The following is a 71311-nucleotide window of genomic DNA, read 5'->3' on the forward strand; positions in this document are numbered from 1 at the left end:
GAAAAATAGCTGATCTTAGCACTGGGGTAGAAAATGTACAAGATCAACCTGTAGAATCTTCATAGTATAAGAAAGCAAGGAAAAACTAAAAAAAAAGAAAAAGATGTGGGTATATCAAAGTGATATAGGAACCAGCTAAAAGAGCTCCCAGTGACCAAAGCTGAAATAATTTGAGTAATAAAGTAGAATTTATAACCTGAAATATAAAATAAAACTCGATATATCCATCCTGATATAAAGAAGTTATTTAATACATAAATAAATCTGGACGAATAGACCAATCTCCCATGCAGAAGAATTTCAGGTTATTTATTTTGATATTTCATCCTCACTAGAGTATAGGTGGGTGTGGTGGCTCACGCCTGTAATCCCAATACTTTGGGAGGCCAAGGTGGGTGGATCACCTAAGGTCAGGAGTTCAAGACCAGCCTGGTCAATATGGTGAAACCCTGTCTCTACTAAAAATACAAAAATTAGTCAGGATTTGTGGTGGAACAGAAAAAAAGACATTAGGGGAAAACCGATGAAATCTAAATAAAGTATTAACTTTAGACAATAATAATATATGAATATTGTGCTTCATTCCAGCTACTTGGGAGGCTGAGGCAGGAGAATCACTTGAACCTGGGAGGCAGAGGTTGCATTGAGCCCAGATTGCACCATTGCACTCCAGCCTGGGTGACAAAAGCAAAACTCAGTCTCAAAAAAAAAAAAAAGTAGAATATAACTCCCACTCCTTAAGTCTATGCTGCACATAGTAACTTTCTTCCAAAAAGCACAGCATGGGAAAGGAGGAAAAAAGTAACTTAACACAGCAGAAAACTGACAAAACACTACCTCAGCCAAGTGACCAAGGTGACCAACATCAACAGTGATGAGTCATCCTGATGATAGTTTGTACTGTTGATATTATGTGACGAAAATTGCAGTTTACTTTTGTGTCCTTCCTCCCAAAAACACATCACCTCACTTTAATAATGATGAAATAATCAGGCAAATCCCAACTGAAAAACATTCTTTAAAATAGCTGACTAATACTTCCCAGAACTATCAAACTCATCAAAACAAGAAAAATCTGAAACATTGTCACAACCAAGAGGAGCCTGAAGGGGCATAACTTCTCAATGTAGGATTCTGGAACAGAAAAAAACACATTAGGGGAAAACAGATGAAATCTGAATAAAGTATTAACTTTAGACAATAATAATATACGAATATTGTGCTTCATTAATTGTGACAAATGTATCATACTAATATAAAATATTAATAGGATAAACTGGGTTTAGGTTACACAGCAACTCTCTATACTATCTTCACAATAATTCTATAAATCTAAAATTGTCCTGAATTTTTAAAATTAAATATTTATCTTGGCTCATTCGCCCTTGCATTCATTTACTCATTGATTTTACTTATTCACTTAAACAGCTGCTACGTCCCAGATACTGCTCTAGTCTCTAGAGATACAAACAGCACATAAAACCAAACATGGTTCCTGCTATCAAGGCACTTAAGTCCACTGGAAAAGAAACAAAGAACACTAAGTGATTGTTAAGTCATAGAAGCAATAAGTCTCTATTTTCAAAATTAAAAATTATTTTCTTGAATCTTCATTATAAAAGAGTCAAGACATTAAAGGTCTGGGTTGAATATCATGCAATCTGACAATTGAAAATCAAGGAGCAGGATTTTCAAAGAGGAGCAAAAGGCAGTTCTGGAACCAAATAATGAAATCTGTTTAGCTTGAATCTTCATTATAAAAGAGTCAAGACATTAAAGGTCTGGGTTGAATATCATGCAATCTGACAATTGAAAATCAAGGAGCAGGATTTTCAAAGAGGAGCAAAAGGCAGTTCTGGAACCAAATAATGAAATCTGTAGCCTGGCCTGGCCTGGCCTGGCCTTTAGCCTAGCCTTTAGCCTTTAGCCTAGCCTTTAGCCTAGCCTTTAGCCTAGGACAAAATGTGAAGAGGAAGCATCATGCCCTGCTGGAGTGCTGCATGAATAGTGGTTGTGCAGGCAGGACAAGTAGATGGGCAGCGGTACCAGGACAGGCTCCACTCCAGCTGCAAAGGGGTCCATGTACCTTCCCATCCTCCCATTTCTACATTCCACTCATTCATTCTCAGAATACAAATTAAACACGTACTATATGCCACACTAGGGTAGGCCAACCACATGTGTGACAGGTGGATTGGGAAACAATATTGCAGGCAACAGGAACAACATGGACTAAGATTCAGGAGGTAGAGAGTGCATAAAACCTTCATGACATATCAAGTGGTTCAGTGAGGCTGGGGCACAGAGTGTGGGCTGACAAACAGAAAGGGAGGTTACTGAGATGGTGGCAGAGGGCAGATCATGAACAGTTCTGTGGGTCCTCCAAGTTTACACTTTATCCTGAGGACAAAGAAAAGCCAATAAAGAGTTTCAAGCAAAAGATGTGCCTGGATGGGGCATATAGTCAGATAGGGACTTGTACAGAAACCACTCTGCTAGCTGCTATTGTGTGGAGACTGGACTAGACAGGGCTGTCCCAGAGGCAGGGAGATTGATTACATGGCAGAGTCAGAAAGTAGGAGGAGTAGAATTGGATACATCACTGGATGTAGGAAGCAAAGGAGTGGGAGGATTCAGGAATGACTTCTGACCTGGGTAAATATGCAGGATGAGTAGTAGAGTAACAAAGACAATAAACACAAACATTGTGTGTTCCCAGCATGCATCAGGCATTGCCAGAGGCAAATGTTGATGCTCCAGAGGGACTTGGGTGCTCTCAGTGACCTAGTCTAGGTCCCTAACATGCAAATACTGGTATTCCCTTCTATGTGCATTTCCCCAGCCTTCTTCCAAGGCAACAACTTGCTCAACAGGTAATAATCTACAAAAAATTTCTAGTAAACATTCTTTTATAGATATAAAATATAAAAATAATCCCAAATTCTGATAAATAGAGCAACTTCTACAGGGAATTTTTTTTTTTTTTTTTTGAGATGGAGTCTCGCTTTGTTGCCGAGGCTGGAGTGCAGTGGTCTGATCTCAGCTCACTGCAAGCTCCACCTCCCAGGTTCAGGCCATTCTCCTGTCTCAGCCTCCCGAGTAGCTGGGACTACAGGCACCCGCCACCACGCCCGGCTAATTTTTTTGTATTTTTAGTAGAGACGGGGTTTCACTGTGTTAGCCAGGATGGTCTCGATCTTCTGACCTCGTGATCCTCCCGCCTCAGCCTCCCAAGGTGCTGGGATTACAGACGTGAGCCACCGCGCCCGGCTACAAGGAATTTTAAGAACATATGATTCTATATTAAAAAGCAATATTCCGAAGGTTGTTGGTATCATTAAGTAAACAGTCCTCATTTTACATAAGCAAACACACTCACCAAGATACATATCCAGCTGAAGTAAAAATGGAACCAGCATGGGTGTGTTTAGAATTAGGCAGTAATTTCAGAGGAAAAAGCAGGAATGGGTGGAATAGAAGAGCAGAGTGTTATTGGCCAGTTCATCTCCCAATCAAGGGTAACCTTGGAGAGGGGAAGAAAGAGGATTATACAAGCATAATTGTTGATAGATAGAGTCTATGAATTATGCGTGCCTCTCCAGAATTCTCTGCGCAGCCAATCATAGCTCTGCTGGAGAATAACTTTTAATATTTTTAAAGCAGAAAACAGGCTGGGTGCCGTGGCTCACACCTGTAATCCCGACACTTCGGGAGGTCGAGGTGGATGGATCACCTGAGGTCAGGAGTTTGAGACCAGCATGACCAATATGGTGAAACCCCATCTCTATTAAAAATACAAAACTTAGCTCGGCATGGTGGTGTGCTCCTGTAGTCCCAGCTACTCCGGGATGCTTGAACCCGGCAGGCGGAGGTTGCAGTGAGCCAAGATTATGCTACTGCACTCCAGCATGGGCAACAGAGTGAGACTCCATCTCAAAAATAAGAAAAAAAAAAGAAAAAATATATTGAGCCAAATCCATGAATCAATTCATAACCATCAGTGTATTAATGTATTAAATATGATATACATGGTTTCTACATTTCAGAGAATTAGCTATCACCTTGTCTCAATCCTAAAAGCTCTTTACATAGAACACTGCTATAATGTACTTAAATTTCTATTTGACATCTGTCAGCATCCCGAAACACCTACGTGTACACACAAAGCTTCCATTTTGAAATAAAAACAAAATGGCCATAGCCAGTCAGTGTAAATCCCTTTTATTTTTAAAAACTGAAGATTGTGTCATCTGAAATGTTTAAATGTGTAGAAATTTAAAATATCACCTCCTTCCCTCTAAGTCAACTCACCCTAAACTCAACACCTTGGGTGGTAAATCTAGGATATTTACAGGCTCTCAGTCCACACTTTCCTCGTGGGGTTAAATAATTGACTGAAGGTTGCACAATATAGCCAAAGGCTATGGGACAGACACAAGCAAGTCACCTTTTTCCCAGAATACAATGTCTTCACTATACAAATTCCTATCCCAAACAATGAAATAGGGAGTTAGAGCACTTGAGGGGAAAATTGTGCAGAAAGAAAATTCAGCCATGAAGTACTCTGGCTTTAGTTTTCTCTTGATATTTTTGTCTTTCCCTTATTTGCTCTAAAAAATATTTTGATATAAATGATTAGTACAGTTTGAGTCTGAGTATTTTAAGTGAAAGGAGAAACTATTACTTAGATAACTTAGGCCAAACTGATCCTCTCACACAAGCTTTCATTCTGAAAATACATACGATTTGGTCACAAGTGTTTCATATTCTCAAATGTCTACCTAATTATTTCATCTGGGGATTTGACAGCAGATTTTAAAAACCTTTATGTGGAAGGCAGCCTCTCCATCCCTACTCTTTCCCTGAGACCAGTTTTCTGGGAGAGTCTTGCAGTTGACAAAGCATTCTTACAGGTGTCAGCTCATTTGAGTGTCACAATGACTCTGATGTGGGGAGTGCTGACCTCATTTAACAGAGGAGGAAGCTGAGGCCCAAAGAGATTAGGTGATTTATTTTGGCTTCTACAACTGGTAAGTGGCACAACACCTAAACTCAGCCCTTCTGACTCCAAGTAGTCCCCTTTTCCTACGCTGAACTGCCTACTAAAGTTATTTTAATTTTTACCAATTCAAGATAAGTAATTACCTACAAATTGTGGCTGCCTATTTATCTGCTGCCAGCTACTCTAATGCCTTCTGCGCCATAGCTTAGAAAAAAGCCTTTTACACCCTCATTTGCAGAAAGCTTAACACTGACTGTTCCAAAGTTATACCCAAAGAATCCTTGAACAATGAAGCAAACACACATCTCTAATTCCACTGCTCAGTATTATCTGCTCTCACAAGAATCACTTGTACTGAAGTACTGAGTGCAGTGAATCATCAGACATCATAAAGGCTCAGAACCTGCAGCATGGGCCAGAGGCATTGTGCCACCACCCACCTCCCCACGCAAAGCAGCCCTCTACTACCTTCCTTAGAACTGCTGCTCTGCCCTAACCTCCTCCAGCAACCCCAGGGCCGATCAAACATGTTTCCTCTCCTCTCCTCTTCTGAGTATACCCCAGGCCCTTGTTATTCAGTGTGGTTCCTTGACTAGCAGCCTCAGCATCACCTGGGAGCTTGTTAGGAATGCAGGCTCTGGGGCCCCACCCTAGGCTCGGAAATTAGAATCTACAGTTTAAGAAAACGCTCCAGGAATTTATAAGAAATTGCAATATGAGAAGCAATACCCTATAAAAAAGGACAGAGCAACTGAAATCCATCCTCTCTGTCACACCATCCATCCTTGGCTACTGGTTCTTTAGGCTCTCAGAAGGTATTATGGCCACATTCAAACCCTTCAGCACCAGCCCACCTGCTCATCCATTCCCCTAGTATATCCAGTCCAGCTTGGTTTTATGGTTTAGTAAAATAGCTTGGCTACTTTACACTAAAGTATGAATAGCTAAGTGCCTACGAACACAGTGGGTTCTGATGGAATGTTACTGAGAAATAATGAGAAAGTTTTAAAGTCAAAAAAATTTGGGTTTGTATCTCCATTCGCTCAACGATCTGCTGTGAGAATCTCAGAAGCTTAAATAACTCTCTGAAATTCCATTTTTGCCTGTAAAAATTTAAGCTGTTATCTATCCTATATAAGAAGTTGAAATAAAGTATCTTGTGTACCAGGACTGGCACATAGTAGGTGTTCTCTTTCTTTAATGAATGAACCATAACATCAGAGGTAACTGAATTTCAAAATAGTACTGACACAAATAAATATCTAGTTGGTGTCCCTCCAGCCAGTGCGGCCACATGGGAGACACTCTGGGGCATGTAAGCATTTCCTGTGAGTCATAAAATCCCATCTGCCAACCACCATCAGCCTTAGCTACACTGGAAGTCACTCACTGCACACCCCCCACCTGGAAAATTCTCCTCTACTAACTTATACTTTAGAGTCCTCTGATTCAAAAGCTGCTTCCCTTTCTCCTTGAAGAGTTTAATCCCCAAATTGAAGAAACAAAAATAATGGCAAGGGTGTAGGTGAGTTGAGATGTTTAAACTGTGACAGGCTCGTTTTTAGCACTTAAAATTTCATTTCAGCAATATCACCAATGTACATGCAATGAGCTAGAATGCTTATTATTCATTAAAACTGGTAAGAGAGTGCTTTCCCTGATTTTGAAATTGTCAATTTGATTATTGACTGTACTTGAAGACAATTTAATTGAAAAATCTAAACGAAAATACATGAAATAATTTTTAAAGATAATCCTTAAACTACATAAGTTTTTCAGAACTAATAATGGTTCATTACTTTATTAAACAAAAGATCAAAAAGCACAAAATATTAAAAAAGAGACATGTAAATAAACCTTACTTTTGCCAAACAATAAAGACCATAAACCAAGTTAAAAGGCAACCAACGACCTGAGACATTTCCCAACACATATAACCAGCAAAGAAATTCAGTAAGATAAACAAATCAATAGCAAGTATTAGCAAATAATATGAACATGCAATTCCCAGAAGAGCAAATCCATTGTCCAATAAACATAAAAAGATATGTAACCTCACTAATAATCAGAGAAATGCTAATTAAACAACAAAAAAGCTACCACATTGCACTCCCGCCATGGGTAAAAAATGTTGACGTGTAAGATTACCAAGTATCTGAAAGGATTTGACATAACAGGAACTCTGTCCTCCGGGTAGGAGTGTAAACGAACATGACCACTTTGGAACACAATCTAGCAATATCTAGTAGCTTGAGAATGGCCACAACCTGAGCCCCGGGAATCGCACAAGTGTGCCTTGTATACCCAGCCAAGAGTAGCATTTTCTTAAGTGAGATTGCTGACCAGCAGTAGCAGCAGCATCTGGGTGCTTGTTAGAAATGCAAATTCTCCAGCCTATCCCACACTTAAAGACTCACCTGGGAGTGCCTTTTAAGAAGCCCTCCAGCAGATTTAGGTACATGCTCAAGTTTCAGAACCAAGAGAGAAACTTCATACATTAGTTCTCCCATCTTCCAACAGGAGATTGTGTCAGAAGGGTACTAGGAATGTGGTCCTTGATACATTTTTTAAGGAGGAGAGTCTGACAGACCTTCTTTACTAGTACAGTGTCACTTGCGAGTCAAGAGAAAATGTGCAAACAATGGGATTCCCTCAAATACACAGAGATACATACATAGGTATATGTATAAAAGTAAAGCATTTAAAACACTCCAAACACCCACCAATAGAAGAACTGGTGCAATGGTTATGTTACACAGCAGTTAAAATAAATGAAGTAGATATAAATGTATCAGCAGGAATAAATCTTGAAAATATAATGCTGAGTGAAAAAAGCATTAAGTTAAAATCTCACCCAAAAAACTGTCTTATTTATGGATAAATATACATTTGTATTAAGACATCAAATACGTATAAGTGGGAATTACATCCACTGATTTTAAGACAATGGTTATATGTGGGCAAGAAATAAGAGGAATGGCATGAAGGAGGGGTACAAAAACATCAACTGTAAGATTTTGTTTTTTAAAAAAGCCGCCAATATATGGTAAAATGGTAATATTTGTTAAATCTGGATTGGGATAAAAGACATTGCTTATATTATTCTGTGTACTCTTCTGCATATTTGGACTATTTTACAATTTAAAAATTTAAAAGTTATTCCTTATATTTGCAAATACTAGAAAGGCTTATTTCTGTTTAAGAAAAATATATTTCAAAATGACTACCTCAAAAGGCTTTTAAAATTGAATCTTTGTGACATCTAGTGGTAACATAAATAGTTACAATTTAATATACAATTATAAATAAGCTTGATTCAATGTAGTATTGATCTCAGAACAGTTGGTTTAATTTGACTTTCACAAAAATTAATTCAATTTTCAAAAGCTTGTGCATTTATTTGCTGTTTTCAGTGTTCTATTCCTGAATATATACATATATATATATATATATATTTTTTTTTTTTTTTTTTTTTTGAGACGGAGTCTTGCTCTGTCACCCAGGCTGGAGTGCAGTGGCACAATCTCGGCTCACTGCAAGCTCCGCCTTCTGGGTTCACACCATTCTCCTGCCTCAGCCTCCCGAGTACCTGGGACTGCAGGTGCCCGCCACCATGCCCAGCTAATTTTTTGTATTTTTAGTAGAGACGGGGTTTCACCATGTTAGCCAAGATAGTCTTGATCTCCTGACCTTGTGATCTGCCTGCCTCGGCCTCCCAAAGTGCTGGGATTACAGGCGTGAGCCACCGCGCCCGGCCCTATTCCTGAGCAAGGTTATTATTATCTTGTATACGTTATTTCTGTGGCTCAGCTGATGGCCTCCTGAAATATGTATCAATTATGTTAATTCTAGTGTCCCCAAAACAGGTGGCACCCCTGCCATCCCCCTCCCTGGCTCAGTGAGAGCCATGAAGGAAGTTCTTAGTGTCTCCTTTACACCATGTTAGACACCAGCCAGGCAAGTGTCCCTCGAAGCCAGACCGGCACCTCTGCCTGACCTGAGCGCTCAAGGACCCACCATTGTTCAAGATTCAGGTTCTTCCTTGTCCTTGCTTGTCCTCCACCCCCATTCGATCAACTCCCAAGCCCACCTATGAAAAGCGTCACACCCATCACTTGTTTCCTGTAGAGGTCCTACAAATTGTGAATGATGTGCGAGCAGAGACCATGTTTTGCGTATATGCTTCCCATGAGAACCCAGTACAATGCTTGATACATAGTAGGCACACTGTAAGTGTTCACTAAATTAATTTCCACTGCTACAACCTAGGTACCACCTTCATTACCTTAAGCCTAGACTATCTTAACAGCAACCTTATCCTAAAAAATCCTAAGTACCACCAATGAAGCATCTTAAAACATCTCTGTAACATAACACCACTTTCTCATCCACCACTCCCCAAAGGGATTTTCACTGTATAATTCCCATCTCTATTCCCATTGTCAGCAGATGCCATCTAAATATCTTAGCCTGCTATTTAATAGGCTTCAAAAACTAGTCCAGATCGACTTTATGAACTTCTCCCTCACGACATCCCTGTACAAATCAGTTAACCTTCAAGCATCCTACAGGCATTCCCAGCATTATTTATTTCTCTGCTCACATTTTTCCTCCTGCCCACCCACGATCAGTTATGTGCCTTTGTGTTTTGCTGGGTTTCGTTGGGTTTAGCCTCTTACTTCCATGAAGCTCGATGTGACTTCTCTCTATGTAGAGTTAATCACAGTAGCTACCAAAGGGGTCTGTTGAACCTTGCATCATTATTCATCTTCTTTCCTATGCCCTTGCTCACCATCAGGATGCGTGCACCTCAGTGGTAGGGGACCACCTCTCACACCAGTTTATGCACTCAGAATCTAGCTAAGTGCTCAGAAGGGGGACAACTAAAAGAGATGTGTCGAAATGAGAAAAACTAGGTAAAGAGTGGATGGCCATTGATTGCAATCGGTATAACCCCTTTTAAAGCATTTCATGTGGAAAGTAGCTGTGAAGGCCCCACATGATTCTAAATAATGTATTAAGCTGATCTTTTATATTTTGACAAGGAACTGAAGACAGTGACAGCAGGAAAATGACTAGTTAAGAAACCAATCACTTGCGGCTTCAGAACATGAGAGAAAGAGGAGTGAGTATTAGGCTCACTGTATTGGTCTAGAAGCATGGCAACCACAGAAGAGTTAAGGATGACTCCCACACTATAAATTGGAGCATTTGGACAACAATGAAGCCACTTTATTATACTAAAGAAGTGAAGAGGAGGCCAGGTATCATGGATCATATTTGTAATACCAGAACTTCAGGAGGACGGCTGGAGCCCAGGAGTTCAAGACCAGCCTGGGCAACATGGTAAGACCCCATCTCTTAAAAAAAAAAAAAAAGTGAAGAGGATAAAAAAGCTTCTAGGAAAAGTGAAATAAACTCTGTTTTAGAGATAGGCACTTTTTAATGCTGTTGGAATCTGCAAATGTATTCAGTAGTTATATTTCTAACATAACTGGGTGACAGGACCAGTTTCAACACTTAGTGGTACAATGCTGAATGCTACTCTTTGAGACTTCATTTCCCTACACTTTCAAACACAAGCTCATACCAACTCTATAAACTCCCAGGGGAGCTGTTGGCATTAGTAAGTACTCCATGCTAGTCTCTATTCTCTCTTCTTCACCAACTTCATGCCTGACCCCTTCCCACCGAGACACAGTCCCCGCCTGTCTTGCCCCAGTCCTCACAGTATGTGTCTAAGCTAGACAATGAGCATCAACCCTGGTTCTAATTTATAGGCAAGCTTCCTGGTGGGGCCATAGTCCTTCCTCAACCACTTGGCTGGACCAGATCCTTGCAAAATCCTTTCCCATGAGCTGTACCCCTCACTGTCTCCTCTGCTACCTTGACCTCCCCCTTCTCCCACCACTGCTCAGTTCCTGGCCAGGAACCTGCTTTGAACAAGGTCACCACCTCCTTCCCTCCAGCCACAGTACTGACACCTACCTGAGAGTAAGCATGGGAGCCACGCACTCCAGGGCTGCTCCTACCTGACTCTAAACCCCTATGGTCCCGTGACAGTCTCCCAATCCTCAGTTCCAGGGCACCTCCATTACCCACTGACTCTGTTCTACGTCTGTGTTTGTTATGAGCTACTGGAGAATATAATAACTCTGATGAGATCTCTATTTACCTCACACAGCACCTAGCATGTAATAGCAGTAGTAACTACTTGTTGAGTGCTTACTAAGTGCCAGGCACTGTTGTAAAAGCTTTCCATGAATTAACTCATTTAATCCTTCTCACAACCCTAAAGAGGTCAGCACTATTACTTTACTTAGTATACAAATGAGGAAGTTGAGGCAGAGCAGGCATTCGTACATTTTTTAATGGATAAACTTCAAGTGGGTTCACAGAGTTGTCCATCAATCACTTTATTCATCCATTGCCCCAGAAGACATTGTAAAATTCATCCTCACTCAAGTACTTGACCAACCTCTGCCTTTCTTTCCTTCTTTACCAAGTGGCTCAGAGGTATATAATGCAAATTCTGCAGTGTACCCCTAACTCCTTCCAAGTATTCATCCTCCATACCTCAAAATGTCTGTCTCTATATTTTCCCCTCCTGGAGTGGAGGAAAAGGTGATTTATGAAGTACTTGTCTTCCTCTGATTTGTCCCACCCCCAATTCTTCTGGAACCCTGCTCTAATGCTTTGAGCTACACCTTCAGTCAACTTGCCACTTTCCTATTGCCAAAACACAAATGAAACTTCATTTCTCTCTACAAGGAGAATCCTTCAGCAGCCCTGTTACATCTTCAAGTCACTCTCTCTTCATCACCAAACTTCTCCAAAGAGTGGCTTCACCAGCCCCTTTCCTGTCTACCAAAATTCACACCCTTAACCACCGGAGCTGAATTTCACCCCCATATCCTTAATAAAAACAGGGAAAAATCCTCAAAGGCCATTACAGGTCCTTCTACACATCACTCCCATCTCCTTCCCTCCACAACATTTGCCATTCTCCTGGAAACTCACCCTGGATGGTGAGGATGAGCTTCTGCCTCTGTCCATCCATTTGAGCCTTCTCTGGTCCCACTAACTACTCTTTATCCTGTTGCTGCCTCACCCCACCCCCAATTCAAATGGACATAACCTCCCTCAGAGATCCCTGCCAGTAACTCCCAAACCTTTGCATCCATTCTCAACTTTTCTCCTGGGTTTCATTCTGCCTTTCCAACAGTCTATGAAATAATTTTACACATATATCAGCCTGCTTTATCAAATAGTAAGTCTACAACTGAAGCTTTAGTCCCAAATATGGCCACTTCCCATTTTTTACTGACATCCTTAATCTAAAATGAGTCCTTCTGACCGCTCTCTGTCTCAGCACACTGCTTAATTTCCCTCACTGCCCCATTGCAATTTACTTTGTTCACTTGCTTCCTTTGGACTATATGCGCCATATGTTTAGGAACTATGTCTGTCTTGTTCACCATGACAAGCACAGTGTCTGGTATGGAGCAACCACTCCATACATTTTTTGTTTACTCAATATGTCTTTGTTCTTCTAGCTCTTCTCAAATTGCTCTTCTTGAAGTCACCATGTTTCCAAGCCTAAACATCAGCAGTCATTGCTTTCCTTGGCCTCCTCATTGAGTCACCAAATCCTGACTATCCATCCTTTATAAGACCATGGCATTTGACCGTTGCTTTCCATTTGCACTGCCACTTCAAAAGTCCTTTTTCAGGCAAAAAACAAAACAAAACAAAACAAAAAGACTCTTTAACCTATTTCTAAGTCTTTGACCCATCTATTCACTTCCTGAGATTGGGTCTTCCTACAAAATCAATTTGATCCCGTGATCAAAAGCCTTCAGTGCCACCCAACATGCCTTAACTCAAGTCCAAACCTTTGAAGCTGGTGTCCAGATCCTTCATGATCTGGCTCCTAACAGCCTCTCTACTCCTCTGTTTTGCCAGAATCCTTCACATCTCCATAGATCTCACATGCAAAAAATGTGAAACCATGTCTAAAGAAGTAAAGGAAAGTATATGAATGATGTTTTCCTTAAAAAAGTTAATAGACATAAATCCTAAAAAGGAAACAAGTAGACAATCTAGAACTGAAAAGTACAACAGCTGGAATGAAAATTTTACAAGAGAGACTCAACAGCAGATATGAGCTGGCAGAAGAATGTATCAGAGACCAGTGGGACACCAAGTGTACCAACATATGCATAACAAAGTTGTAGGAGAAAGAAAGGAGCAAAAAGAATATTGAGAAAACTAAATATCCTAAATCTGATGAAAAATACTAATCTACACATCTAAGAAGTTTAATTAACTCCAAGCAGGATAAACCCAAAGAGATGTACAATGAGACAAATCATAATTAGTCTGTCAAAAGATAAGAACAAAAAGAGTGAATTTTCAGAGCAGCAAGAGAAAAGTGGCTCATCACATACAAGGGATCTTCAATAAAATTAATAGCTAATTCCTTATCAAAAACCTTGGAGGACAAAAGGCAGTGGGATGACATATTCAAGATGGTGAAAAAAATGACAATCAATAATGCTATACCCAGTAAAACTATTCTTCAAAATTGAATGGGAAAATGTAATCTTATATTTGGAAAAACTTAAAGACGACAAAAAAAAAACTATTAGAACTCATAAATTCAGTAGACTTGCAGAATACAAAATCAGCATATGAAAATCAGTAGCATTTCTATATGCCAACAGTGAACAAACTGAAAAAGTAATCAAGAAAGTAATGCCATTTACAATAGCTACAAATAAAATACCTAGGAATTAACCAAAGAAGTAGAAGATCTCTACAATGAAAACTGTAAAACATTGATGCAAGAAATTGAAGAGGACACGAAAAAATGGAAAACTATTCCAATTTCATGGATTGAAAAAATCAATATTGTTAAAATCTCCATACTACCCAAAGCAATCTATAGATTCAATGCAACACCTATCAAAATACCAAGGACATTCTTCACAGAAATAGAAAAACAATCTTAAAATTTATATGGAATCACAAAAGACCCAGCAAAAATAAAATGTGGAGGAATTACATTACCTGGTTTCAAATTATACTACAGAGCTATAGTAACCAAAATGGCATGGTACTGGCATAAAAGCAGACACATAGACCAGTGAAACAAAATAGAGAACCCATAAATAAATCCATATATCTACAGTGAATTCACTTTTGACAAAGGTGCCAAGATCATACATACATTCTCTTCAATAAATGGTGCTGGAGAAACTGGATATCCATATGTAGAAGAATTAAACTAGTCCCCTATTTCTTGCCATATACAAAAACCAAATCAAAATGGATTAAAGGCTTAAATCTAAAGCCTCAAACTACAAAACAACTAAAAGAAAACATTGGGGAAACTCTCTAGGACATTGGAGTGGGCAAAGATTTCTTGAGCAATACCCCACAAGCACAGGCACCAAAACAAAAATGGACAAATGGGATCAAATCAAGTTAAAAAGCCTCTGCACAGCAAAGGAAACAATTAATAAGGTGAAGAGACAACACACAGAATGGGAGAAAATATTTCAAACTGCCCATTTGACAAAGGATTAATAAGCACAATATATAAAGACCCCAAACAACTTTAGAGGAGAACTAATTATTCAGTTAAAAAATGGACAAAGATCTGAATAGTCATTTCTCAAGAGAAGATATACAAATGGCAAACAAGTATATAAAAAGGTGTTCAACATTATTGATCATCAGAGAAATGCAAATCAAAACTATAATGAGCTATCTCACCCTAATTAAAATGGCTTTTGTCCAAAAGACAGGCAATAACAAATGCTACCGAGAATGTGAAGAAAAGGGAACCCCCCATATTACATTCCCTTTGGTGGGAATGTAAATTAGTACAACCACTATGGAGAACAGTTTGGATGTTCCTAAAAAAACTAAAAAGAGAGCTACCATACAATCCAGCAATCGCACTCCTTATGTATATACCTAAAAGGAAAGAAATCAGTATGTTGAAGAGATATCTGCACTCCCATGTTTATTGGAGCACTATTCACAATAGCCAAGATTTGGAAGCAACCTAAATGTCCATCAACAAATGAATGGATGAAGAAAATGTGGTACATATACACAATGGAGTACTATTCAGCCATAAAAAGAATAAGATTCTGTCATTTACAACAACATGGATGGAACTGAGGTCAATATGTTAAGTGAAATAAGCTAGACACAGAAAAACAAAAGTTCACATGTTCTTACTTATTTGTGGGAATTAAAAATGAAAACAAACATATGCAACTACAGAGTAGGAGGACGGATGGTTACTGGAGGCTGGGAGGGATAGTAGGGGGTGGGAAACTAGGGATGGTTAATGGGTACAAAAAAATAGAAGGAATGAATAAGACCTAGTATTTGATAGCACAACAGGGTGAGTAGAGTAAAAAATAATTTAATTATACATTTTAAAAGAACTAAAAGAGTATAACTGGATTGTTTGTAACACAAAGGATAAATGCTTGAGGTGATGAATATCCCATTTACCTTGATGTGATTATTATGCATTGCATACCTGTATCAAAACATCTCATGTAACCCACAAATACATACACCTACTTTGTACCCACAAAAATTAAAAATTAATTTTAAAAAAGATTCAAGGAAAATGTGTGTTTGGTGCACATGTATTTAAATGGTCTTATTTTGCATGAGGAGAAAACTTAATTACCTATGTTAACAAGCTTGATATCTCCCATGCTTTTATCCATTCCTTCTTCTGGAATCTTTACCTTCCTCAAGACCAGTTCATCAGTAAAATCTAGAGTAGGTCAATTGAGCCTAGGATGTCATCCAGCAACAGAAAGCTTGTCAAAATAGGAACCATTTCCATCCCTACCACTGGGTGAGTCTAAAATGAGTACCACTGCTATCAGCAAGACCCTCTAAGACTCTGAGATACAGCTCAGGGTAGCAGCTTTATCTGAGAGTCATCTCCCTGCAAGGACAGGAGCCTCTCTTACTTGCTCCTCTTTCTTGTGCCTAGCTCTGGCTAAGGGTACTTAATAAGACTATACCCTTCCAGAACCACTGTGCTTCATGCTGTGACTAGCTGACACAGAGGGACTTTTGCTGCCAAATCTGCCTCCAAGCCACACCCTCTGGAAACTGTCACAGGCTATGCTGAGCCCAAAGTTCTCTGAGCCTGTCTTTTACCCACAGGCCTCTATGATGGTGCCCTTTGGGCTGAGTCAGGGTCTGGAAGTACACTCTGCTCCTTGTCTCCCTTGGACACTCTTGCCTGGGTAGATGTGAATGCAGGTCATCCATGCTGGGGACACAGTGCCTGGAAATTGAATTCACACAGAAATCATACATCGCTCCAGGGTACCTGGAAGTTTTTTCCTCAAAAATGTACGTAACTGGTATGACAGGATAACATTCTTAATTAAACATTTTTAATGAAACTATAATTTATCTTTTTATCTCTTCCTATTTGTCTTAGTCCATTTTGTATTTCTATAACAGAATATTACAGAATGGTAATAAAGAAAATACATTTATTTCTTACAGTTTTGGAGGTTGGGAGGTCCAGGTCAAGGGGCCTGCAGCTGGTGAGGGCCTTCTTGCTGTGTCATCCCATGGCTGAAGGTGGAAGGACAAGAAAGTGCAAGAGAGCAAGAGGGGGCCGAACTCACTTTTATAACAAGCCCACTCTTACCATAACTAACCCACTTCTGTGACAATGGCATTCATCCATGTATGAGGGCAGAGCCCTCATGACCTAATCACCTCTTAAAGGTCTTACCTCTCAACACAGTTGTATTTGGGAAGGGAGGGGGACACATTCAAACGACAGCACCATTTAGGCAAATGGACCACTCTGTACTCATTGCCTCAGGAAAAGTACATTATAAGCCAAAATAGAATTTTTTTTTTAAAGGAGCCTCTCTTGGTATTTGCGTTTTCACACCTATGTCCTTAAGAATAGAAAGGACTCACATCACAGACTTGGAAGAATTTTGTAAAGGAAGTAAGGTTCTCCGCAGAGTCTAAGGATAGAACTGAAACTTCAAAGGGGCCAGGAGTGTGTGGCCTGTATTCAGTCAGATCTTCTCACCAACAGTTGCCCCAATATTTGAGCCCACTGATTGAGCCAGAAGACATGATACTTCTTTGCACCCCAGACCTTTGTTTCATCCCATTCAATTCACTCTATGTGAACACATCCTGCAATATCCCTAGACTTTATAAACCCCAAAGAGGAAGACAGGAATCCGGACGCCCAGCTGGGCAGAAAGGTGAGGAAGGGAAAGTCCTCATATCTGTTCCTGGCTGTGGAGGAACAAGCTAAGCTAGAGGAAACTCCCCCACCAGGACAGTGATGAAACACTTCTTCCCCCTTCCCAACACCATCATATAAGTGTGGCTTAAGTGGTTCTATGAAGCATCAGCTCCCAGCAAACTGGGGAGAGCTCTGCAGTTCACACCCAGGAGGAGACACCACATCTAGAGCATGTTGCACACCCTCCTGAGCCCTGCACAATGGCCACCTCACTCACTTCTCACAGACCAGCAACTTTCTTTTCTTTTTTTCTTTTTTTTTTTTTTTTTGAGACAGAGTCTCACTCTTGTCACCCAGGCTGCAGTGCAGTGGTATGATCTTGGCTCACTGCAACCTCTGCCTCCTGGGTTCCAGTGATTCTCCTGCCTCAGCCTCCTAAGTAGCTGGGATTACGGATGCCCACCACCACGCCCGGCTAATTTTCTTTTGTATTTTTAGTAGAGACGGGGTTTCACCATGTTGGCCACACTGGTCTCAAACTCCTGACCTCAAGTGATCCACCTGCCTTGGCCTCCCAAATCGCTGGATTACAGGTGTGAGCCACTGCACCCGGCCAGCAACTGTCCTCTCAGGCAGTCTTGCTCTTGCATAGACGCACATATTAGTTCAGCTCACCTCCCATTTGCCTCTTTTGTTTGCTTCAGCAAACTCTCCTATTTTCCCAATGGAAATGTATAAATAACCAGTTGAACTGAAGGATCCAAAATAATAATTTGAGGCTACTCTTGAAGCCCATTCATAAGCAGTCCTTAGAGGGAAAAAAAAGGAGAGTTCAAGTTTGAAGGAAAAAAATACAAATTGGGAACCTCATGGTTTGAAATTTGAAACAAACAAAAACATTTATTGCTCTTAGGTTGGTTGGTCCTACAAATCTTGATCAATGTTTAATGCAATCTAAAAGCAAAACAAAAAGTAAATATGCCTTAATACAATTAGAACTGTGAAAAGGCACAAGCCAAAGAAATAAACTTTAGGTAACTTCTATGTGACTACATGAATGAAACTTTTTGGGAGTTTCAGATGATTTCAAATGATACTCAAATTGAATATAACCATAAATTATGTTCTCAAAGTAGTTATTGTTCCATCCTTTCTTCTACTTCTCTTACTATGCATTCTCATCCTTCTTGTAGGCTCCGCTTCCTGTGGCCATCCCTTCAATTTTGGAATTGCTAATGGTTCCTCCCTGAGCCCCCAGGCCTTCACACACTGCACTCTCTCCTAGGTACCTTACTCAATCCCCTTGCTTCATTCAGCACATATGCCCATGACTGCTGAATTTATATCTCCGGCCTGGGCCCCTTCCTAACATCAACTGTTCTTGGCTGTTTTCACCTGCATATCTCAGAGCCACCTGAGAGTCAACATCTCTGCAACTGAAGCCATCATTTTTTAAAAACCTGCTTCCTCTTATGTTCATCAACTCATCAAATGTTAACACTCTTAACTCAGTAGCCCAAGGAAGACATTTAGGCTTCATCCTGACCCTGCCCCACACTGATCCTGTAAGCCAATCTTAAATCCACTCAGTTCCCTCCATCTCTGCTGTCTAACCCTAGTCATCTTACATCTGGATCAGTGCAATAACTTCCTAAGTGGTCTCCCTTTTTCCACTCCTGCTCCACACCAATCCTCTCTCCACCTTATAAAAACACAGATTGAATCTTTAAGTCCTTTCAATAACTCCTACTGCACTTAAGTCCAAAATCCCTAAGGCAACATACAAGACCCAGTGTGCTCTGCCTTTATCCACCTCTCCAGCTTAAAATCACACCATTTTCCTAGCTCCATGGACGTTAGCCATTAATACTGGATGACTGCAGTCCCTTGAAAGCATTTTGCTGTCTCTTTCCTCTGGGCTCATCTCAGGCTAATTCCTTGAACTTCACCTCCTGAGGAAGACTTGTCCAGCCCAGGTCAGGTCTCTCCCTACTCTGTCCCTCAAAGAAACTTCCCCATTGGCCCACGGCCCCCAAGGGCATAAGCCCAATCCATTTTGTTCATTGGCATTTTCTAGCTCCCTGCATAGTGCCAAATCATAGCTGACCTTTAATAAAACTTTAAACAATTAGCACTGAGTCTGTGCAGCTCCACTTTCTGAACAGCTCTTGAAAACAACATTTACTTCAGGCCATCGACATCTTGTCCCCTAGATTACTACCTCCTAAGCCGTCTCCTGACACCTACTTCTCCATTTTCTTCCCCACACTGTTACCAGATGGTCTTTGCAAAATGTAGCTCTCATCATATGAGTCTCCACTGCCTTCAGGATAAAATCTAAGCCTCTGAACAGAAATGACAAGTGCTTTCATGGTCTGGCCCCTGCTTTCTCCCTGGCCTCAGCTCTCACCCCTCCCTGCCTCACTCCCTCTACACGCTCTCCTATCTGGGTCTTCACACCTTCCGTGCTTTCTGCCTGGAGCACTATCCTCAGCCTCCCATGCCACCAGTGAGTAGCAAATCATTAGCTTCCTTCCCTGACTGAGGTTCCTCAACTGTGCTGGCTGTCCCCCCTTGTCAGTGTACACCAATTAAAGTGACCAAAATGTACCCTTCTTCCAGGACAGTCCTGGCTTACATCTGCTCATCCGGCTCTCATTCTCAAAAGCATACTGGTTTGGACAATAAATTATGTGGTCCCACTAACCATGACTATTAAATGCTCATCTAATTGTCTGTTTCTCCCCTGACAATAAACTCCATAAGGTCAAAGCCATCTGCCTTATTCACCACAGCATCAGGCACAGTGCCTGGCATATGGAAGATGTGGCATGTTTCTTAAATAAACAAATGTACTTACATACTGGAGAAGCATGCATTCTCATTAAGGCATTAATTTGGTTCCAGGGTTTGCTACTGAGAACAAAAATCGTGCCCCCCACACCAAATTTAAAATTATATATTTCACAAAATGATTTTAAAACATATTTTGAAGAGGTTTTGAGGTCACAGATACGGAGATATAGATAAGCCAGTGACACACTTCACAAAAGGGCAGAATGCCAATTAGGAATATAATCCGCAACCAGGGAACTGATTTTCTTTCTCTGAAGCAAAAGGCCCATTTGCCAACCAATCCTGGCCTAGCCTCATTTTCCCTAGGCTTTACCTAAGTAAAAAAAAATCAAAAACAAAAACAAAAACGAGTTTTTTTACAAAACACACTGATACTGACATCAGAAAACATTGGTTCATCAAGTTCTTCCACTCTGCTCAAGTTAGGTGCTCCATAACGATCGCTGATTTCAGCTAGTGTTTTGCCTGAGTCTAGTGTTGCTTCCTACAATCAAAAAATTGATTTTTACTTTTAAATGATTTCAAAATTAATACATTACTTTTCTTTCAATTTTGATTAAAATTTTCTGATTTATAACATTAAAATTCAACATTATTAATTAGTGGAATTAACCAATTTCTGTTAATGACAAGAGAATTCTGGTAATGAATTGAGTATCCTAGAATGTAAAGCTACAATTCTGGTAATAAATACTAAAACTTTTTTTAAAAATACCTGCAGAAATTTAAAATAATTGTAAGTAATTATGTGGTAAATAGCTTCAATATCTCAAGAGAGCCTAGTTTTTAAAAATCCAAACACAAAGTGAATGTCCAATTTTTACCTACTGTGAGATTTTGCTTCAAAGCACATTATTTGTGACTTGTTATCACCGGAAAATATACATGGACTATCAGTTTTGATAATATACTTGCTAAAAATTTAGCTACTTATGCATCAAAATTAAGCTTTACATTCTAAGATACTCAATTCGTTTCACATAACATAGAATGACTTTTTCTTCTCACCTCTGAATGTAGAGTATCTTCATTCCTAACTAGATTTTCCATATTCATTCTCATCTCCTATAATATATAAAAATTAAGAAAATACTTTGAATATACTCCATTTTGATTTCATGTTTAATTTTTGGCATTTTTACTTTTACACAATGCTATGATCAATTTAAAGCAAAAATGCTGTCACTCTGAAAGAGAATGATCTGATTACACATTACAAAACTGCAGATCACAGTCTTATTTAATACTCTATACTAATAGAAGGCAACCATGTTTTATATATAATTAAATAAAAGTTTTTTAAAAATGAAATGGACTGAAACAGTCAAACTGAAGCCAAATTATCTGCCAATATAAAAAGTGACAAAATAAAAATTCTAATAGAACCTTAGAACAAGAGATTTTAAGGAGAAAACCACACTTAAGTAGAGTTTTGCACATACCGAGAAAGAAGTAAACACTTCTACAGGAACTAATCTGGCCCAATGCACAAGTCCTCCCACAGGACCTGAGCAATGCCCTCTTTAATACTCTGAGCACTGCAGTAGGAATATACTGCCCAATAAGGGAGGCCTCTTTCTGAATGTGAAACATTCTTCTAGTCAGCCAAACCTTGCTATGCCATCTACCTTTTCATTCTAAAGCAGCAGGGTGGCCTAACTGACCCCGAGCTGATTCGTTTTGGCTGCTAGAAGACCAGTGATTTCTTGATCATACATATGGTCACCCTAATGATAGGGACATAAACAGCACTGTTTTCCCAAGACCACTCCATTTTCCTGGTAACTTCTTATCCAGCATCCACAAGGCTATATGGGGAACATCCATATTCTTATAGGACTATGCTCCCCTGCCACAGAGATGGATATTTGACACAAACTAAGCCAGTCAGAATCCTTCTCCAAGATTCTTTTCTTAACTGAAACTAAAACAAGGCATCCATTCCTCTTAGATGGTAGAAGCCACAACATTCTAAGCCTCAGAAGCCGTTAAGGCCCATGTTCCCTACCCATGTGCAGCAAAGCAGCCCATAGTGAAAGAGCGAAACTAATAACCAGGGAGCAGCAGAGGGGAGAGCCCCGGTAGCATCTGATTCTCTTGCTCCCATAGTCTGAAAGGCCCAGTGATACCAGAGTCCTTCACAGTTTATGTGTTAAACCCTTCCTTCAACCCAGAATCCTTCTAGCAAACTTCCCTTTGCACACGATAGTTTACATTGTGAGTCTGCAGCCATAAGAAGGCCAAGGGAAAGCACATGAGTGGACTCATCTCTGAGCAATGGGCGAGGGAGTGGTACTTTGCAGGGGACTACCTATGCTATGGTGAGGGATGATAAGCCTATAGAAATAGGAATTACTAAAGTTATTCTGGCAGTGGTCACACAAGCTGATGATGCCTGGAGATAGTAAAATAACATGAGTGTGGCTCTCTGGAGCCATAAAATAGAGACCAATCCTTCCTATGGACTTTGAAGCACTTTAATGTAGCTATCAGGTCACTTTGATTAAAAATACTTTAAATTCCTTTATTTTGATCACTGCCTTCTTGATATGTTCCTGTATTTTCTCTTTCAGTTTAGATCCATGAATCTTTTTCAAAATTTCTTTAATTTTTAATTTTTACTGATATATAATAGCTGTACATATTTACGACGCACATGTGATATTTTGATACAAGCATACAATATGTAATGATCAAAACAGGATATTTGAGATATTCATCACCTTAAACATTATTTCTTTGTGAATCTTAAAGAGAAAGGGGATGCTTGTGTATGTGTGCATACAGGCATATCCCTGTGCTCGCACTACACTCAGACTAAGACCGCATCAGCATCTGTATTTTTTAAAACTATGTATAGGGCTTTTATCCTTTCAAAAAAAATCTCACTTTTTGATTTAATTCACCATTCACACTTTTTAAATATTGCTTTAATAAATGATTCTCTCATCTAAGCATCAATAAACATAATGAACATTGTCTATAAAACCTGCTTCTTTTTTCAGCTTTAATTATGGAATAAAAAGGGGGAGCAACATTTGATTAAGAGATAGTAGCTATAAACTCAGTCATCTAGAATATTGGTCTATATGACTCATAGCTTTTGGATGCAGGAAATATGGGTCAAACTAGAGACCTGACATGATTGTATCATGTCAGCTTGGACAACATGGCAAAACCCCATCTCTACTAAAAATACAAAAAATTAGCCAAGCATGGTTGTGCGTGCCTGTAATCCCAGCTACTCGGGAGGCTGAGGCTCGAGAATTGCTTGAACCCGGGAGGTGGAGGTTGCAGTGAGCCGAGATCACACCACTGCACTCCAGCCTGGGTGACAGAGCGAGACTCTGTCTCAAAAAAAAAAAAAAAAAGAAAGAAAGAAAGAAAAAATTACTGCATAGTTTATTTTAATGAAAGTCCATGTATGAACATATTTTAAAATGTAAATTCTTGTTGTTAATACATTAACATAAAGACATATACTACTGCCTCTGAGATTGGAATACCCTCAATATTCAACATCAGCTACTGTAACTAGGAACAGCTAACTCCTGACTAAAATGTTGAGGGTATCACTATTAGAGAACCCTACTGCTCACAGAGAAGTTTCACAAACATGATTGTATTTGATTGTATAAGAATCCAGTGAGACGGCCAGGGGCGGTGGCTCATGCCTGTAATCCCAGCACTTTGGGAGGCCGAGGAGGGTGGATCACCTGAGGTCAGGAGTTCGAGACCAACCTGACCAACATGGAGAAACCCTGTCTCTACCAAAAATACAAAATCAGCCGGGCGTGGTGGTGCGTGCCTGTAATTCCAGCTATTCGGGAGGCTGAGGCAGGAGAATCACTTGAACCTGGGAGGCCGAGGTTGCAGTGAGCCGAGATTGTGCCATTGCACTTCAGCCTGGGCAACAAGAATGAGACTCTGTCTCAAAAAAAAAAAAAAAAAAAGGAACCAGTGAGACATTGCTAATAGTATTATACTGCTAGCTCTAGTTTTGAAACAGGTAAACTGAGACTGAAAAAGGTTATGAGACTTGTTTAGCTTACACAGCTTGTATGTGGCATGTCTTCAGACTACAAATCCCATGGTCCTTCTGCTAACAGCTGAAATAAACAGTTTGAAGATTCTAGAGAGTTTTAAATAAAACTGACATTTATAAAACTTCAAATTACCTTGTCTAATTGTTCTTGAGCTCTCTGTAGTTCTTGTATTCTCTGCCTCTCCTTTTCTTGCATTTCCAACTCTAGCTGCAATGCCAGCTGTTGCTGAATATTCAGAAATATGTCATATTACAGCTAGATTAATTGCAAGATAATTAAGTTTATACCCACCTTCATTTCAGAAACTTACAATACATGGTCACATCCAACTAATACTTTAGTTTCTACAAATGCTTCCTGAAGCATAAAATTTTTAAAAAAGATTTTAATCTTCCTTAATTGCAAATTATAGAAAGCACAATTTGTACAAAATTATTTTCCCTTTTCTTCTTAAAGTAACAAATGAGATTGCAACAATTTTCCAGATAAATTTCTTTAAGCATAGATGGGTCTTCAAATAGCCACACATTGGTTGTGGAAGAGTGGGTGAGAAACTCTTCAGAATATCATCTGATGGCTCATGCCTGTAATCCCAGCACTTTGAGAAGCCAAGGTAGGCAGATCATCTGAGGTCAGGAGTTTGAGACCAGACTGGCCAACATGGTGAAACCCTGTCTCTACTAAAAATACAAAAATTAGCTGGGCAGGGTGGCACATGCCTGTAATCTCAGCTACTCGGGAGGCTGAGGCAGGAGAATCGCTTGAACCTGGGAGGTGGAGGTGGTAGTGAGCCGAGATTGTGCCATTGCATTCCAGCCTAGGCAACAGAGTAAGACTCCCTCTCAAAAAAAAAAAGAAAAGAAAAGAAGAAAAAAGAATATCATCTGAAATCATTACTAACCAACAATATATTTGCTCCCAACTCCGCATGTCTGTCACACTAGAATAGGGTTCAGCAATAAAGCCTGTGGGCCAAAGCCAACCCACCTCCTGTTTTTTATAGCTTACAAAGAAAGAATGGCTTTTACATTTTTAAATAGAAAAAATTTAAAAGAAATAATATTTCATGACATAGGAAAACGGTATGAAATGTAAATTTCAGCATCCTTAAAGCTTTATTGAAACACAGCCATGCTAATTTGTTTACGCATTGTCTACGAGCGCTTTTGTGCTGCCATAGCAGAGTGTAGTAGTTATAACAGAGACCACATGTGGTGCACTCACCACTTTGCCTGGCTGCCCAGCACACTACAAACCGCAGTAACATCATTGTAACAGCAGTGTTTGGAGTGCCATGGTATCACTATACTGTGACATTTAAAAAAATGAAATCCATTATGTCAAAACAAGAAAGCCAGGGATGGGTGGCTTATTCCTGTAATCCCAGCTACTCAGGAGTGAGGCAGGAGGATTACTTGAAGCCAGGAGTTCAAGACCAGCCTGGGCAGCATAGCGAGACCCCCATCTCTAAACAAAATTTTGAGGAAAAAAAAAGAAAAATAGTGAATTTTGAATGTCGCACTTTTAAGGCACACTAGAGTGTGTATTATTTTGTCATCAAATTAAATGGCAAAACATGTTTCTTGCTATACAGTGCCACTGTACCAAAAGAATATAATAAATATCAACATTACCAGACTAAGCACTCATCACAATAGTCCCAGCTCACAGAGCACAAAGGCCAAAAAAAATTAGAAAATTTAAAACAGAATTGGCTGGGCATGGTGGCTCACACCTGTAATCCCAGCACTTGGAAGGCCTGAGGTCAGGAGTTCAAGACCAGCCTGGCCAACATGGTGAAACCCTGTCTCTACTAAAAATACCAAAAAAAATTAGGCATGGTAGCAGGTGCCTGTAGTCTCAGCCACTTGGGAGGCTGAAGCAAGAGAATTGCTTGAATCTGGGAGGTAGAGGTTGCAGTGAGCTGAGATCGCGCCACTGCACTCCAGCCTGGGTGACAGAGCGAGACTCTGTCTTAAAAAAATAAAAATAACAAAAACAGAATTATCACAGCAGAATTTATTTACAAAAATTAAAAATGAAAATAAGTCTGCAACAAAAGTAGGGTTCCAAGAGGCTCATTTGTTATGAAAGCAAGGAAAGATATTTACCAATGGTGAGTGAATTAAAACATGTTTTATTTCAGTGGCCAAAAAAAATGTGTCCAGGAAAAAACAAACTTGTCTAAGATTTTAGCCTTTTGGTGAGAGCAGCTGCTCAGAGTTGACACTGGGAGCAACATCGGTAGTCAACTAATAACAAGGCACATGATTCTGAGTGGCTTTCCTTGGCTCCTGATAAGCAGACAGATGTTCCCAACACTGCTCAGTTGTTGTTTATGGAAAGGGTCAATGCTGAGTTTGAAGTGACTGAAAAACCAAACCTCTATGAATAGTCTTTGATATGGTTTGGCTATGTCCCCATTCAATTCTCAACTTGAATTGTATCTCCCAGAATTCCCAAGTGTTGTGGGTGGGACCCAGAAGGAGTTAACTGAATCATGGGAGCTGGTCTTCCCTGTGCTATTCTCGAGATAGTGAATAAGTCTCACGAGATCTGATGGGTTTATCAGGGGTTTCCACTTTTGCTTCTTCCTCATTTTCTCTTGCTGCCACCATGTAAGAAGTGCCTTTCGCCTCCCACCATGATTCTGAGACCTCCCCAGCAATGTGGAACTGTAAGTCCAATTAAACCTCTTTTTCTTCCCAGTGTTGGGTATGTCTTTATCAGCTGCTTGAAAATGGACTAATACAGTCTTCATGGAACAATTACAGACAAGAGCATTTTCAAAGTCATGTAGAAACACTGATTCAATACAACCTGCAGTGAAATCTGCTAAGATGTGTCATAGCTGACAGTGATAAAAATACATGTGGAATAGAAAAAGGCTGAGCTGAACAAATTTACAAAGCTCATGAGAAAATAGAGTGTTTAAAGCCGGGAAGTGTTCATCATATTACTCAACAGCAGCTACTCTGTGAAAGTATTTGAATCTATGATGTGTTATTGATCCAGCAGTGTCAACAGTGACCTTCATTCACTCTTGTAAACTGGACCATCAATTCTGTGAATTTTTGTCAGAAACAGAAGCTGAATATATCCTGATGTCCTACCACACAGCAGTTCCATGGCTTAACAGTTATATTATGAATTTTTGAGCTCAGGGTCAAGATTTAACTTTTTATTGTGTAAATTGAAGATGCATATAATGTTTTGATATATATAGTGAATGCTTACCACAGGTAAGCAATTACAATATCCATCATCTTAGACAGTTACTTTTGTATGGTAAGAGCACCTAAAATCTACTCTCTTAAAAATTTTCCAGTACACAATACAATCTTATTGGCTATCATCCTCATGCTGTACTTTAGATCTCTACATTTATTCATACTACACAATTGCAATTTTGTACATTTTGACCTACATCTGCTCATTCTTCTTCCAGGCCTACCCCCACTCCACCTCTTGGTAACTACTGTTCTATTCTCTCTTTTTATGTATTCAACATTTTTTTTTTAAGATTTCTACATAGACAGCATGTGCTATTTTTCTTTTGATGTCTGGTTTATTTCACTTAACATCATGTCCTTCAGTTTCATCCATGTCATCACAAATGGCAGGACCTACTTCTTTCTTAAAGCTGAATAATATTCTTTTATATATACATATATGTGATACATATATGTGAGATATATATATACAAGACATACATGAGAAATACATCTTACGTTTTTTCAAGACAGGGTCTTGCTCTGTCACCCAGGTGGGAGTGCAGTGGCACGGCCTCAACCTCCAGGGCTCAATCAATCCTCCCACCTCAGCTTCCTGAGTAGCTGGGACCACAGGTGCATGCCATCATCATCATGCCTGGATAATTTATACATTTTTTCTAGAGATGAGGTCTCCCTATGTTGCCCAAGCTGGTCTCGAACTCTGGACCTCAAGTGATCCTCAGGCCTCGGCCTCCCAAATTACTGGGATTACAGGTGTGAGCCACTGTGATCAGCTCACAATTTCTTTATCCAGTCATCCACTGACAGACATTTATGTTGTTTCCAAATCTTGGCTATTGTAAATAATGCTGCAATGGACATGGGAGTGCAAGTAGTCTCTATGAGGTGCTGGTTTCATTTCCTTTGAATATATACTGAGAAGAGGAATTACTGGGTCATATGGTAGCTTTTAATTTTTTGAAATACACCCATACCATTTTGCATAATGGCTGCGCCAATTTGTATTCCCATCAACAGTGTAGAAGAGTTCACTTTTCTCCACACCCTCACCAATGTGTGTCTCTTCCCTTTTTTTTTTTTTTTTTTTTTTCTTTTTTGAGACGGAGTCTCACTCTCTCACCCAGGCTGGAGTGCAGTGGCGCGCTCTCAGCTCACTGCAAGCTCTACCTCCTGGGTTCACACCATTCTCCTGTCTCAGCCTTCTGAGTAGCTGGGACTACAGGCGCCCGCCACCACACCCGGCTAATTTTTTGTATTTTTAGTAGAGACGGGGTTTCACCATGTTAGCTAGGATGGTCTCAATCTCCTGACTTTGTGATCTGCCCGCCTCAGCCTCCCGAAGTGCTGGGATTACAGGTGTGAGCCACTGCGCCCGGCCATGTCTCTTCCCTTTCTGATAACAGCCATCTTAGGCTGGTCACGGTGGCTCATGCCTGTAATCCTAACACTTTGGGAGGCCGAGGTGGGTGGATCACCTGAGGTCAGGAGTTCAAGACCAGCCTGGCCAACATGGCTAAACCCCGTCTCTACTAAAAATACAAAAAAAAAATTAGCCAGGCATGGTGGCGGGTGCCTGTAATCCCAGCTACTCAGGAGGCTGAGGCAGGAGAATCGCTTGAACCCAGGGAGCAGAGGTTGGAGTGAGCTAAGATCACGCCACTTCACTCCAGCCTGGGTGAAAGAGCGAAACTCTGTGTCCGAAAAAGAAAAAAAAAAAAAAGGAGCCATCCTAATAGGGGCGAGGTGGTATCTCATAGTGGTTTTGATTTGCACTTCCCTGATGACTAGCGGTGTTGAACATTACTTGTCACTTTTGATAATATACCTGTTGGCCACTTTTATATCTTCCTTGGAGAAATGTCTATTTAGGTCCTTTGCCCATTTTTTAATTGGGTTCCTTTTTTTTTTTTTTTTTTTTTTTTGCTATTGAGTTTGCATTCCTTATATATTTTGGAGATTAACTCCTTATCAGACCTTATCAGATATACGGTTCACAAATATCTTCTCCCAATCCATAGGCTGCCTTTTTGTTTTGCTGATTGTTTGCTGTGCAAGAGCATTTTAGTTTGACCTAGTCCCATTTGTTTAGGTTTGCTTTTATTGCCTGTGCTTTTGGTGTCATACCCAAAAAATCATTGCCAAGACCAATGTCAAGGAGCTTTTTCTACATTATGTTTTCTTCCGGGAGTTTTACAGTTTCAGGTCTTCCATTTAGGTCTTTAATCTATTTTGAACTGATTTTTGTGTATGGTGGAAGACAAGGATCCAGTTTCATTCTTTTGCATGTGGATATCCAGTTGTCCCAACACAGTTCATTGAAGAGACTATCCTTTTCCCTTTGTGTTTTCTTGCAGGGCTTGTCAAAAATTAGTTGACCGTATATACTTGGGCTTATTCCTGGGTTCTCTATTCTGTTCCACTGGTCTATGTGTCTGTTTTTATGCCAATACCATACTGTTGTAATTACTATGGCTTTGTAATATAATTCTGGATCAAGTAATTTGATAGTTCCAACTTCGTTTTTCTTTCTTACGATTGCTTTGGCTATTCAGGGTCTTTTGTACTTCCATACAAATTTTAGAATTGGGTTTTTCTGTTTCTGTGAAGAATGCCATTGGAATTTTGATAGGGATTGAGATGAATCTGCAGATTACTTTAGGTAGTATAGACATTTTAACAATACTAACTCTTCTGATATATGAACACAAGATATCTTTCCATTTATTTGTGTCTTCCTCAATTTTTTGCATTAGTGTTTTACAGTTTTCAAGGTATAGATGTTTCACCTCCTTGGTTACATTTATTCCTACGTATATTATTCTTTTTGAAGCTATTATAAATAAGATTGTTTTCTCGGTTTCTTTTTCGAGTAAGTTATTGGTAAACAGGATTTAAATTTTTCTTAATGAGAAGAAATACTCCCAACCACTATTATCAAACATTAAATGGCTTTGGAAATTAGCTTTGGCTGCAGACTTGATAATGTTTCTTAATTCATTTTAAAATTACATGGCAAAACATCACTCATATGTAAAACTTACACTGCAGTAAACTCACTTCAACAACAACTCATGTTGTTTGAATCACAAGTAACGTAAAGCTGCTTTATACACTTCCAGTGCTGTCAAAACTAGAACAGGATATTAGATCTCCGTTCCCAAACAAATTGTCAGTGGATGTATTTTCCAACCTCGAACTACAATTCCAGAGTGTTTGTAAGGCCTCAACGTAAGTGCAAAGGAAATTTTCATATTCTGAAATCCATTTAACTATGCAATTAAGAAGCTTCCATCAACCTTCAGTTGGAAGTGGCTATTCTACAAAGTAATGCATGCTAAAAGGCAAACAGCAAGAGAAAAACAAAATTCTAGAAATACCTTCTAAGGAATGAATATGCTTAATTTAAATTATACACACATAGACTGATAGCAACTTTTGACAGTAACTATGTAAAAAGACATTTTCAAGGATGAAATACATAAAACCTCATTACAGATCAGCATTAGCAGATAAACTTTTTTTTTTGAGGCGGAGTCTCGCTCTGTCGCCCAGGCTGGACTGCAGTGGCGCGATCTCGGCTCACTGCAAGCTCCGCCTCCTGGGTTCGCGCCATTCTTCCGCCTCAGTCTCCTGAGTAGCTGGGACTACAGGAGCCCACCACCACACCCGGCTAATTTTTTGTATTTTTAGTAGAGACGGGGTTTCACCGCGTTCGCCAGGATGGTCTCGATCTCCTGACCCTGTGATCCGCCCGCCTCGGCCTCCCAAAGTGCTGGGATTACAGGCGTGAGCCACCGCGCCCTGCCTGTAGATAAATATTTTAAAATAGATTTTGATGATAGACCACACTAACGCTGAACTTCAACCAAGTGAAATGTTATCTTTTAAAAACTTTTTTAAATTCTCAATAGTAAACCTGTCTAATAAAAAATTTATATTCAGTGATTATTATTTGAATTTCATCAATAAAACATTTGCAAAAATTCATTTTCTCTCCTGTTATTCCTACATAATATGCCATAATGCCTTCATAATATCATCAAATTTGCCTCTTGGCCTGTAAAGCATAAAATGTCTACTATCTGACAATGCATTCTAAAATAATAAATTTTTACAAGTAAAGATATAATAAAGTGCTTGATATTTTATTTGCAAAAGCTTTTAAAGGTAATTTCTTGGTATTACTATATTATCACTACTAAGATAAAAGTGATGGGGTAGGTAGCTGAAACGCAGAAACAGTTTCAATCAACTTTCAGACATTGGTAGAGGAAGTTAAATAACTCCAATCTCTCAACAATAATGCAAAGTGTATTTGTTAAATAACAATCAGATTGATCAAAACAACCAGCTTCTTGACATTTTCAAGAAACTTCCAAAACCTAATCCCCTTCCTCACACATGAGCAAAACCACTGAAAGCCATTCAAAACAAATAAAAAACAAAAAAGCTCTTACTTCAAAACTAAGCTCTTACATAGAAAATGGCAATAAAAATACTTCCCTGTTCACAAAAAACTAGGCTTGCGGAGAGTGCCTAAAATGTCAAGGAATTTCAAGTCAGTGGTACTGACTATGAGGACAACTGCTTTTGCAACCAGCAAGGAAATAACCAGAGTTCCCAACCTCCAGCTTACATGACTCAGAAGGCACCCAGAGGCCTCTCTGTTTTTCTTCATCTCAGCCACACTCTCTCAAGCCTTTCTCTGTTGATCGATCTCTCCTATCTATTTCTGCACACCAATCCACTCCGCTAACTGGCCATAACATCTCTTGTATAATATTATTTTCTCTTCCGCCCTACTACAATACTTAGGATTCAATGCACAGTGGATTAGTTCATACCGGTCAACATAATATGGCTAGAGAAACTTGTTATTGCTAGTATTGCCAAATTATGCATAAGTAGGATAAAGTAGTCGAGCCGAAGAGAGTTATGTATCTTCCACTTACGATGTAATTGCCTAGGGGAAGGAGAACCGCTGGGAATTCTCTTATTTTTGATAGACAGGAACAGATACCAGCTATAGGAGCTGTAAGAGGAAGGATGGCTCCTCATCCACAGTTGTGGCTGCTGCAGGAAGCACCTGGCCTGTTTGGATGACAGTTGACACCCAACTCAACACTTTTTAACCTCCCCTCAAGAATAAGCCAATGACTGAAAATGAAGACTCAGAAGCAGTAGAGTTTTCAACAGCCCTATCCTTCTAAGGGGCCTGCAGTTTTCTACCTCAATATCAGGGATAGGAGGTTAGTCAGAGAAGCTATTTGCCAGGTCTATATTTTTCTTTCTATCCACATACTCAAATAATAGGCTTCTTTCCCCTTTTTAAATATGTAAATTTGAGTCAAGACTCTGGGGTTAAGTATTATCTGGTAGAACTATAGAAGTGGCTTAAATTTAGCTTAGAAGCTCTCTATAAATTAAATCAGTCCAGAAGCCATTCTGGAACTTTCCTCTCTCCAGCTTGTACTCCATGACCATCCCTTCAACAATTCCCTTACCCATATCTTCAGCTCCCTAATCATGCTACCCCAATCCTGCTTCAATTAAAAGGTCTGCCTGCTCCACTTCTTCACTCAGACATCTGGGCCCAAGTGAAGAGAATCACATCATCACATAACCAAACCAAATGGCACGATTATCAGTACTTGATCTTCAACTGCTACCAAGTAATGCTAAATTATATCCCTCAACTCTCTCTTCCATTCTCCAAAGCTGCCATTTCTAACTTCACCGCTCTGCCCACACCTCCTACCTTACAACCTTGTTCTCAGCAAGTGAACATGGTGCCTACTTCATAAAGAAGACAGAAACAGTTGTACGCAGAAGGTGCTTCCACCAACACCATTCTCTCCTCTTTCCCTTGATTATAATCAAAGAAGTGCCTTCTCCCTGCCCAACCTATGATCCAGGCCCATTTCCTCTCATCTCCATGGTGAGCTGACCCTACGAATCATCCACTCTATTTCCTAATGTCACCCACTCACTCCTCCACTACTGTGCTCTTAAATCAAAACAAACACAAAAACATCTCTCCTTGCTCTCAAAATCTCCTTGAAAGCATTGCCTACATTTTCCACCTCCCCTGCCTAAGTCCACCCACCCCCACCACTCCATCCACACTGTTCCCGCCAAATTACGGTGGCCTCTGATGAACACTTTTCCATTAAGCAATAGATATGGTTGACCACTCAGATCTCACCAAAACAGTCTTTCCCTTTGCCTTCTGTGACAGCACACTCTGTATTTTCCTCTTACCTGGAGGTATGGCATCTTTTGTATCAGCAACAACAGTGTGGAAAGGAATGTGTATATGTGTATACAAGAATGCACTCAGGAAAACTCATGGCTGCTGCTTCTCCAGCAAAGAAGACACACACATCCATAAAGATGAAGATATTAGGAAGCCATATCTAAATAACTGGAGCTGGGAAGTTTATCAACATTTAGGCTGTGCCATGCTGAGGTTGGCATCGTTAATTCCAGTCCCCTCTGAACTCTCCTACTTGCCTCACCTGCTGAAGTAAGAGCTCCTCTGCTTTGAGCCTCTCCATCATTTCCTGCTCCATCAGAGCTAATTCTCTTTCACGCTCCAGCTTGGCCATTTCCTTTTGTCTCTAGCATTGTTTAAAAACAACAGCACACGACTTCTTAGCGAGAAAGCAATTTGTAAAAGCAATCTTGAAAGCACTTAATAGGGACAATTAGGGAAAGTGTTAAGCAAATTATAGCCCATCCCTTTGGAAATGATATAATAATTTGGGAAGATATTTTATCTGAATAATGAGCACAATATTAAAGTTATACATTGTGTATGATCACAAGTACATAAACGTAAATCTATAAATCTATAGAAAAAAGACTTCCCATGAAAGGAATTACCTAAAAATCTAAATAGAAGTCTTCTTTGGGTAATGTTTTCTCCTTCCTGCTTTTCATGTTGTTCAAGTTTTTGTATAATAAACATTATTTTTATAACAGAAAAATAATAATGTTAAACTTTTTTAAAAGCAGACAAGTTGGACCAGTTTTTTTTCTTCTAATTTCCTAGAAGGAGATTCCTACTTACCAGTTGTTCCATGGTCACATTTTCCTTATACTTGTAAATCCACAATGCTAAATATTCTATCGGATCCACTGGGCGAACTCTTGCCACTTCTGCAAGACCTTGAGTTAAACAGGCCCCAAGGTGCTTTTGAAGATATATTGACTCCATTTCTAACTTCTAAAAAGTAAGTGTTTTTGCATTACTGCAGGATATTTTCAATAAAGTCACTATAAAACTAAAGTCCAGTGAGGTGAACAAAGCCTTACATACACCCTGCCCTCAGTCATGGACACCTCCCGTTGGGGGTGTCACAAGCAAGCTGGCCCCAGGAAACTTCTAATAGTTTCCAAAAGGGCTCCAAGGAAGTCACTACAACTAACATGGTTTCAAAATCCTGAAGGACTCTCAAGTCCAAGAGTCAGAAAAGAGATATTATCATTATTGATTTCAAGTTTACTTGATGCCAAGTAATGTGGGTCTCATGTAATCCTCACAACATACCTGAAAAATGGGTATCATCATCCCAGTGGGAAGATGAGCAAGCCCAGGCACAGACAGCGTAAGTGCACAGTTCAGGATCACACAGCTGGCAGATGAAGGAGACAGGGTTTGTACGCACCTCTTGATTCCAAAACCCTAACCCTAAAGACTACACTAAAATGTTCCTCCTAAGCCATGAGAGCCGTTTTTACAAAGCATCACAATAGTCCATCTTTTGAAAAAAAAAAATCCATAAATTTCCAAGGCCAAAGAATAAAAACTCAGCCTCCAAATAATAACGTATGAAGCTCCTCACAATCTGGCCCCAATTTTCTTTTCAAGTTCACCTCCAGACATCATCTCTCCTGGCCCCAGCACACCCTGGGCTCTAATTCCATGGACATGTCTGGCTAATTTTTTTTGTATTTTTAGTAGAGACGGGGTTTCACTGTGTTAGCTAGGATGGTCTCGATCTCCTGACCTCGTGATCCGCCCACCTCGGCCTCCCAAAGTGCTGGGATTACAGGCGTGAGCCACCGCGCCTGGCCGACCAGATTGTTTTTAAAACAGAAAAGGAAAAATGGAGCAACCAATCTCTTTCAGATGCTTTGGAAAAATTGATCACCCTCAGATTACCCTTAATATTTTAAGAAATCGGCTGGGCACAGTGGCTCACACCTGTAATCACAGCACTTTGGGAGGCCGAGGCGGACGGATCACAAGGTCAGGAGATCGAGACCATCCTGGCTAACGGATCTCCTTCATCTGCCAGCTGTGTGATCCTGAACTGTGCACTTAGCTGTCTGTGCCTGGGCTTGCTCATCTTCCCACTGGGATGATGATACCCATTTTTCAGGTATGTTGTGAGGATTACATGAGACCCACATTACTTGGCATCAAGTAAACTTGAAATCAATAATGATAATATCTCTTTTCTGACTCTTGGACTTGAGAGTCCTTCAGGATTTTGAAACCATGTTAGTTGTAGTGACTTCCTTGGAGCCCTTTTGGAAACTATGTGAAACCCAGTCTCTACTGAAAATACAAACAAATTAGCTGGGCGTGGTGGCAGGTGCCTGTAGTCCCAGCTACTTGGGAGGCTGAGGCAGGAGAATGGGGTGAACCTGGGAGGCGGAGCTTGCAGTGAGCCAAGATCGTGCCACTGCACTCCAGCCTGGGCGACAGAGTGAGACTCTGTCTCATATATAAAATATATATATATATATTTTTTTCCCTGAGAATCTGATGAAATGTAATCAATTGTTAAACAAATGTATAATGAATATTTGCCGGGCACAGTGGCTCACACCTGTAATCCTAGCACTTTGGGAGGCTGAGGTGGGTGGACCACCTGAGGTCAGGAGTTCGAGACCAGCCTGGCCATAATGGTGAAATGCTGTCTCTACTAAAAATACAAAATTATCTGGGCGTGGTGGCACATACCTGTAATCCCAGCTACTTGGAAGGCTGAGGCAGGAGAATCACTTGAACCCGGGAGGCAGAGGTTGCAGTGAGCTGAGATTGTGCCATTGCACTCCAGCCTGGGCAACAAGAGTGAAACTTCGTCTCAAAAAAAAAAAAAAAAGAATACCTATTATAGGTCAGGCACCATGATAGGTACTGGGAATACAAAACTATTGTGAATTGAATATCCATGTCCCCCAAAAATCCATATGTTGAAATCCTAACTCCCAATGTGATGGTATTAGGAGCCTTTGGGAAGTGATTAGATCATTAGTGTGGAGCCGTCATGCATGGGATTAATGCCCTTATAAAAAGAGACGGGAGAGCGTGCTCTCACTCTCTGCCATCTGAGAATAAAACTAGAAGACAGCCACCTGCACACCAGCCAGAGGGTCCTCACCAGACACCAGAAATGCCAATGCCTTGATTTTAGACTTCTCAGCCTCCAGAATGGTGAGAAATAAATGTGTATTGTTTTTAAGCCACCCAGTGTTGGTAATTTGCTACAGCAGCGCAAACTAAAACAAAAACAGTCTCTGCCTTCATGGAGCTTATAGATGAGAAAGGAAGATAAATATTTAAATCAATAAATATGAAATTGCAGTTAAAATAAGTACTATGAGACCAGACAAGAGGAGTAGCTGATCAAGTCAGGAAAGTAAAAAAAAAAAAGCTTCTCTGGGGGTGACATTTGAGCTAAGCTTACATTTACTGAAAAAAAAAACAGTAAAATTAACACGACAAAGAAGAGAAGAGTCTTCTAGGTATGAGGAAAGGCCCTGATATAGGAATGAGCATGGCAATTACAGGGGATAGAATGCCACTGTGTCTAAACTTGTCCCTGGACAAATGCATCTAGCATTTTGCATAAAATTTCAGAGACAGTGACATCCTGGGGTCCGTCCATAACCCCCAATTTTTATTCTATGGATGAACCCCAGGATGTCAGTGTCTCTGAAATTTTATGCCATAACCATGTGCATATGCCATATGACAGTGGTGGGAGGGCAAAATGGTATAACTCCTATGGAGGAGAATTTGACAACATCTAGAAAATCACATATGCATTCACCCTTTGACTCATCAATCTTGCTTCTTGGATCCTATCTCAAAGATATAGTTGCAAAAATATGAAATGGCATATGCACACAGTTATTTGCAGCATTATTTACAATAGTCACACTGAAGCACCATCTAAATGTTCATCAAATTGGGGATTAATAAGAGCAACACAATGGATTATTATGCAGATGTACAAGAGAATGAAGAAACTAGAGAGTGATCTCTAAGACACAGAATAAAGAAAACGAGGTGCTGAAATTGTATATGGTCTGTCATCTTTTGTATTAGCAACAGCAGTGGGGAAAGGAATGTGTATGTGTGTATATGTAAACATAGTCATAAAAACTCTAAAAACGGAAAACAAACTGGCACAAATGAACCTAATTCCAAATGAGGTTGATATTGGTGTCTCAATCACACAGAGAAAAGAATTATTACAACTGACTTTGGAACACAGTATCTTCACTGTATTTCTTCAGTAGGATATACCTGAAAGACCAAAACGCTACACAGACATCTCAAAGTCATTTGAAGTGAAGTTAAAAAAAAAAAAAAAAAAAAAAAAAAAAAAAGGTGCACAGACTCCTGTTGCTGCTCCAGAAAGATAAAATGTGGGAAGGGAGGAAGGGGACCATTATCCCTAAAGAGAAAACTTCTGGCCTACCAGCGGGGCCAGGTCAGGGGAGGCTCTGTCTCGGATTTCTGGGCATATCAGTGGGACCCAGGCAAGGCCTGCCAACTCCCTTAGCATGTTCCTGTCTGTGAAACGAGGATAATACCCATCTCTCCTGTGGTAAGCAACGTTATTTTTCACATACACCAATAGGCATCTTGGCTCAACATAAGAAAGCCCTTTCCCACAGAAACAGCTGCCTCCAGCCTGAAGAAGGTGCCACAGAGATGGAAGGAGATTCCTTACCCACACCTGGGAGACAGCTAGCCATCCAGCCAGCCAACTGGGCGGGGGCACCCGGGCAGGGGTGCCAGATACAGTATTGTCTCTGGCAACCTCCCGGGGCGCTCAGTGTGGTTTTCCCACCCGGGAGTCTGGAAGGGTCTCCCGCAAACCGCAGGAGACGCAGCGCTCCCCGCTCAGGGGGAGCAGGAGGAGGACAGCTGGCCGCTTTCGGGAGCCCCAGGCGCGAAGCGGCCTCTCTCCGCCTCAGGTGAGTCCTGCTCGACGCCCAAGGCCCAACGGTCAGAACCGCCTCTGCCCGCCGGACCCAACGAAGCTAGGGGAACAAATCCCAAAAACAGTTCGGGCCTTTCCGTTGCGCTCACCCCTACACATGCGCCTGCTCGCCACCCGGAAGCCGCGTCCCGTTGCCAGGCAACGAGAGCTCGCGCCTCAGGAGCCAGTGTAGGCGCCGCAAAGCGGAAGGGGCGCGCGGATAGGTGAGCAGAGGGCACGCGGTGGGCAGCGAAGGGGGAACGCGCAGCAGAGAGGAGAGGGCGTGCAGGAGTAGGAGCAGGCGGCAGAGTAGAGGGGGCGCGGCAGAGTAGAGGGGGCGCGGCAGAGTAGAGGGGGCGCGGCAGAGAGGAGGGGGCGTGCAGGAGCGGGGCGCCCGGCAGAGAGAAGGGGTCATGCAGAAGGGGGCGCGCGCCAGGGGAGGGGGCCAGAGAGGAGGGGGCGTTCAGGAGTCGGGCCTGCGGCAGAGATGAGGCGGTGTGCAGGAGGGAGAGCGCGCACTAGGGGGCAACGGACAGAGAGGAGAGGGAATGAAAGAAGGGGAGCGCGGCAGAGAGAAGCGGGCGCGCTCCAGGGGGCGGGGTCCAGGGAGGAGGGGGCGCGTAGGAGCGGGGCGGGAGGCAGAGAGGAGCGGGCACGCGGGACGGGGGTGTGCGCGTGAGAGGTCGAGGAAAGGCGTATGTGGAGGCGCGCGGGGTGGGTGAGCCGAGGAGACTTGCTACACAGAAACCTGGAGGAGTAGGGGCACACAAAAGAGCAAGGGACCCTGACTGGCAGCCCGGCATGCTCTGGGAGAGACAAAGAGGTGGCGGGCTTTGAGGAGGAACCAGGAAGGGCAGCCAATCGGAAAAGGGTGGAAGACCTTCCAGAGTCCCTGGAAGACCGTCACTGCAAGCTGCTAATAGCTTGGCAGTTTCACAACTCTGCACCTTTGCTCTTGCTGGTGACCTCTGCTTGGTTCCTTTCAGAACCAATTCGGGTGCCCCACCACTGGGAAGCCGTCCAGTCTCCACCAGGCCCAAGCCCTTGCAGTCTTCCCTGGCCTAGTCGTCTGTGCATGTGCTAGCCTTTCCTGTGCTCTCTTTCAGCTTATGGGCGGGGCAGTGCCAGGCAAGAGAGGCCTTAATAGATGTTAGTTGAGATAGTAAATGCCAGATTGGGCGCGGAAAAATCAAAGGGAAGCATGAGCGCAGGTGGCAGAACTCTCTCAATGAATAAGTCAAGAAATATTTACTGAGCTCCCAGTGTGCCAGGCGTGGACGGTATACAGTAAACAAAGACAACCCCTATTCTTATTACCTTGCCTACTGAGTGCAAGGCCAGGAACTGTGTAAGCAGACCCTCAGAGGAGCTCTGGGAAACACTGAAAAATAGCCTCTCCCCCCATTGGTGAGTGTACCCTAAGTTGGTCTGAGTGGGCTTTAAAAGGCATCCCCTTGGCCAGGCGCGGCGGCTCACCGCCTGTAATCCTAGCACTTTGGGAGGCGGAGGTGGGCGGATCACCTGAGGTGAGGAATTCAAGACCAGCCTGGCCAACATGGAGAAACCCCATCTCTACTAAAAATACAAAAATTAGCCAGGTGTGGTGGCGCACACCTGTAATCCCAGCTCCTCAGGAGGCTGAGACAGCGGAATTGCTTGAACCAAGGAGGCATAGATTGCAGTAAGACGAGATTGCGCCACTGCACTCCAGCCTGGGTGACAGAGCAAGGCTCTCTCTTAAAAATAAAAAATAAAAGGCATCCCCTTGACTCCTTCCCCTCCAGCCCTCAGATTATGGCTCTATGCTGGCTCTACTGTCTTTGTACCATATTTTAGTGACTGTTGGGCAAACACATTTCCTTCAGATCATTGTTGAAAATGGGCAATTTAGAGTAGGTGGAGGTATGCCAATACGGCTTGCCACATGTAACCAGTGTGGCAGCCACCCACTGACCAGAGAATGCAGAGTTGGTGATTCTGCCTTCGGGGAAGGACAGTTCTACAGTGATCCAGGCAAAGTAGATTGGTAACTACAGGTCGCTTGGAGATTTTATTAACATGCAGGTTCTGAATCTGTGGGATAGGGTGGGACCTGAGATTCTGCATCTCAACAAGACCCAATGTGTCCAGAATTGGTGGGTTCTTGGTCTCACTGAGTTCAAGAATGAAGCCGTGGACCCTCACGGTGAGTATTACAGTTCTTAAAGGCGGCGTGTCCAGAGTTCGTTCCTTTTGATGTTCGGATGGGTTCAGAGTTTCTTCCTTCTGGTGGGTTGCTGGTCTCGCCTCAGAAGTGAAGCTGCAGACCTTTGCGGTGAGTGTTAACAGCTCATAAAGGCAGTGCAGACCCAAAGAATGAGCAGCAGCAAGATTTACTACAAAGAGCAAAAGAACAAAGCTTCCAGTGTGGAAGGGAACCCAGAGCAGGTTGCAGCTGCTGGCTCAGGCAGCCTGCTTTTATTCCCTTATCTGGCCCTACCCACATCCTGCTGATTGGTTCATTTTACAGAGAGCTGATTGCTCTGTTTTACAGAGAGCTGATTGGTCCATTTTGACAGGGTGCTGATTGGTGTGTTTACAATCCTTGAGCTAGACACAAAAGTTCTCCAAGTCCCCACTAGATTAGCTAGACACAGAGCACTGATTGGTGCATTTACAAACCTTGAGCTAGACACAGGGTGCTGATTGGTACATTTACAAACCTTGAGCTAGACACAGAATGCTGATTGGTGTATTTACAATCCCTTAGCTAGACATAAAGCTTCTCCAAGTCTCCACTAGACTCAGGAGCCCAAATGGCTTCACCTAGTGGATCCCACATCGGGGCTGCAGGCGGAGCTGCCTGCCAGTCCCACCTAGTGTGCCCGCACTCCTCAGCCCTTGGGCGGTCGATGGGACCGGGCACCACGGAGCAGTGGGTGGTGCTCATCAGGGAGGCTCCGACAGCACAGGAGCCCACGGTGCGGGGGAGGCTCGGGCATGGCCGGCTGCATGTCCCGAGCCCTGCCCCGTGGGGAGGCAGTTGAGGCCCGGCAAGAATTCGAGCAAAGTGCTGGCAGGCCGGCACTGCTGGGGGACCCAGCGCACCCTCTGCAGCTGCTGGCCCAGGTGCTAAGCTCCTCACTGCCTGGGGCCTGCAGTGCTGGCCGGCTGATCCGAGTGCGGGGCTCACCAAGCCCGCGCCCACCCGAAATTTGCACTGGCCTGCGAGTGCCACACGTGGCCCCATTTCCCGCCCGCGCTTCTCGCTCCACACCTCCCTGCAAGCAGAGGGAGCCGGCTCCAGCCTTGGCCAGCCCAGAGGGGCTCCCACAGTGCAGCGGCGGGCTGAAGGGCTCCTCAAGCGTGGCCAGAGTGGGCACCAAGGCCGAGGAGGTGCCAAGAGCAAGCGAGGGCTGAGAGGGCTGCCAGCACGCTGTCACCTCTCACCCAGGTGATGGAATGCTGCTGGTCATCTGTCATCAGACCAGCTTTGAGTAAGAGGGGTGTAGAAGTTTGTTTATCCAAATGCATTGGTTCAAGTGGGCCACACAGATTGGCAGGAGACACCACCCACGTCTGTCCCCACCCTCCATCACTACCCCACTCAATTTTTTTTTAATTCCCTTACAGGTCTTGGGGTCAGAAGTCCAAAATGAATCTTATAGAGCTAAAACCAAAGTGTCAGCAGGGCAGGTTCCTCAGGAGGCTCTGGGGAGAATCCATTTTCTTGTCTTTTCCAGCTTCTAGAGGATACCCTTGGCTCAAGGCCCTGAATCACATCGCTTTTTCTCCCCTGGCTCTGTCATCACCTTCCCTGTCTGACCGTACTGTGTCCCTCTTATAGTGACACCTGTGATTACATTGTTCCTACTCAGATAATCCAGGATAATCCCCCTATCTCAAGATCCTTAATTTAATCACAGTTACAAAGTCTCTTTTGCCATTTAAGGTGACATATTCATAGGTTCCAGGTATTCAGACATAGACACATTTGGGAGCCATTATTCAGCCCTAGAACAAGGACATTCTCTTACTCATATTTCCATTATTCAAAATTAAGAAATTTAACTTGGATAAATTATGTCACATAATCTACATTTCACATTCAGTTCAACCAATTTTCCCAACAATGCCCTTTATAGAATTCTTTCTTCTTCTTTTCTTTCTTTCTTTTTTTTTTTTAGACAGGGTCTCGCTCTGTCACCCAGGTTGGAGTGCAGTAGTGAGATCTCAACGCATTGCAGCCACAACCTCCTGGGCTCAAGTGATCCTCCCACCTCAGCCCCGCCCCCAACCCCTCCAAGTAGCTGGGACTGCAGGTGTGTGCCATCACACCTGGCTAATTTTTGTATTTTTTGTGGAGACAGGGTTTTGCCTTGTTGCCCAGGCTGGTATCAAACCCCTGAGCTCAAGTGATCCTCCTGCCTCAGCCTCCCAAAGTGCTGGGTTTATAGGCGTGCACCACCATGCCCAGCTGAATTATTTTTTCTTGTCCAGGCCCAATCTAGGATCATGTGTTACATGTAGTTATTATAGCTGTTCAATCTCCTTTGATCTATAACAGTTACTCTTTTTTTTTTTTCATAACCTCAACATTTTTAAGAGTACAAGGTAGTTGCTTTGGATTTATTTGATGTTTCTTCAATTACATTCAAATATTGCATTTTAGGCAGGAATCCACGGAAATGTTTTATGTACCATAAGAAGTGCATCACATCAGGAGGCAGTTGATGTCACTTTGTTCCTTTGTTGGTGATGTTTACTTTGATTACTTGGTTAAGGTTTTGTTGGCCAGGTTTTGCCACTGTAAAATTTCTGTATTTCCTTTGGAATTAATACTTAATTTGTGAGAAGAAACTTTGAGACTATGCATATATCTTATTCCTTGTCAAATGATCACCCAGGTTTAGCACTCATTGACTCATTGATGATCCTGCTTTGATTCAGTTATACTATGGTGGTGAGGAAATGGCAGTTTTTTAAAACTCCATTATTTTCCCCACATTTATTAGTTGGCATTCTACTTTAACAAAGAACTTTGCCTTCTCCCTTCTTAATCTACTTATATATTCTCATATGGACTCATGGATTCTTATTTTATTCTGTAAGTTATAATCCATTACAGTCACTATTTTAATGGTCAAACTGCCCCAGATTTGACTAGTAGGAGCCCCTTCAAGCTGGCTTCTCTGTCCCCAACGATTGTATTTTTTAGAATTTTCTTACTTTCTGGCACAACAAAATGTTCCAGGCTCGTTAGGCTTGTCCTGCCCCAGCCTTGGAATCAGCCATTTCTCCAAGGAGCCCTGATTCCTCTTAAGTGACGAAGGCTATTTACAAGCAAGGTTTATATGCTTAGCGTGCTCATTGCTACTGAAGTGTTTTGGTTTCAAGGCCCTTGCAGTGGAGAGAGCTAGGAAATATTTTTTCCTATGTCCATAAGATAGATATGTATAAGATAGATATGGATATCTGTCTACTTGTTTTTCCTTCCTTAAGCTAAAATATGAGAAGTAGGGGGACAAATTGAAAAATGCCTCCAGAAAATGTTAAGACTAGATCTGAGCTTTTATTATTTGCTGGGCTCTTTTGGAATTAAAATGTGTCAACTTCAGGAATATGGACTCTGTCAGGAGGAGGCCAGGTCCTAGGTCGTTTCATGGCACAATCCTCCACTGAATATAACAGCAAGTAAGTGTTTGTTGGTTCTTTTGGGAAGGGTGTGATCCAGAAGCATCTCATATTTATCCTGAAATAAATCTGAATTGGTTAGAATGTGTCTATTTTTAATATCAGATTAAGTTTGTAAAATAGTGTGACTTTGTTTTGATGTTTTCCAGGCTGCCAGGATGGAAACTAACTACCTGAAGAGGTGCTTTGGAAATTGCCTGGCCCAGGCACTGGCAGAGGTGGTGAAGGTTCGGCCCAGTGACCCAATAGAATACCTGGCTCACTGGCTTTATCATTACGGGAAAACAGCAAAAGCAAAAGAAGAGGTGTGTATGTGCACTGGGACTTAGGGAGAGCCCAGCTTTCCCAGAGTAATTTGAAAGCCAAGACACAAGGCAGGATTCTGGAGCTGGCCTGGGGAATTTCTTGGTTTATTTGACTTGCTCTTAGAGCCAGATATCCCTGAAGCATGGGGATCCTGGGGGCTAACTCAGAGGAGTGGGGCTTCAACTCAGACGAGCTGTGGAGTTGAAGGGTTTGTAACTACTAGCAGGCTAAAGCTAGTTACAAGAGGAAACTCAACAGGCCCAAAGAGCCCACAGCCCATATCAGTCCCCAGTGAGGGGGCCCCGTTTATAAGGCTTCCCTGGTTGCTGACCTGATTTGACTCTGTCACCTCACCCCAGAATAGGGAAAAGAAGATCCAGCTGCTGGAGGAATATGACAGTAGCCTCAAGGAAATGGAAATGACAGAAATGCTGAAACAGGAAGAGTATCAGATTCAACAGAACTGTGAAAAGTGTCACAAGGTAGGGAGAAGGACTCAGCTTTGGGTTGCCACACACATCCCAGTGATGGACTCCAGGAAAGCCACAAGTCAGCCCAGTCCCAATCCAAGGCACATTAAGGGTCCCTTTAGCTTGATTTTCAATATATATGCAAGTATTCCCATATTTGCATATAAACCAATGTTATTGACAATCTTTGTTAATGAAAAAAGGAGATGTTAAAAGACAAATTTGTCTTAGATTTTAGGAAATACTCTGGTGTTACTGGTTTTAAAAAAATCTGTTTTTTTTTTTTTTTTTTTTGAGATGGAGTCTCGCTCTGTTGCCCAGGCTGGAGCACAGTGGAGCGATCTCGTCTCACTACAGCCTCTGCCTCCTGGGTTCAAGTGATTCTCCTGTCTCAGCCTCCCGAGTATCTGGGACTACAGGCACATGCCACCACGCCCGGCTAATTTTTTTTTTTTTTTTTTTTAGTAGAGACAGGGTTTTACCATGTTAATCAGGATGGTCTTGATCTCCTGACCTCGTGATCCGCCCACCTTGGCCTCCCAAAGTGCTGGGATTACAGGCGTGAGCCACCACGCCCAGCCAAAAAATCTGATTTTTAAAAAATCTATTCACTTGGAACAAATATTTTTTCATATAAGATCCTTTGAGCCCTTTTCAAGTAGTATTCAATATTTTTCAGAAACCAAATATGGTTGTTATCAGTGCATACTTCAGATATTTAACTTAGTATTTAGTATTTGGTTTATTATATTCTATTTACTTTTCTGTGAAACTTCAGATGCCTCCTCTGTGATGTTATAATATTAGATGTAAGTTATTAAGCTGGAATAGCCGAAGACAACTCTGCATTCGTCAGTCTGACAAGCCTATCTTTTACCTCCCACAGTTTTTTTCACAATCTCCTGAAAAACGCCTTATGCTATTCTATGCTTTCTACAAAGTGGTAGATACCTGGATAGAGAGTCGTCTCAATTGCAATGTTGGGTTTGATATATGACATCTTTTTAGCTATGACTATACTCTGTGCATTAAAGTCTTTAATGCAGTCAGTTACAATTCACCAGCATTTGTTAGCTTCCAAGCCAATTTGAAGACATGAAAATATTAAGCTTATTTACATTTATACTAATATACTCAATGTCCTCATAAAGAATAGATTTGCTTTTTTAAGCCTGGATGTCTTGTAAACAAATTAAATCAAAAGATAGTTTCATTCTATTGTTTGACAATAGTCTAAAGGAACTCTCCCTCAGGAAGAATTCCTTCTTTAAGCAATTGTTTGGAGATGGGAGAGGTGAGGATCATTCAGCAAAATTTGTCATCACCTTGCTGCGCACCTCTAATCCATTTCTAACACCATGCTTTACTGTTAATAGAAATAGAAATATATAAGGCAATAAGAAATATATAAAGAAGACTCCCAAAACTCCACCCTAGTTTTATGGTAGCTTTATTAAGGAAAATTTCTTGGTTCACATCAATATTTTGAATTGTCTTTTTGTGTTTCACTGAGGTTTTGCATCCTGCAGCAATATTTTTTAACAAGATTTAGATAAGTAAATGGTATGTCATTCTTTTGCCAAGTGTGTGATGTAGGCAGTTGTAAGGGAAGATGGGAAATGACAACAAGCACAATGTCTAGACTATGTGCAAGTTCTCAGTTTTAGAAAAGAGTTCATGTGTAGGTTATGATTATGGAAATTGATTCCCTATGTTAGAAGGAAATAAAGAGAACCCAAGAGTGATCTAAAGTGAAGCAAATTTATAGTTTACCTGGCAAGAGAGAGCCACAACATTAAGATGTGAGTTACTCTCCAAGCAAACTTTGACAAGGCTAAATAAAGGACAAAGAGGCACAGGTGTATCAAAAAGACAAGATTCCAAGTTCTGGTTTCTGATTGATTCAAGGTGGATTACAAACTGCTCCTTGCTATTGGTCACCTTCACCTTTTGTGTGACTAGTGCTGGGAAAACCAATTTCAAACTGGCCCAGGATGGGTTGCATGAAATTTCAGCAGGGCTGCTAGTTTACCTGATGAACTGATATGCATATACTCAAAGCTTTGCAGTTTTTTCCTTGATCGCTTTAAAAAAAAACAAAAAAACATCATGACTTGGATACAGGTTAGCAAGTCTTTAAGTACCCCAGATTGAATACTGCTTATCTAGTGGATGTATCAAAAGAGGAACAGAAACAGAATGCTATGTATGGTAGGGATCATACCCAATTATCTGAACCAAAAAGTATCCATAGAGGAGGTAGAATTTGAGTCAGGCAGAGGTTATCCTTGGTATTGATGTCTCTTCATTAAGCAGATGCAGCTTTAAGTAAACCATAATTTTGTTTCTGAGTCAGAAGAAACCTATTGTTTATAAAGACCTAAACTATACAAATGTTTTAGAAATGCATTTTTATAGAATGAATAGATATTTGCTGCATAGACTCAATAGTTTGAAGTGTAGAAGGGTCTCAGAGACCATGTGGACAAGGATGAGCTCCACAGGGCTCATTGTAGAATGGACCTGTACAACTTCCAGGCAAAGATTGAAGTGGAGGGGATCAGTAGAGCCTAAGCTCCAAGGATTCCTACCTCAGCCAGGGACATGGATGTTAGACTGCTCAATATTGTCTCATAGGTCACTGAAGCTTGTTTGTTTTTTTCCTGTGTGGTTCAGTTTGGATAATTTCTACTGATAAACCTTCATGTTTACTGACCATTTCTTCTGCAATGCCCTATATCCTATCTGGGGATTCTGGGGATTTTTTCACTTCAGATATTGTACTTTTAATTTCTAGAATTTCTATTTAGTTTTTTAAATATAATTTCCATTTTCTCTGCTGATACATCTTAACTCTTACATTATGTCCATTTTCTACCTTGGATTTTTGAAAATATTTATAATAGCTGTCCTTGTCTGTTAATTCCACCATCTTCGTCATTTTGGGACCTTTTTCTTTCTTTTTTTTTTTTTTTTTTTTTTGAGACGGAGTCTCACTTTGTCACCCAAGCTGGAGTGCAGTGGCAAGATCTTGGCTCACTGCAACCTCTGCCTCCCCGGTTCAAGTGATTCTCCTGCCTCAGCCTCCCAAGTAGCTGGGATTACAGGCGCCCGCCACCACACCCAGCTAATTTTTTTATTTTTAGTAGAGACGGGTTTCAGCATGTTGGCCAGGCTGGTCTCAAACTCCTGACCTCATGATCCACCCACCTCAGCCTCCCAAAGTGCTGGGATTACAGGCATAAGCCACCACGCCCAGCCTATTCTGGGGCCTTTTTCTGTTGAATACTTTTCCTCTAGATTATGGTTCACATTTTCCTACTTTTTTACTTCTGGTAATTATTACTTGTGTTCTGGACATTGTAGAGGACGTTTTATAGGGAGTCTAGATTGTGTTGTTTTCCATGAAAAGATGATGGGTTTTGTTCTGGCAGGCAGTTAAATTATTGGTGAATCAACTTGATCCTATAGGTTTGGTTTTATGCTTTGTTAAAGCAGGGCTATTTCAGTTTGGTTCTTAGTCTCTGGCATGAAAATAGCAATACTGTGTTTTTGCCATACATCTTGTGTGCTTTAGTCTCTAATAATAAGTTTTTGGCTTTTTTGTTTTCTATTTAGGAACTGACTTCTGAAACTGTTTCCACGAAGAAGACCATATTCATGCAGGAGGACACAAACCCCCTTGAGAAGGAGGCCTTGAAGCAGGAATTCCTGCCAGGTACTTCCAGTCTGATTCCAGGAATGCCTCAACAGGTTCCTCCTTCAGAGTCTGCTGGCCAGATTGACCAGAACTTCACAATGCCACAAGAAATAAATTACAAGGAGGCTTTTCAGCATGAAGTTGCTCATGAAATGCCTCCTGGCTCCAAATCTCCTTTTTAGGTTACAGAAGGTAGATGCTTCTGATTTACTTCTCTCAAAGCTAGAAGCCAAGAAAATGGCCAGCTAGAACCAAGATTTAAGGGGCTGTAAAAGGCAAGTTCAGGGACTCTCCAGCCTACTTCTTTTCTGAAAAACCCTTAATCATGTGAACATTTGAACTAGTTATAGGATAAAATAAACTCAGAATAAGGATTTAAAATAAGTAACCAAGTGGCTGTGACTTTTTCCTCTTGTTTTATCAACGTTTTGGAGACTACACAATGAAAACACATCTGTTGGGGTGATCAGACCCAACACCCGGCCATGGGGGCTACAAAGTCCAGCCGAGTCAAAGGAAAGAGAAAAGACAAGTCAAGAGAGAAAGTGGGACCAGGGGGCCAATGCTAGTATGGAGGCTGTGAAGGCCCCAAGCTCTGGAAGCCCACACTATTTGTTGGTGATCAAACAAAGAAACAGGTGGTGAGGATGTGGGGGTTGAAAGAAAGTGGTGTATCAAGCGAATGAACTACAGCTGTGAGGGTTTAGCATTTTCTTTGAAACATATGGCTACTTGAGATAATGGGAGTGCTAGAAGCAAGGAGCCAGCAAGTCTGGACACATTACAAAGGCCACAAGGGGTTTTATCCTGGACCCCGGACATGTTCCAAGCCCTGCCTCAACTTTTCTCCCAACACTAAGCTTTCCTCCCAACACACATCCATCTCATGTGTTCATGTCTTAACTTTTGCTTCACTTCACAGTCAGGCCTCTCCGAGTATTTTTTACACATATCCTGGAGTCTACCTATGTCACTGATAGCAGATATTTTTCTTCAACATATATTATCAATGTTTTAATACTTTTTTTCAATTTTAGTAACTGGTAAAATACATGTAAGATGTACCATCTTAACCATTTTTAAGTGTACATATCAGTTGTATTAAGTAGATTCATATTCTTGTGCAACCATCATCACTATCCAGCTGCAAAACTCTTTCATCTTGCAAAACTGAAACTCTACACCCATTAAAAAATAACTCGCCATTTCTCTCTCTCCCCAGCCCCTGGCAACCACCATTCTTTCTGTCTCTGTGATTTAGATTACTCTGTAAGTAGGTTGTATAAATAGACTCATACAATGTTTGTCTTTTTTGTGACTGGCTTATTTCATTTAGCATAATGTCCTCCAGGTTCATTCATGTTGTAGCATGTATCAGAATTTCCTTCCTTTTTAAGGTGGAATAATATTCTGTTGTATGTTTATACCACGTTTTGCATATCCATTTATTTCATTGTCCATCAGTGGGCATTCATCCATCAAAGGATATGTTCACATTATAGCGACTGTGAATAATGCTGCTGTGAACATGACTCTACAAATATCTCTTCAAGATCCTGCTTTCAGGTCTTTTGAGTATATGCCCCGAAGTAGAATTGCTGGATCATATGGTAATTCTGTTTTTAATTTTTTGGGAAGCCACCATTCTTTTTCCAGCAGCTGTACCATTTTACATTCCCACCAACAGTGCACAGGGTTCCAATTTCTCCACATCCTCACCAACACTCGTTATTTTGTCATTGTTGTTGTTGTTGTTTTGATAGTAACCATCCTAATGGATGTGAGGTGGTATCTCATTGTAGTTTTGATTTGCATTTCCCTTATAATGAGTGATGTTAAGTCTGTACTTATTGGCCATTTGTATATCTTTTTTGGAAAAATGTCTATTCAAGTCCTTTGCCCATTTTTTAATTGCATTTTTTTTTTTTGCTGTTGAGTTTTAGGAGTTCTACATATATTCTAGATGTTAATCCCTTATCAAATATATGATTTGCAAATATTTTCTCCCATGCTGTGAACAAATGAAATGTTGCCTTTTCACTGTGTTGATAATGATGACAGGTATTTTGAAACAGCTTAAATGGCAGTAAACCTTAAAGGTTTGAAAAAAATGTTATTAATTACATTCTATCTACATTCATTCAAATATCATCTATATACTAGGACTTTAGATTTATATCTTTAATCAAAATTCCCTGAACTTGACTGCTTGACGTCTCTACTTGGATGACCAATGGACACCTCAAACTTAACTCGTCTCAGTGGACTTTCCCTGATAGTTTCTCTGAAGCAGTTTCTCTCCATAATTCCACTTGCTCAGGCCAAAACTCTTGGAGTCACCTTTGACTGCACTTTTTTTTTGTCACCCTACATCTGGTTTGTTGGCTTTCCATCTAAATAAAGTCAGAATTCAACAACTTGAATGCCCAAACCACACTCATCTTTCTCTAGGTGATCGCAGTAGCCTGTTAACTAGACCCATCCTTGACCTGCTGTAGTCTGTCCTCAATACTAGTTACAGAACACACATAGCAGTAGCCAATTTTCTAAAATAATAGAAATATTAATACTAAATACTATTTATAATGTATTAGTATAAGCTATGAAAAGTTCCTGGGGGAATAAACACCAGACTGTTAATAGTGTTGTCTCCAACAAAAGTAACTATCAACAGAGTAAACGGACAACCTAAAGAATGGGAGAAAATTTTTGCAAACTATGCATCAGGTCTAATCTCCAGTATCTATAAGGAACTTAAACAAATTTACAAGAAAAACTCAACCCCATTAAAAAGTGGACAAAGGACGTTAACAGACACTTCTCAAAAGAAGACATACATGCAGCCAACAATCATATGAAAAAAGCTTGTCACTGACCATTAGAGAAATGCAAATATAAACCACAGTGAGATACAATCTCACACTAGTCAAAATGGCTATTATTAAAAAGTCAAAAAATAACAGATGCTGGCGAGGTTATGGAGAAAAAGGAACATTTATACACTGTTGACGGGAGTTTAAATTAGTTCGATCATTGTGGAAGACAGTATGGCAATTCCTCAGAGACCTAAAGACAGAAATATTAAACTATTCGACCCAGCAATCCCATTACTGGGTATATATCAAAAGGAATATAAATTTTTCTACCATAAAGACACATGCACGCATATGTTCAATGCAGCACTATTCACAATAGCAAGGTCATGGAATCAACCTAAATACCCATCAATGATAGACTGGATAAAGAAAATGTGATATATATACACCATGGAATACTATGCAGCCATAAAAAAAAATGAGATCATGTCCTTTACAGGGACGTGGATGGAACTGCGGGCCATTATCCTTAGCAGACTAACGCAGGAACAGAAAACCAAATAGTACATGTTGTCACTTATAAGTGAGAGCTAAATGATGAGAACACATGGACACATAGTGGGGAACAACACACACGGGGGCCTTTTGGAGAGTGGAGGGTGGGAGGAGGGAGAGGATCACGAAAAATAATTAGTGGATAATAGGCTTAATACATGAGTGATGAAATAATCTATATGGTAAATCCCATGACACATGTTTACCTATGTAACAAACCTGCACATCCTGCACATGTGCCCCTGAGCTTAAAAGTTAAAAAAAAAATAGTGATGTCTCAGTAGCAGGAATTATGGGAGACAATGACTTTCAGTTATAAATTTTTCTGATAATTCAATCTTTCCAATGAGTATGAATTACTTCTGTAAGAAAAAAGGAAGACATACCTTCAGTAAAGACTGGATTTTAGAATGTTTCCACTTAGAGACATCAAAAGGTTGAGTCTTGTGGCTGCCTCAGTGTCTTTCAACTAAAGGCCAGAGGCCAAGTATTTATATTCCTTAGTTTCTTAGTTAGTACCTCCTTCAGTTCTTTTTTTTGAGATGGAGTCTCGCTCTGTCACCCAGGCTGGAGTGCTGTGGCACAATCTCGGCTCACTGCAACCTTCACCTCCTGGATTCAAGCGATTCTCCTGTCTCGGCCTTCTGAGTAGCTGGGATTACAGGTGTACACCACCATGCCCGGCTAATTTTTGTATTTTTAGTAGAGACAGGGCTTCATCATATTGGCCAGGCTGGTCTTGAACTCCTGACCTCAGATAATCCGCCTGCCTCAGCCTCCCAAAGTGCTGAGATTACAGGCATGAGCCACTGCGCCCGGCCCTTCTTTTAGTTCTATTGGACATATGCTATCATTTTTGTTAGCAACCATTTTTTAAGCATTTGTGTGTCCTGAGAAGGACAGCTGCATAATTTGTAGGGCCCAAAGCAGTATGGAAATACAGAACCTATAAAGAATTTCAAGATGGTAACAACAGAGCTCTACTGAGGGATAGTGTTCCCAGGGGACTGAAAATTGCAAAGAAAAATGGCCCAGTTCCCCTATCCCCTCAGGGAAATGCTTAGAGGTCACTGGCAATGCCTGGGCTGCCCCTTTCTGAAGGACACATTCTTTCTAAAGGGAGATGAGTGCCTTCACTCAGGGTATAGCCTTTCTCCCCTCTCTTGGTAAGGTGCCATTATGAGTCTCAGCTCTGGCCAAGCTTACCCTGCTCTCCCAGGTAAACTGAAGAGACACTGTCTTATTTTCCTCACTTCCTAATTCCTGTGGTTGGCAACTCTCTTCACCAATCCTGTCTACCTTTCAGGGCAGCTGTGATGGGCAGGAGAAGTAAGACCCAATGCTGAGCATGTGGGAGATGCTCAATGGCCACACACGAGCCCTGTGCAGGGACAGATGATGACCTAAAAGAAGGCAGGTGACACACCACAGAGAACATCTCAGAGAGGGAGGAGGGCATGTGCAGAGGCACAGAGGCAGGAGCAAGTCCCACTGCAGGGTAAGCAGGATGTGTGTGAAGAAACTGCCCTGGAGGCGCTGCGTGCAGCGGGAGGGCTGGATCTGAGAGGTGCTAGAGACACAGAATCCACAGTGAGGGGAGGGAGAAGTCTAGAATGGCTCCCAGCTTTCACTTGTTTAGGGGCAAATTGAAGAACCAAGTAAATTTAGCCCCCAAATTACCGCTGCTTTTGAAGTGAGTTTAACATCAAGGCCATTCTCAAAGAGCTAGGGTCTTGGTTGGAATGCATCTTCCCCCAAAGGGCACATGTTCATCAGATGTTCCACACTTTTCTAAAGGGATTATGAAAATTCTCCTTCTTACCACACAAGTTGATTCCTCTACAAATGCTTTAGAAAAGAGACAGACATTAGCTGGGCGTGGTGGCTCATCCCTGTAATCCCAGCACTTTGGGAGGCCAAGGTGGGCAGATCACCTAAGGTCAAGAGTTCAAGACCAGCCTGGCCAACATGGTGAAACCCTGTCTCTACCAAAAATACAAAAATTAGCTGGGTGTGATGGCACGCACCTGTTGTCCCAGCTACTCAGGAGGCTGAGGCAGAAGAATTGCTTGAACCCGGGAGGCGGAGGTTGCAGTGGGCTGAGATCAGCCACTGCATTCCAGATGGAGCAACAGAGTGAGACTGTCTCAAAAAAAAAAGAAAGAAAAGAAAAGAGAAAGAGAAAAAAGAAAGAAATACATTATTAAAAAGTATTATTTTAAGCCAGGAGGTGGCTCACGCCCGTAATCCCAACACTTCAAGAGGCCAAGGCGAGAGCATCACTTGAGGCCAGGAGTTCAAGACCAGCCTTGGCAACATAGCGAAACTGTCTCTACAAAAAATTTAAAAATTAGCTGGGCATGGTGACATGCACCTGTGGTCCCAGCTACTTAGGAGGCTGAAGTGGGATGATGGCTTGAGCCCAGGAGGTAGAGGCTGCAGTGAGCCATGACTGCACCACTGCTCCACTCTGGGCAACAGAGGAAGCCCCTGTCTCTCAACAGAAAAAAAGAAAAAGTTTATGTTAGTTTTCAATAAAGGTAACTGACATATTTGGCTGTTTAACGTGTACCAAGCACTGTGCTAAGTGCTTAATTGCATTATCTCATTTCATTCTCACAGCACCGCATGAGTTGGACACTTTCATAATCCCCATGTTATGGATGAGAAAACACTTAAGGTTCAGAGAAATTAATGGCTGGGCCAAGGGCAGACACCAGGAGGTGGCACTGACGTCTGCCTGTTACGGGCCCACACACTTGGCTGCTGGGCTGTCCTGATTAATACAATCTAACAAAGAAAGTCTTTTTTCCCTGTTCAGGGACATTTTGCTGCAAGTTGATTACAGTCTTTTTCTTGCCTCTTAGATGATATGAAATATTCACAGAGCTTTCAAATAACCATTGTTATACAGAAGCATTTAAGCTTACTCATGCATATTTTATTTGTCTCGATTACCAGCCAGAATTAACAATTCTCTAAGCATTTATGGCCCCAAACAAGATATTTCAAAAATTCGTATTAGATACTTTAGACATACTGTTATAACAATACAAGTGATAAAATTTATAAAGTTCTTCCCAGTGACAGAATATATCTCCCAGTAAAAATGTCCTTTTGACCAATTAGTACTGAGTGATATCATTCTTATATTTTTGTGCAGATTACAAATCTATTTTCAAATGATGGAATAATATCCTATGGGAAAAATAAATACCCCTTTCTACCTTTAGTAAAGGAATTAAAAAGAACAACTTTAGGGGAACAAATACAAAAGCTATGATATTACAAACATATTTTCAGAATATAAGAGAGAATGAAATAGCTTAAATCAACTAAAAATGTGTCTATAAGAAGATGTTTGTCAGCAAAGAAAAACTGATGATGAATTTTCCTGGAAGGATTAAAATTTGTGATTTGTATGAAGACAGCTGTGTGCTCAGCTGACAGTTTTTCAAGGGTGGCTTACTGCTGAGGCATACTGCATGTCACATTGGCAAAGGGAAGGCTCTTTGGGTCTTTCTGCTTTCATGTTTGAGTTCCGTTTGTCAAGAAGAAACTAACTCAATGTCTTTCAACAAAAGGCAAGTCCAAAGGTCACAGAGGGAAAAGAGTTCCAGTAAGGTTTCCAGAAAACAGAACTTTGGGAGCCGTGGTCAGAAGTTGGGCTGGCACTGCATAGATTTCTTGGGTCTGCTGTCCTCTAGACTCATGGTAAAAAGATACTGATTCCAAAGTATCATTAGAAAGGAAAAAATTTCTCAGTTACCACTGTCAAAAAAGAATCTCCAGGAATAAAATGACAGGATGCAGAGGTAGCATTGTCTAAAAAAGGCTCACTTGTAGATAAGTTTATCCAAAGTGAAATGAAACAATCAAAAATATCAGCAGAAATATAGTTCACAGGCAAGGGTTGTTGAGGCAAAAAAAAAAAAAAAATTGTTCCACAAGAGGCACCAGAAAAGAAAGAGTTCACCTATAATGCCAGGAAGGGATAAATTGATGAGGAGTCATTGCCACCAGTGATGCAACCCATGGCTATTATCAGCCAGACTGCAATCAACAACAACAAGTCACCATTAGGGACATATTCCAAGGCCTCAGTGGGCCAGGATGAAACACTTTCAGATCATATGTTTGAAGAAACTAACTACATGGATGCAACTAGCTGAAGAGAGACTTTGCAAAAGTTATCTCCAGGAGACATAAATTCCATGGGTGAGCCTGGCCAAGATAAAAACCTTATAATGAGTGCTATCTTAGTCCAATCAGAGCACTATAACAGAATACCTTAGACTGGGTAATCTTTAAACAGAAATTTATGTCTCACAGTTCTGGAGACTGAGAGGTCTAAGATCAAGGTGCTAGCAGATTCAGTGTCTGATGAGGGCCTTCCTCACGGATGGTGCCTTCAGTGTGTTCTCACATGGTGAAAGGGGCAAACAGGCTCCCTCAAACCTCTTTAATAGGGGCACTAATCCCATTCATGAGGGCAGAGGCCTCCTAACCTAATCCCCTCCCAAAGGCCCCACCTCTTAATACTATTGCGTTGGGGATTTAGTTTCAACATATGAATTTTTAGGGGACCGTAGCAATGGCCAATAGAAATTAAGTTCTTTGGCCAGTCATGGTGGCTTACACCTGTAATCCAGCACTTTGGGAGGCTGAGGCAGGTGGATCACTTGAGGTCAAGAGACCAGCCTGGCCAACGTGGTGAAACCCTGTCTCTACAAAAAAATGCAAAAATTAGCTGGGCGTGATAGCATGCCCCTGTAGTTCCAGCTACTTGGGAGGCTGAGGCAGAGAATGGCTTGAACCCGTGAGGTGGAGGCTGCAGTGAACTGAGATTGCACCACTGCACTCCAGCCTGGGTGACAGAGCGAGACCCTGTCTCAAAAAAAAAAAAAGAAAAGAAATTAAGGTTTCTTTTTGTTTGCTTCTTTTTAATTTGCCAAGTTACTTCTTACTAGAGAATAGAAATCAATTTCATAAGATATGTTAGCTAGGGAAAAATTCCTCTATATTCCTAAGTGTCACCATCAGTGCATAAAATCAGTGTTTATAAAATTCCCTCAAAAATAAATTGCTGGCTGGGCGTGGTGGCTCATGCCTATAATCCTGGCACTTTGAGAAGCCAAGGTGGGCAGATTGCCTGAGCTCAGGAGACCAGCCTGGGCAACAAGGTGAAACCCTGTCTCTACTAAAATACAAAAAATTAGCTGGGCATGCTAGCGCACACTTGTAATCCCAGCTACTCAGGAGGCTGAGGCACAAGAATCTCTTGAACCCAGGAGGCGGAGGTTGCAGTGAGCCAAGATCACACCCAACAGAGCCAGACTCTGTCTCCAAATGTAAATAAAGAAATTGCTAAAGAAAGAGATTTCATGAATGAAATTGGCCACAAAATAATTATCCCAGGAGGGTCTCTCGGAAGTCTGAGATCCTTGGACAAAGGTATTGAAGACAAGGCTCTTCAAAAAGAAATGCTTTTTTAAATATAGCTCATTTTTATTTTATTTTATTTTATTTATTTATTTCGAGATGGAGTCTCGCTCTGTTGCCCAGGCTGGAGTGCAGTGGCATGATCTCAGCTCACTGCAACCTCCACCTCCCGGGTTCAAGTGATTCTCCTGCCTCAGCCTCCTGAGTAGCTTGGACTACAGGCATCCGCCACCATGCCCAGCTAATTTTTTTTGTATTTTTAGTAGAGACAGGGTTTCACCATGTTAGTCAGTCTGGTCTCGAACTCCTGACCTCAAATGATCTGCCCACCTAGGCCTCTTAAAGTGCTGGGATTATAGGCGTGAGCCCTCGTGCCAGGCCTTAAAGCTCATTTTTAAAAAGATGATTGGGCGGCCAGGCGCAGTGGCTCACACCTGTAATCCCAGTACTTTGGGAGGCCAAGGCGGGCGGATCATGAGGTCAGGAGATCGAGACCATCCTGGTTAACACGTGAAACCCCATCTCTACTAAAAATACAAAAAATTAGCCGGGCGTGGTGGCAGGCGCCTGTAGTCCCAGCTACTCAGGAGGCTGAGGCAGGAGAATGGCATCAACCTGGGAGGCGGAGTTTGCAGTGAGCCGAGATCGTGCCACCGCACTCCAGCCTGGGTGACAGAGCAAGACTCCATCTCAAAAAAAAAAAAAAAAGAAAGAAAGAAAAGAAAAGATCATCCTTTCTGCAGTGAATGGCCTTTGTGCATTTGTCAAGGATCAGTCGACCATATTTTTGTGACCTATATATTTATTTAACCAATGCCACACTGTCTTGATTACTATAGCTTCATGTAATCCTTGAAATTGGTGGTATTATGGGAGGCTGAGGCAGGAGAATGGCGTCAACCTGGGAGGCGGAGCTTGCAGTGAGCTGAGATCACGCCACTGCACTCCAGCCTGGGCTACAGAGCAAGACTCTGCCTCAAAACAAAAAAAAAAAAGAAAAAAGAAATTGGTGGTATTACTACTTCAACTTTTTTCTTCTTCAGTGTTGTGTTGGTTATTTGAAGTCTTTTCCTTTCATATAAACTTTAGAATCTATTTGTTGATATCTACAAAATAGCTTTCTGGGATTCTGATTGGGATTGCATTGAATCTATAGTTCAAGTTGGGAATAATTAATATTTTAATAATATTGAGTCTTTCTTTATTCCCTTTTTTTTTTTTTTTTTTGATACAAGGCCCAGGCTGGAGTGCAGTAGTACGATCATAGTTCACTGAAGCCTCAAACTCTCGGCTTCAAGTGATCCTCCCACCTCAGCCTCCTGAGTAGTTGGAACTACGACTGGCTAAGTTTTCAATTTTTTAGAGATGGAGTCTCACATTGTTTCACAGCCTGGTCTCCAATTCCTGGCTTCAAGCAATCCTCCCACTTTGGCCTCCCAAAAGGTTGGGATTACAGGCATGAGCCATTGCACCAGGCCTTCTTTCTTTTTTCAGAGACAGGGTCTTGTTCTGTTGCCCTAGCTGGAGTGCAGCGGTATGATCATAGCTCACTGCAGCCTCAAACTCGTGGGCTCAACAGATTCTCCTGCCTCAGCCTCCCGAGTAGTTGGGACTCCAGGCATGAGCCACCACACCCAGCTAATTTTTCAATTTCTTAGATACGGAGTCTCACTATGTTACCCAGGCTGGTCTCGAACTCCTGGCCTCAAGTAATCCTCCCACTTCAGACTCCTGAGTAGCTGGGATTACAGCCAAAAGCCACAGTGCCTGGCTTGTTACTGTTTTAATCCATGAGACGGAAATAGGTCTCCATTTATTTAAACCATCTTTAACTTAGTTCATCAGTATTTTGTACTTTTCCACATGTAGATCCTATACATATTTTGTTAGATTTTTATACTTAAGTATCTTTGGTGCAATTATAAATGGAATTTTTTATTTCAAATTCCATTTGTATATGGCTGGTATATAAAAAAAGCAATCTTTTGTATATTCACCTTGCTGTACTCACTTATTAGTTTCAAGAGTTTTTTTGTTTTTGTGTTTGGTAGATTCTTCGAGATTTTTTTCATAGACAATCATGTCATCTGCAAATAAAGACAGTTTGTCTCTCCAATTTAAATATGTATTCATTTTATTTTCTTTTTCTTTCTTATTGCAGTAGCTAGGACTTTCAGTATAATGTCGAATAGGAGTGATGAGGATATCCTTGCCTTGATCCAGATACTAGAGAGAAAGCATTCATTCTATTTGCTACTTTTTCGTTGAGGACTTTTGTGTCTATGTTCATAAAAGATATTGGGCTATAGTTGGCTATATTGGCTATATTTTTCCTTTCTTGTAAAGTCTTTATTTAGTCTTTATTTAGTTTGGGTAGTAAGATAATGCTGGCATGACTTTCTCAAGTATTTCTCCATACTCCCCTGGCTGCAACACTTCTAGCTTATTTTCCTGAAGTCTTGATTCCTGTTGACTATGTTTTTCCCCCTTAAGTGAGACAGAAAGGTTAGAGGAAACTAATGTTTCTTCTAACATTATGGAATGTTAGAATGTTCTTTTCCCAACTGAGTGGAATGAATGTTCTTTTCCCAACTGAGATCAGCCTCTGCCAGAGTCTTTTCCTCTGAAGATTAGATCTCCGTTATGTAAAATATTCTGGGCATATTTCACGGGCATTACTCTTCTTCTCCACTTCAAGAACCACTAAACCGTAAGGGGAACTTCCTCAAGTCTTCACCAGTGGTACTTTGTGTGTTTCTTGAAAATAAAGTCCATGAAAGTGTGGGGGCCAGCCAGGCGCGGTGGCTCATGCCTGTAATCCCAGCACTTTCGGAGGCCGAGGCAGGGGGATCACGAGGTCAGGAGATCGAGACCATCCTGGCTAACATGGTGAAACTCCATCTCTACTAAAAATACAAAGAATTAGCTGGGCCTGGTGGCAGGCGCCTGTAGTCCCAGCTACTCAGGAGGCTGAGGCAGGAGAATGGCGTGAATCCGGGAGGCGGAGCTTGCAGTGAGCCGAGATCGAGCCACTGCACTCCAGCCTGGGTGATACAGCAAACTCCGTCTCAGAGGAAAAAAAAAAAGTGTGGGGGCCACCATTAAGACTGCAGCTGTAGATGTTTGTCCTTCTCACACTAATCCACACACTACCTGCAGTAATTCATCAGAATTACTACAGATGCTCCTGGACTCATGATGCCGTTATGTCCCAATAAACCCATCATCAGTTGAAAATATCGTAAGTTGAAGATGTATTTTATACACCTAATCTACCAAACATCACAACTTAGCCTACACTACTTTAAATATGTTCAGAACACTTACATTAGCCCAGCACTGCAAGAGAGCATTGTGCCACATATCACTGGCCCTAGAAAAGATCAAAATTCAAAGTATGGTTTCTACTGAATGTGTGTCATTTTCACACCATTATAAAATCAAAAAATTGTAAGTTGAACCATTGTAAGTTCGGACCATCCATTCTGAGGCATCACTGAGCTGGCTTCTGCTCCAGGTAAGGAGATCTCAGCTGGACTTCTTGGAAGAGCCTTTCTCTCCAGAACCCAGATGGAGATTTGGCCTCCAAACCCAGTTTTCTGATAGATCCAGAAAAAGTCATTGATTTTCCAGTTTCCCATATTTTTCTTGTAAGGATGAGAGCGCTTCTAACCTCTTTATATATCAGAGTTGAAATCAGAAGTCCTCTAGAGAGACCACTTTAGATAGAAAGTCAGGGAACACTGAAAGTGACATTAGAATTGAGCTCCAAAAATAAGCAGGAACACAACAGCCCTGCCAGGCAGGTAATGGTACCATTTTACAGACAACAGTCCTAGGGCTAGAGAGAGAAAGTGATTTTGCCAAGAGTCAAAGCCCAAGGCTTTGAAAGGGCCCAGCCGGCTTCAAAGTCAATCCTTTCTTCATTCCACCAAGCAGCCTCAAACTCGTAATGCAAAGGGAGAGGCTGGAGGAGCCATCTGTCTATGGAAATGCTCAAATATATTAAGAGACTTTGAAATTGTGCCTTCTGGCTGGGCACGGTGGCTCATGCCTGTAATCCCAGCACTTTGGGAGGCCAAGGTGGGCAGATCACCTGAGGTCAGGAGCTCAAGACCAGTCTGACCAACATGGCGAAACCTCATCTCTACTAAAAAAAAAAATACAAAAATTAGCTGGGTGTGGTGACGCATGCCTGTGACTCCAGCTACTCGAGGGGCTGAGACAGGAGAATTGCTTGAACCCAGGAGACAGAGGTTGCAGGGAGCCAAGATCGTGCCACTGCACTCCAGCCTGGGCAACAGAGCAAGACTGTGTCTCAAAAACAACAACAACAAAAAGAAATTGTGTCTTCTTTTAGCTTTGCCTCAAATAAGCAAATTGAGTTTAAAGCTAAGCAACTGTGTTATGGTGACTAGAGCTCTGGGCAGGGAGCCAGGAGACCTCAGCAGTAGCCTGGCTCTAGCAGGAGATTGCTGGTGACTTTGGGGAAGTGCTTACTCTCCCTGGGTTTTATTTTTTTCATCCTTAAAATGAGAAATCACAGACAAATCACAGGAAGTTTTTTTTGCATAGTTTTTTTCTTTTTTAACAGGAAGTTTTGAGTAGCCTGAGAACATTGAATTTTTCCATTGAATGTCATTCTCCTTAGCTGTCTGTAGGCCGAAGAGGGTTAACCCTGCCTCAAGGGAGAGATTATCCATGTGAACCTCAGCTCTGGTTCAGGTTCTGATGAAGGGTTTAGAGCAAGTCAGATGAAATAGGGTGCAGACAAGGACAAGTTCTCCACCCTGCTGGCACCCTAAAGGTACAAATTTTCTTGACAAAACCTGGCCTCTGGCCCCAGGCAAAGCCTCAGCATAGGTGATATTGACCATTCTCATTGTTGATGTGCTCATGGCCTTATTTAATTCTTCTTCAGTGCTCATCTCACTGAGGACAGCTATAAAGATGAAGCCAGGGAAAGAACAGAAGCCACTGTGCAGATCATCTTGGATAGCCTAGGGGCTCATTAATTTGGCAGCCCCAGACTGGGTCTAACTGACGGCAGCCCACATTATGATGCTGGGCTAGGCTGTCTGGGGGAAGCCAACTGTTTTCAGGCTTGCATGACCGGGTTCAGATTTGAGGTGGAAATTCCGCAAATGCAGTGATGCTCCGTATGTGTTTCACATGGCCACCCACACATCTCTTCATTCAGATGGAGACTGAATTAAAACTCCAACTCTACCTTTTCCTTGCTCTACGACCTTGACCAAGTCACTAATCTCTTTAAGCCTCCAGTTCTCCTCTTTAAGAGGATAGTAATGCTTTCCTTACAGAACTGATGTAAGGCTGGCAGATAATGTATGTAAAGCATTTAGCATGGTACAAGGCAGATCATGAGCATGTGGTCATTGGTAGTTACAGTCTTAACTATTACAACAATTAACTATTATAACAATTAAGTTAATAGTTATAACCATTTAGTACCTAGCCACTGAGTACTAAGCATGAGCTAGGTCCTATGCTTGATTCTTCACATGAAAGAGAAATTAGTCCAATATAATCCCTGCCCTAAAAAAGCCTCTAATCCAATAAAAGAGCAAATCATATACTAAATAATTACACAAGGCTGATTGGCATCATGCTCCAGGAGAGGAATCACAGTCCTAAAATAATCCAAGGCAGGAGCATTTGCTGTGGATGTAGGAAAGGAGAATTAGGCTGAACTTTTGGATCTTACACAGGCAGGAGATGGAGGGGTAGAGGTCAAGCCCATGGACTCAGGATGGTGCAAAGAGAAGAGGACCCTACTACCCAGAGTTCCATTTACTAGTAAATTGGAGCACAGCCTACAGCCCAGTAGGAAGATCCATGTAATATCCTTATGCCTTTTGTAAGGGTATGTCCGTCTTCAAGACTTGCAGTGGCCAATAATGGGTCACGAAGGTACCTCCCTGAGGTCTCAGACTTCCTGTGAAAACAGAATTTGTGGAATCTTCTCAGAGAACTTTCCAGGATACCCAGAGGAAGCCAAAGCACCTATGTCAGGTCCTGTGGCCTCCTGCATTCCATGACCACCCACAAGAGCACATTCAACAAACCCATCCTTAGCAGTTTCCTCACAATTACATTATTACCCAGACATGTACAAATCAATCTCCACCACAGATACTTTCTAGTGGAGAAGGTCAGTGAAGCCTTTAAAAGGAGGTTGGCATTGAGCTGGGTCTCAGTAGGATTTGGGGAAGATTCTCCAGGAAAGGGGAAGGGCAAAGCAAGGCAGAGACAGAGGCTGGAACAACAGACCACCTCTAGATCTGATAAGTGAGCCTATTCTGCTGGAGCAGAGGGCATCTCTGCCAGTGACAATGGCTCAAGTTTCCCAGTGCTTTAAAAGTGTATCAGGTTCTAGACTAAGATCTGGAATGCATTAACTCATCAAACCCTCACAGACTGGATACTGTTATCTTCCCGTTTTTCTTTTTCTTTTTTTTTTTTAGACAGAGTCTCACTCTGTCACCCAGGCTGGAGTGCAGTGGTGCAATCTCGGCTCACTGCAAGCTCTGCCTCCCAGGTTCACGCCATTCTCCTGGCTCAGCCTCCCGAGTAGCTGGGACTACAGGCGCCCGCCACCACGCCCGGCTAATTTTTTTATTTTTTTTATTTTTTTATTTTTAGTAGAGACGGGGTTTCACCGTGTTAGCCAGGATGGTCTCAATCTCCTGACCTCGTGATCCGCCCACCTCGGCCTCCCAAAGTGCTGGGATTACAGGCGTGAGCCACCGCGCCCCGTCATCTCCCCGTTTTTCTTAAAAGAAAGCTGAGGCTCAGTAAGATCAATGATTACCTAAGGCTACAGAGATAAAGCCTAAAGCAGAATTCAACCCTGACTGAAGTCCAAGCTTTAACCACTAAGCAATGTTAGTTTCCAATGAGAAACGATAGGAAAAGGAGATTAGGGTCAGGGCAGGTCACCTTGAATAACTAGCAAAGAGCTTTGCATTCAGTGACACTAAAACTCTGCATCGAGAGTGTTTTGGAGGCCTCCAAGCTTGTAGTAGAGTCTCCTTAAGCCTGAGCAGAAAGTTGCATGCAGACCTAGGCCAACAAACAACCCAACCTGGAGGCCAGAAAAATTCTAATCTGAGATAAAGTAATGTCTACTGGGAATGTGACTGCAGACCCCGGGCTTAGAAAGGTCTTTCCAGGTGCTAGGTGTGCTCATTTTACCATTCTTTTTCAACACTTTGGGCTTCTGTCATCTTCAAGACCCAAGGTACCTGTCTCTGATCCAGGAGAAAAGTTCAAAAAAAGACCCAAGATGGCACTTGACTTGTTCTCATGGATATATATATTTGTTCCAGGCTGAGCACGGTGGCTCACGCCTGTAATCCCAACACTTTGGGAGACCAAGGCGGGCAGATCACTTGAGCCCAGGAGTTTGAGACCAGCCTGGCCAACATGGTGAAACCCCATCTCTATCAAAAATACAAAAAAAAATTAGCTGTGGTGGTGCACGTCTGTAGCCCCACCTACTCCAGAGACTAAAGCAAGAGAATCCCTTGAGCCTGGGAGGCGGAGGTTGCAGTGATCCCAGATCACACCACTGCACTCTAGTCTGGGCAGCAAAGGGAGACTCTGTCTCAAAATAAAATAAAATTTAAAAATCTGCGTCCTGTAAAAATCAGCAACCCAGCGGCAGATGAGGGTATGGAAAAGAAGACAGAGAGAATGATGAGAATCTAGAGGCTCGCAGAGCCTCTCCCCACTGACCTGGCTTTGTTTGGGAGCAACATAGGGCCTTGGGTACCTCCTTTCCCCGCCAGAAGAGGAGAGGGAGCTCACCACAGCTGCTGGAGCACGATGAGCATCTGGCTGCGAATCAGGTCACCTTGAGGAAATGAATGACGACCTTGGACAAGTCTTTGTGCTATCTATAAAAGGATGGACCAGGTGATCCTGAAGACCCCTCAGCGTTTTGTTTGTTTGTTTAAATTTTTTATTGTGGTTAAAATAAACACATGATGGCTGGGCACAGTGGCTCATTCCTGTAGTCCCCACATTTTGGGAGGCCAAGGCAGAAGGATTGCTTGAGCCCAGAAGTTTGAGACCAGCCTGAGCAACATAGTAAGACCCTGTCTCTGCAAAAAGTTTAAAAAGTAGCCAGGTGTGGTGGCACATGCCTGAAGTCCCAGCTACTCAGAGAGGCAGAGGTGAGAGGATAGCTTGAGCCTGGGAGGTCGAGGTGGCAGTGAGCTATGATCATGTCACTGCCCTTCATCCAGCCTGGGCAACAGAGTGAGACCCTGTCTCAAAAAAACAAACAAAAACACATAAAATTGTTCCTAATCATATTTAAATGGTTACAGTTCAGTAATGTTAGATATGTTCTCATTGTTGTGCAACACATCTCCAAGTTTTTCGTGTTGCAAAACCGAAACTCTGTACTCATTAAACAACAATTCCCCATTTATCCCCTCCTCCCAGCCCCGGCAACTACTGTCTATTTTCTGTCTCTGTGATTGTTTTCTTTTTTTGAGACAGGGTCTCACTGTGTTGCTCAGGCTGGAGTGCAGTGGCACAATCATGGTTCACTGCAGCCTCAAACTCCTGGGCTCAAGCTATCCTCCCACCTCAGCCTTCTGAGTAGTTAGGACTACAGGCATGCACCAAAACACCCAGCTAATTAAAAAACAAAAAATCTGTAGAGATGGGGTCTCACTATATTGCCCAGGCTGGTCTCAACTTCCTGGCCTTCTCCTGCCTTGGCCTCCCAAAGGACTGGGATTACAAGTGTGAGCCACCAATACCTGGCCTGATTTTGACTACTCTAGGTGCCTCATAAGATTCCACTCTAGGTGGACTCATACAGTATTTGCCTTTCTGTGATGAGCTTATTTCATTTAGCATAATGTTCTTATGATTCATCTATGTTGTAGTGTGTGTCAAAATTTCCTTCCTTTTTAAGGCTGAATAATATTCCATTTTGTGTGTGTGTGTGTGTGTGTGTAACATTTTGTTTATCCATTCATCTGTTGATAGATACTTGAGTTGCTTCCACCTCTTGGCTACTGTGAATAATGCTGCTATGAACATGGGTATGCAAATATCTCTTCGAGATCTGACTTGGCCTTTCAGGTTTAAAATGTAATGAATTTGTTTGCATATCTTAGTACTACTTATTTTTATTTTTATTTTTATTTTTTTGAGACAGAGTCTCGCTCTGTTGCCCAGGCTGGAGTGCAGTGGCCTGATCTCAGCTCACTGCAAGCTCCTCCTCCCAGGTTCACGCCATTCTCCTGCCCTACAGCCTCCCGAGTAGCTGGGACTACAGGCGCCCGCCACCACGCCCGGCTAATTTTTTTTTTTTTTTTTTTCGTATTTTTACTAGAGACGGGATTTCACTGTGTTAGCCAGGATGGTCTCAATCTCCTGACCTCGTGATCCGCCCGCCTCAGCCTCCCACAGTGCTGGGATTACAGGCGTGAGCCACCTCGCCCGGCTTTTTATTACTACTTATTAAAAACAACAGGGCCGGGCACGGTGGCTCACGTCTGTAATCCCAGCATTTTCGGAGGCCGAGGCAGGTGGATTACCTGAGGTCAGGAATTCGAGATCAGCCTGGCCAAGATGGCAAAACCCCGTCTCTACTAAAAATACAAAAACTAGCTGGCTGTGGTAGCAAGTGTCTGTAGTCCCAGCTACTGGAGAGGCTGAGCCAGAAGAATCACTTGAACCTGGGAGGTGGAGGTTGCAGTGAGCTGAGATGGCACCACTGAACCCCAGCCTGGGTGACAGAGTGAGATTTTGTCTCAAAAAAATAATAATGATAAAAATTGTAAAAATTAAAATAAAAAATAAAAACAATGGCCAGGCACAGTGGCTCACGCCTGTAATCCTAGCACTTTGGGAGGCCGAGGCGGGTGGATCACGAGGTCAGGAGTTCGAGATCAGCCTGGCCAACATGGTGAAACCTCACCTCTACTAAAAATACAAAAATTAGCTGGCGTGGTGGTGGGCGCCTGAAATCCCAGCTACTCGGGAAGCTGAGGCAGGAGAATAGCTTGAACCCAGGAGGCAGAGGTTGCAGTGAGCTGCGATCATGCCATTGCACTCCAGCCTGGGACAGAACGAGACTCCATCTCAAAATAAATAAATAAATAAATAAAATGAAAACAACAACATCACCAATCTTCTTGAAGAATGAACAAATTAAAATTAACACTTCAGATGCTGCAAGGAGGCATTCATTTTAGGAAGTGTAGACACTCAAAGCTAAGATTTTTGGCATTCAATAAAGTCCTAAAGCTGTACCACCAGAAGGAGCTAGAACAGTGCTAAACTTGGGCCCTGCAGAGAGGTCTGGCATTCTGCAGTATAATTATAAACTTCAGTCACAGCATTATCTAGGAAATCTTTTCAGTAGAGATAATGGGTGTCTATTAATGTAAGTAATTTGCTGGATAAGCCATGCATTGGCTTGTTGGAAAATATCAGAGATTACATGCTAGGTGTGCAGAAAACATCCTTCAAACTCAGTCCTGTGTGCTGTCCCCCTGGGGGAAATCCATACATTCTCCTTTGAAAGAAAAGTTTGGTTTTCTCTCCTGAGTAGCATGGTTGAAAGGTCCGGCTGAGAATCAGACTTGCAGACATGTTTGGAATCATTGCCTCCTGCCCCTCCCAGCACAGTGACTCAGTGGGCCGTGGGTGATAGTTAAATGATTAATATTTTAGGTGTGCCTGCTAATTGGGGTGCAGCTAATCACAGAATCCTTTTTAAAGAAAAATGTAGTGAAAACTTGGGCTGATTCATCAAAACTTTCCTCTCTGGGTTCATTTCCACAATCTGAATGTCCATCCCAGAGCAGGACATGGGACATGGTTTGGCAGGACAGCCAAACCATTCTTCTCAATATCAATCACCAAACCTTTGCCTGAGAGTGTGGATATGAAGAGCACAGCCTCTACCCTTGAGATCCTTGTGCAGGGAGGAGGCAGAGAGAGGTAGGGAGTGTGCTAATAGACATAGGACCAAACTATGGGAGCCCAGAAGTGAACTAACTCAGGCAGAAAGTGAAGAAAGGCTTTACAAAGATAATATTTGACATGGCACTGGTGGATGAGGAGGAGTTGTTTTGTTTTGTTTTGTTTGTTTTGTTTTGTTTTTGAGATGAGTCTCGCTCCGTTCCCCAGGCTGGAGTGCAGTGGCGCCATCTTGGCTCACTGCAACCTCCGCCTCCAGGGTTCAAGTGATTCTCCTGCCTCAGCCTCCCGAGTAGCTGGGACTACAGGCACCTGCCACCATGCCGCCTAATTTTTGTATTTTTAGTAGAGACAGAGTTTCACCATGTTGGTCAGGCTTGTCTTGATCTCCTGACCTCAGGCAATCTGCTGGCCTCGGCCTCCCAAAGTGCAGGGATTACAGGCATGAGCCACCGCGCAAAAGCACAAGCAAGGGCAGTCTAGGCTGGAGGAACAGCATGTGTGCAAAGGCATCCAGGTGTTTGGAAACATGTAAGAAGGGCAATGTGGCTGAATAGCAGAGGGTATGTGAGATTGAGACCTGTGAAGGCCTCTTAATGAAATGTGAGTGCTCTAGAAAAGGGCCACAGTATCCCCTAAGAATCCCCACTAGGAGCCCTGGGTAGATCCATCCCCATTGCCAGCCACCCTGAGTATGCACAGTGTCTAATCAAAGAGAAGCCACAGGTCCAAGGGTGGAGAATAGGCGTCACTTTGCAGGCTACACAAGGGCCACTTTCATGGCAACTATCAGGGGGACAGGAACTCTAAATCACAAGACAGGAGACCCTGCCAGGCAAAAGCTTGGAGCTGATGTCCCCTCTGCTGAGGCTGAGGTGAGTGTGGAGAATGTCCACTTCTCAGCTCCTTCCTGAAGAAGCCCTGGCCACTCCAGCCACCTGAGGCTCACCAACATGCCTGGGATGCAGAAACAGTATCTTCTGGCTCCACACAGCTCTCTAGGTGTCCTGACAATGTGGCTATGAGGGGATGCTGTTGATCATTTATGACATCAGCAAGAGAACAGCAGGTAAGGTGCCTGGAAGCAGGTCAGAGCCTTTTGTCTTCTCTCAGAAGAACTGGCTGGTGGCAGCAGGGTGTTATCCAAAACAAGTTATTGATGGTTTGGGAAACAATGCTTTTTATTGTCCCAACCAACTCTTCTATCTGGGACACATGCTATCCTGAATGAGACACCAGGAAAAGAGACAAAAATTTGAAGTGTGTTAGACAAACCTAGACTCTCTCTACAATGCTGTTTTCCTCTAAATACTTTTAGACGGAAACTGAGAGTCTCTTGGGAGACCCTCTAGTGAATGGAGCAGCCTGTCTCACCAGACAGGCTTCTGTTTGTCTGGGAGCTCTGAGTGTCTTTCCAGCCTCACTGAAAGTGCAGATGGTTTTTAATAGTAATTAATAATTAAATGAGAGATAGGCCCATCTAGGTAGCACTATACAGAGCAGGGGCACACAAGATGAGAACTTTTATTTATTAATATTGTAGCTATTTTTGGCCGGGTGCGGTGGCTCACGCCTGTAATCCCAGCACTTTGGGAGGCTGAGGCGGGCAGATCATGAGGTCAGGAGATCGAGACCATCCTGGCTAATACAGTGAAACCCTGTCTCTACTAAAAAATACAAAAAATTAGCCGGGCATGGTGGCGGGCGCCTGTAGTCCCAGCTACTCGGGAGACTGAGATGGGAGAATGGCGTGAACCCAGGAGGCAGAGCTTGCAGTGAGCCGAGATCGCGCCACTGCACTCCAGCCTGGGCAATAGAGCAAGACTCCGTCGCAAAAAAAAAAAAAAAATTGTAGCTATTTTTAAATTATTTTCCTTAAAAAATGCCAACACACAAGTCTGTAAATTGAAAAGTGAACCTCCCCCCCTCCAGAACGTACCCACTGTTACCGATTTGCAGTTTCCTTCTAGAGCTTGTTCTATGCACATACAATGTCAAGCACATCGTCAGACACAGAAACAGTCAGAGGAAAGGCCAGAACTGGGATAGAGGCACATTTGATGTCAGCTGTTCCTTCCTGTCCAGATTCCCTGAACAGGGAATCTGAGGAGCTGAGAGTGAAGCCCTTGGGAATAGCGAGTGAGGAGTAAAAGTTTCCTATTCCCATATAGCTGAAGGGGGTCACAGTGGAGCATCCCCACAGGGAAGCAGAAATGATGCAATGCTTGGAAACCAGGAGAGGCTGGAGAAGCTGGGTTCATGGAGATGTTGAGATTTCTAAGACTAAGAGAAGAGATGGGATCAGAGGTACCCAACATGATGTAGAGTCTGAGCCCTAACTGTCCCTGGATTGCTGCAGCATTTTTATAGAAACTGGACAATACGTACTAAAACATTGAAAGTGGCTTCAAGGGTCTAGTAGCTAGGATGCTGTCGGTGGAGGAAACACCAGGGACAATTGACAACACTTATTATCGGCAAGGATATACTGGAACTCTTTTTTTTCTGTTGTTTGTTTTTTGAGATGAAGTCTTGCTCTGTTGCCCAAACTGGAGTGCAGTGGCGCGATCTCAGCTCACTGCAACCTCCATCTCCTGGGTTCAAGCGATTCTCCTGCCTCAGCCTCCCAAGTAGCTGGGATTACAGGTGCGCACCACCACACCCAGCTAGTAGAGACCAGGTTTCGTCATGCTGGCCAGGCTGGTCTCAAACCCCTGGTGATCCACCTGCCTCGAC

The 71311-nt window shown here is 42.1% G+C and overlaps 2 protein-coding genes across 16 annotated transcripts; one reads left to right on the forward strand and one right to left on the reverse strand.

Annotated features, from left to right (window-relative positions):
• Nucleotides 1-15722: 15722 nt before the first annotated feature.
• Nucleotides 15723-38800, reverse strand: DYDC1 (DPY30 domain containing 1). 9 transcript variants are annotated; one of them, XM_055093064.1, is made up of 9 exons: nt 38391-38775; nt 36389-36486; nt 34487-34642; nt 33933-34034; nt 24311-24403; nt 21141-21197; nt 20512-20616; nt 16563-16636; nt 15723-16337 (listed from the first exon to the last, which is right to left on the reverse strand). In XM_055093064.1, exons 3-9 carry the CDS (start codon nt 34631-34633, stop codon nt 16163-16165), a joined length of 753 nt encoding a protein of 250 aa, XP_054949039.1. In that variant the 5' UTR covers nt 34634-34642; nt 36389-36486; nt 38391-38775; the 3' UTR covers nt 15723-16162. The 9 variants fall into 9 exon arrangements, with proteins under 9 accessions (XP_054949039.1, XP_054949040.1, XP_034786877.2 ...); XM_055093065.1 differs by having other exon boundaries at nt 36389-36505; nt 38391-38653; XM_034930986.3 differs by lacking the exon at nt 36389-36486 and having other exon boundaries at nt 38391-38796.
• DYDC2 (DPY30 domain containing 2) lies at nt 26716-49175 on the forward strand. Of its 7 annotated transcripts, none has more exons than XM_055093072.2 (5): nt 38827-38866; nt 40727-40827; nt 44465-44620; nt 44981-45103; nt 48710-49175. In XM_055093072.2, the coding sequence occupies exons 2-5, from the start codon at nt 40807-40809 to the stop codon at nt 48971-48973; spliced, it is 564 nt and encodes a 187-aa protein (XP_054949047.1). In that variant the 5' UTR covers nt 38827-38866; nt 40727-40806; the 3' UTR covers nt 48974-49175. The 7 variants fall into 7 exon arrangements, with proteins under 7 accessions (XP_034786880.1, XP_034786881.1, XP_034786882.1 ...); XM_055093071.2 differs by having other exon boundaries at nt 38834-38884; XM_055093070.2 differs by lacking the exon at nt 38827-38866 and adding an exon at nt 39319-40049.
• The last annotated feature ends 22136 nt before the right edge of the window (nt 49176-71311 follow it).

This window comes from Pan paniscus, chromosome 8 (assembly GCF_029289425.2).
Source record: "Pan paniscus chromosome 8, NHGRI_mPanPan1-v2.0_pri, whole genome shotgun sequence".
NCBI lineage: Eukaryota > Metazoa > Chordata > Mammalia > Primates > Hominidae > Pan > Pan paniscus.

Coding starts and splice junctions, on each gene's coding strand:
- DYDC2 (XM_034930989.4), top strand. CDS start 26,823: ATGATTCTGAGACCTCCCCAGCAATGTGGAACT. Junction 44,621..44,980: donor CAGCAAAAGCAAAAGAAGAG/GTGTGTATGTGC, acceptor ACCTCACCCCAG/AATAGGGAAAAGAAGATCCA. Junction 45,104..48,709: donor ACTGTGAAAAGTGTCACAAG/GTAGGGAGAAGG, acceptor TTTTCTATTTAG/GAACTGACTTCTGAAACTGT.
- DYDC1 (XM_034930986.3), bottom strand. CDS start 34,633: ATGGAGTCAATATATCTTCAAAAGCACCTTGGGGCCTGTTTAACTCAA. Junction 20,617..21,140: donor AAGATACTCTACATTCAGAG/GTGAGAAGAAAA, acceptor TTTTGATTGTAG/GAAGCAACACTAGACTCAGG. Junction 16,637..20,511: donor ATGAACCAATGTTTTCTGAT/GTCAGTATCAGT, acceptor TTCCACCTTCAG/CCATGGGATGACACAGCAAG.